General features: G+C 40.8%; 3 protein-coding genes across 12 annotated transcripts; 1 reads left to right on the top strand and 2 right to left on the bottom strand.

The window, feature by feature from the left end:
- Positions 1–11,859: 11,859 nt before the first annotated feature.
- LOC147823045 (uncharacterized) lies at positions 11,860–26,349 on the bottom strand. Of its 10 annotated transcripts, none has more exons than XM_087195024.1 (13): positions 25,049–26,349; positions 23,720–24,384; positions 23,101–23,176; positions 22,002–22,748; positions 21,508–21,570; positions 18,694–18,853; positions 18,352–18,411; positions 17,861–17,914; positions 17,286–17,306; positions 16,949–17,059; positions 16,229–16,293; positions 12,223–12,401; positions 11,860–12,085 (listed from the first exon to the last, which is right to left on the bottom strand). In XM_087195024.1, exons 9-13 carry the CDS (start codon positions 17,286–17,288, stop codon positions 11,922–11,924), a joined length of 522 nt encoding a protein of 173 aa, XP_087051150.1. In that variant the 5' UTR covers positions 17,289–17,306; positions 17,861–17,914; positions 18,352–18,411; positions 18,694–18,853; positions 21,508–21,570; positions 22,002–22,748; positions 23,101–23,176; positions 23,720–24,384; positions 25,049–26,349; the 3' UTR covers positions 11,860–11,921. The 10 variants fall into 10 exon arrangements, 8 of the variants coding, with proteins under 8 accessions (XP_087051150.1, XP_087051153.1, XP_087051152.1 ...); XM_087195027.1 differs by having other exon boundaries at positions 24,288–24,384; positions 25,049–26,305; XM_087195026.1 differs by having other exon boundaries at positions 24,284–24,384; positions 25,049–26,303.
- A 10,305-nt stretch (positions 26,350–36,654) lies between these two features.
- LOC110345394 (uncharacterized) lies at positions 36,655–65,340 on the bottom strand. Its single transcript, XM_087195020.1, is given in 5 exon segments — positions 36,655–39,775; positions 39,777–41,244; positions 41,736–41,796; positions 41,990–42,116; positions 65,184–65,340. Coding segments are annotated over 5 exon segments (2,250 nt in total). The 5' UTR covers positions 65,187–65,340; the 3' UTR covers positions 36,655–39,184.
- Positions 65,341–68,560: 3,220 nt separating this feature from the next.
- Positions 68,561–71,859, top strand: LOC101714672 (olfactory receptor 2Y1B-like). Its single transcript, XM_021238056.2, has 2 exons — positions 68,561–69,483; positions 71,237–71,859. The coding sequence occupies exons 1-2, from the start codon at positions 68,585–68,587 to the stop codon at positions 71,529–71,531; spliced, it is 1,194 nt and encodes a 397-aa protein (XP_021093715.2). The 5' UTR covers positions 68,561–68,584; the 3' UTR covers positions 71,532–71,859.
- The last annotated feature ends 230 nt before the right edge of the window (positions 71,860–72,089 follow it).

The following is a 72,089-nucleotide window of genomic DNA, read 5'->3' as shown; positions in this document are numbered from 1 at the left end:
AAATTGTGAACACAAAATGAGAAGACAGTTGTAAGAGTACTGAGAAAAGATAAAGCACTCCACACATATAAGGTGAGAACATTTATATTATGGTTGTCATTAGAGTCTGAACCAGAAAATTGCTGTATAAAACACTGCCAATTCAAAGCTACTCTTAATTAGGAAGGCAAGCCGTCATATGAACAATATAAAACAGATGATTGAAAAATAACAGCATCAAAGTACTATAGAAAATTTAAGCTGCATGTTTCATATCTTTTTATAGATTTTTCTGTCAAATAAAGTTTGTAGAATAACAATGTCTATATATAACTTGGCCGGATAAAAGAAGGTAACATTTGCAGTAGTGTTTTTGACCTATTTTGAAAGTGAGAAAACCATTATAGAAAGAGTTGACTCTTCATTTCAACATAACCTATCCTAATTTCCTTCCTGTTTTCCCAAGCACAGTGAAATTCATTAAATTGGTGGCTATTCAAGTTCATAGTTTTATGATTTTCAACCCACATCCATGGCCCTATAAGCAATATATACTGTAAGTTTTGTGATTTTAAAATTTACATCAATATGGTCATGGTGTTCAAATCATTCCGTATCTTGCTGTGATCACACAACATTACCACTGAGACCCATCCATGCTGATATATGTTAATTGAGTATACACATGTCTTTGGAGAGATCCTTCCTCTTCTATAGGATAAGTTACTTTGTGTGTCCTTTCATAAAATACATCAGGGATTCTCAAGTGGAGCCATTTTGACCAGGGCAGTGTCTGGAGCCATTTGGGGGATGTGACACTGCCATCTAATGGGTAGAGGCCAGCGAAGCTGCTAAGCTTCCCACAGTGCACAGGACTGCTCCCACATCGAAGAAACGTCTGGTCCAAAATGTTAACAGTGCCGAGAAAAATCCGTGGTATAAATAGAAACCATCTATTCTACATTCCTGAAGAACTCCTGAAAATGGGGAAGTAACCCAAATAGACCATTCAAGCTGAGATAGTACACATTCTGCCTGATGGATCATCAGAACTGTGTCTTCCATGCACTAGAGAATGTTTGCTTCTTACACATGGATTTTCAACTGTTTTATGGATAACCATTATTGCTTATATTGGGGGGTTGTGTTTATGGGCATGTGTACTGTGTGTGTGTGTATTATGCTAGGAGAGAATACCCACAAGTTGGATCCTTTGTTTTCTTCATATTGATAGGAAAATATAATGAGAATTAAACTAGATTTAAGGGAGCAAAAAGTAATCATATTTTAGGATCTCATACATGGTGTTAAAAGATAATTTTTAAATGATAAAATCATGATTCTCCTATACAAAAATAAACATTTGTTAAAGATTTTACTCTTCTCATGAATTTGAAAACTGTTAAGGCATTAACCAGTTTAAAAGAGAATCCAAAGAATAGACACAAGGGCCAGGGATTTAGCTCAGTGGTTTTGCTGCCTGCTGCGCAACACAAGGACTCAAGTTCGATCCCTGGTACCAAAAAAAAGAAAACAACAAAGAATAGACACAAATACACTGGACTCTTGACCTACAAACTCAATCGGTTTCCAAGGACTGGTTGTAACTCAAGTTGGTTGTAAGTCAATACAGCCGAGATCTGAATTTTTCCCTGGGTACACACTATAGATAACAAAAGGCAGACTTAGGTCCATTAACCTAATTAACCCAAGTTGTTCGTATGTCAGGCCAGTCGTATCTTGAGGGTCCAATGTATAGGGGAAGAACAGTGAAATGAATGTGCAAATTGAGACAAGATTGGCTTTTCCATCATAGGAGAGAGAGACTGAGCTTCTCTCCTCTGCCAGACAGGAAATAATTTGGTGTTTATAAACAACAAATGCTTTGCATTTCTATCTATTATCAATCATTTACAAAGTTGTAAAGCAGCTCCCAAAGAACAAGATAACCCAATGGGGAGTAGGACTTCTTTTCCTGTAAAGGCATAAATTTAAGAATGTATAGCCCAAACTTCAGAATATATACAACCTACTATTGTGATTATCTTGTGTAAGCTGTGAAGCAAATACAGGATTTCCACTGCCCCCAAGAGAATGGATGTTTCTTTTGTCAGTCATCATGGGAAGAACACATTCCAGGGCAGTAAAACAATGCCAGGCCCAGGTTGAGACAGTTTGGAGAACTTCCTTCTCTAAGGTGGGAAAAATTGGACCTCAGTCCCAAAGTAGGGAGGTACCCAGAGTCGCCTGTCTCTTGCCTCCCTGATCTGCCTCCCTACCATAGGATGGATGTGGGAATGAGGCAGGGTTTCATAGTTTCAGTTTGGATGTGTCAGTTCTAAACCTATCTAATTCTCCTGGCTGTTGTAAATTATTCTGTTTTAAGTTTCTTTTCCTTGATTTTCAAGATAAAGTGGATGATTTTAGCACATTTTAGATATGAGGAATTTGGAGAAGGAATGACCTTGCTTGGAGACCATAATAGGAGGATGACTCATCAGTGGTCATCAGGGGAAGACAGTGATATCCAGCAGCATTACTGTCCAGAAGAAAGACAAAAAGGCAGGGGTCAAAAGTGACTGGGCCTGACTATTCATTAGGCACTAACCTGGGGACATCAGAAACAGGGAAATAATTTGAGGAAGGACAGTTTTCTGCAGTTTTGCTGATTTGAGCTTACACCACGGAAGCTGGGCTCGAATCTGAAGTATGACTTTTGCTGTCAAAGATTATTAAAGTCTGAGACTCGTGTTACTGGTTGTGGGAACATTTTATAAACAAGAAAGATTGAAAATGCAATGATAAAGGTGATAGGATAAAAGTGTGCTTTTCTTCAGTTGTAAAATTCAGTTCCTCATTTGGTCTAGAAATGGTGAACAAACTCATATGTAATAGGTAAGAAGACAATCAACAGTAAGAAAAAAATCAAGATCATGATGATCCAGTCTTCCAGAGGATTTAATCACCTGCCATTGGAATTACTATGCTTAAGACACCTTCTGCAGAATTCTTTGCATAAGCCTATTAAAGACAGTTCATGAAATGTGCTTCTCATTTTGTGCAACCTATTCAGATATAGGTTTGGCTTTATACTCATAAGTCCAAGACCACAGAAGTTCACTCTCTTATTTTATTTAGTAAGAATTAGTATGCTAAGTCTAAATTTTACACTTCTCAGCCTAAATGTCAAGGACAACTGTGGGTACATGATTAGCCCCCAGATGGACTTTGCATCAGAAAGGCAGCATGTCTCATAGAAAGGTCTGGAACCTTGGTCTTAAATTGCACCCTGACACCTACTAATTGAAAAATCTTGAATAATTTGAATCTCAATGGGTTTTTATTTAATCTTATTAAAATGAATGGTTTAACCAGATGATTCTTTTTTTTTTTTTTTTTTTTTTTTTTTTGGTACTGGAGATCAAACTTGGGACCTTGTGTTTGCAAGGCAGGCAGTGGAACCACTGAGCTAAATCCCTGGTCCCTAACCAGATGATTCTTATTGGTTCACCTAGCTAAAGTTTCTTGGATTTTATAAAGCAGTTGTCCAGAATTCTTCCAGTTTTGCATGTGGCAGAGGAACAGATGTAACATATGGAAAGATAGCCAAGAACTCTGACTTTTTCTCCACAGAGTTACCGACTAAACATCAAAGTGTTTGTATCTGATTTTTTAAATGACTTCAAATTTTGTCTTTTGTTCTCTTTACATCCATAGCTTTTTCACATACAGAGTAAACTAGTTAAATTAAGTCAAATAATAATAAGGAAATAATTGACATCTATTAAAACTATTAAAAATCAGGAAAATACATACGCTGGAAAAGCTATAGAAAAACTGCAGCACACACACATGCTGATGTTACTGGCAAAACATTTTGAGGAGACATTTTGAATATACTTATCAAGTATCATAAACTTGTTTGACTTAGTAAACCCCCTATTCCAAATTTATATGTAGGATTGCTCTATTTCTCCAATTCTAAGTTTCAACTTTAAAATTTCATATCAATTCAATAATGTTTAAAAAGGAAAAACCAAATATACTAAAATATTACTTGATACACAATAAAAGAATATGTATAACTTGGAATAAAAGAAGTATGAAAATTTTAAAGGGGAAAAATCCATATACAAAAATATACTCAAAGCAGACTTAGCTTTTGTTTCTTTGCTTTTTTTTTTTTTTTGGTACCGGTGATCGAACTCGGGTCCTTGTGCTTGCGTAGCAGGTGGCAAAACCACTGAGCTAAATCCCTGGCCCTCTTTGCTTTGTTTTTTGAGATAGGATCTTGTGATGTAATCTAAAATGGCCTTATACGTACTATGTCGCTCAGACTGGCGCTGCACTCTCCAAAATCCTCCTGTCTCAGCCTCTTGATTCTAGGATTATAGGCACCCCTCTGTGTGGCATAAAGCAGAGTTATTTATACTTTTAAAAAATAGCACTGGCATCTAGTAATAAGAAAATGATTAAATAAAACATGTAATATACAAATACAGTGGATGTAGCACAGCTCTTAAAAATTCTACAAAAAAGTGAAAATGGAGGCATAGTTCCAAATTATTGTTACAAAATCTGTAAAATGTATAAGTGCATAAAATATAGTTTTATCAACTTAGCAATATGTTCATATGGATAAAAATATTAAAAGATTTCAAACAAATGAGAAATTATGTCACTGAGATCCTGGAATCGCATATACGTGTGTATTTTTAAATGTCTTTCATATAGTTAAAATGTTTCAATCACAAAAGTTCTTAGAAACACTCATGTTTGTATTATACATATTTAAAGTGTACAACATGATGTTTTCACCTATAGTCTACCAAAAAATATGTATACACCAGAAAAAGAACATATAAATATTTTAATACTCAATTTATTGAGACATCATGAGATTAATGTAAGTTACCTTTGGCCTCTACCATTATAAGAGGTGCTCAAAGTGGTGTCTGTGCACTTCCAGACATTTATCAGTATGGCAAACTGCTGGTTTTTATTGTTTGTAGTGCTTTTAAAACATTTAAAATAGTTGTTTTGGACTTACATACTAATTTAAATGTTATCCTCACCATCAGGACTTCTACCCTGCACTGCTACTTCAAAAATTTTTATTAATCTTTCAGATATTTGTAGTGCATCTATGAGTTAATTTTATCAGAGGGAGGGAGTTTCTTATCTCTTGTATCATTAATTGAGGCTTTCATACATGACTTGATAATTATTGGTTTCCCCTTAAAAATATTACACACTATTACACACACATGCACAGTGAGAGTCTTGTGAGTTCTCTACCCTGTGACACTCAACCAAAGCCTTATATAATTTTTCCTTTTGAATTTTTGTATTCTTTCCGAGAACCTTTGACATTTTTTACCATTGATTTTTTTTTTTTTTTTTTTTTTTTTTTTTTTTTTTTTGTACCAAGAATTGAACTCAGGACCTTGCGTTTTCCAGGCAGGTGCGGCACCATTGCGCTAACCCCTGGCCCCTACCTTCGAAATTTAAAACATTGGTTGCTTATACCCTGGTCCTGGATAGATTTGTCAGTTTTACTTTGGCTAGGGCTTTTTCAAACTGACCATTTAATGTTTTCCCTCAACTTTAAAAAAACTTCCATTTGTTCTGGAATCTTTTAAACATGCCAATAACCCATACACTGGATGTCTACTCTGTGGCTCTACCTGCTTTTTCTAAGCCTGCTAGGACATAGTCTTGGGGAAAACCTCCCCCGCTCTGAGTCGGAACCATCCCAGTACACAGCCAGTCCCTCATGTCTGCGGAAAGCTGCCCCACCTGGAGAGTGGTTTGCCATGGCAGCTGGCACTTCCCTCCCTTCCAACCTACAGCCAAACCAAACGAACGAACAGAAACGTGAGGAGGCAAAGCCCGCAAAGCTTGTTCAGTACAGAGGGGTCTGGAGGACTGGGCCTCAATCACATTTTTTACATACGTCAGTTTTAGAAACCTCTCACCAGACTGAGGTTCCACCGCCACAGTCAGGCACCGCAGCTGCACGGGAAGGTACTGCTAACAGTCGCCAAGTGCGCGCCAGTTGGGAAGTGCCCGGATGTTCTTACGACACCTGTGATGCCCGGATGTTCTTACCACGCACGCCCATCGTTGCGCAGGTACCAAAGAGTGCGCATGTGCAGGAAGTAGTACTGAAGGAGGCGCAAAAAAATGCCTTGACATCAACACGTAGAGTCCTACAAGTTCAACTAGGCTGTAAGAGAACTTCAATAGTGGGGATTTTTTATGGCAGTTTATCTGCCTGATCCAAGACCCTGCCCAGGACCACACACTGCAATTTGCTATGGTGTCATTTTTCATTTTTCTTTATTAAGTTTTATTAGTACATTATGGCAGTACATAATGATTGAATTCCTCTTGGGGAGTTGGTACATGTGCATAACACATCTTAATTCTTTTTCCATTCCTTTCCCTTCATCCTTTTTCTCCTCCATTCATCTCTTCGTCCCCTTCCCTTTTGCAAAAGATCTATCTCTCTGATTTTTATTTTATTTTTCTCTTTATTTATATTTTGGGTTTCTTATATAAGAGAAACCATGTCATATTTAAGCTTGTGTGTCTGATTTATTTCACTTAACATTATGGTCTCAAGGTGCATCTATTTTCCTACAAATTTCCTACCAAGTTTCCTTCAAGATAATCCTTCTATATGACATAGTAATAATACCCCACTTGTGTAAAGACCATATTTTCTATATCCATTCATGCCTTGATGGACATAAAGGCTGCTTAGGAGATTTTTGTCTTATGAGTTGTGCTGCCATAATCAGTTTTTCAGTTTGTCTTTAATGACATTCACATTTTGAGGTTGTTTTGTAGTATTTGGGATCCAACCCAGAGCTTCATCCATGCTAGGCCAGTGCTCTACCACTGAGCTAAATCTCCAGGTCTGGCATTGATATTTTTTAAGAAGACAGCATGGTTGTTTTGTATAATGTGTCCATCTATTCTGTGCTATCTCCTGATATCTCAAAATCAGGTTATGAATTGGTGGTAGAAGTTCATATGTGATAACGTTTGCATCCCTGTGGCTGTGTTGTCTCAGAAGTCATGTCATAGGACTTGGTGTTGACTAATCATTGGGTTGAGGTGGTGTCTTCCAGCTTTCTCCACTATAAAGATACCTTTTCCCCCATTGCAGTTAAGGGTCTTATTCTTTTGGTTCCTGTTCCCCATGGAATCTCCATAGGGTCTTTTATTAAACCATGTCAAATATCAATCTCTTTAACTTTACACCTGCCTTGGTCTTATTAAATTCCCTCTCCCAGTTGGCAGTCTTACTACCCACCCAGAACCTCCAGCTAGAAACCTCAGGGGTCTTTAATTACTTCTTGTCCATATGGAGCCAAGAGGTCCTAGAGATTCTCAGAAACATCTCCCAAATCAGACACCTCTTCTACTTTAATAATTTAACAGTATAAGGAACTGTATTGGGTGAGGATTTAGGCAACATATTTTCTAAGGAAGAGGATAGGATGTGTACATTTACGCCCAGGGACAGTTGGAACTCTGTAAAAGACACTTTTGTCATGCATAGTTGTAGGAACATCCCAGCTTCTTTTGGGAAAACACCTCCACCTTCAACCCAAGACCTCCACTGTGTACATTTGGGAGGGGATTTTGTTTGGATTAAACCCAATGAGGATAGTCATTTCCATGGTTATACAGGTTGGTTTTGAATAAATCCTTTACACAAACCCAATCAGAACAAACGTGAAGAATGTCATTTGAAATGATGGAAATGAGAGTCTTCTCATCTTGGGAAATCATCTGGGAGCTTCTACGGCCTGAGGGAAGCCTGGAATAGATAAGAGAAGGTATGCCTAAGAACCCAGAAGTGGAGCCAGGTCTGAGGAAGGAGAACAACACAGTGAATGCTGGAAGTTTTTTAATCCTTCCTGAAGTCAGATGTCAGAATTGAACAAACAAACCAGCTTTTTGTTGCTTAAGGCTTTCAAATTTATTTCTTACTTTTAGCCTGAAATATGGTTAAGTGATATGGGTCCCAAATTCGGCCATAAGAGAAGAATGAATTATGAGTGACACTATTAAAAAAATCACTTTAAAATTTATTCCAGTTGGAAAGGATGCATATGCTGCTGTTGGGATGGGAGAGCCCAATGCCTGTTGTGCCTATGAGGAAGAAAAGGAGCAAGATAAGTGGACTGACTAAGGCTGAAGAACCTCTGCTAGGACACTTGCTATAGCTGAAGAGAAAGGCTGAGGCAACGGATGGACACGGGTATGAATGGCCAAAGACTTTTGCCATGGAGACGACCAGGCCCTGAGCAGACAGCAAGCAATATTGTCAGTGTCTTGAGATCAGCAAAGCAGCAGAGGTCTTGGGGCAGAAGGACTGCAGATTGCAGACTAAGACAGACCTACACACAAGTGAGGTCACAATGGGCCACCCTTGCTAGCTGGGGAAGAAATCCCACGAGGACAGGACATGACTGGGCGCTGTGTGGTGGCTGAGCAGCAGGGGAATCAGGCCCTCCCAGAGACCGATCGAGCCTTTCTAGAGCTCATGGATCAGGACCCCACGGGTCTTGCCAGATCAGGAGCTCTAGTGTGGCTCAGGTGGGCCCACACCCTCAGGTTGAGGTGGGCACAGGTCCAGCCAGGAAGCTGTCGGGGCCTTGTTGAGAGCGTCGGACACAGGCAGAGCCACTCCTGCACCCATACACAATACTGTTTTTGACCACACACCGGGGGCAGGGGCCTAGACCCGTCCAGGACTCACTGGGGGCTGCCCCCCCCGCATCTCCAGAACCTCCCCAAGAGCCAAGGTTGGACCTGCCCCCGAGAGGTGTCACTCACGTGCCCTGCAGGTGTCAAGGGCAGGACCTCGAGGGGAGTGACTTGGTCACCGAGACACGCTACCGGACACACACAAGTTAACCGAGGAGAGGTTTATCTCGGCTCACACTTTGTAGAGGTTTCAGTCCCTAGTCAGCAGCTCGAAGGCAGCGCAGCATGGCAGAGGGGACTGGCAGACAGAAAGCAGAGTCCAGGGAGCGGAGGCAGTGAGAAGAAGGCTTCCAGGCCCTGAACCAGGGGATTTCTCTCAGCCCAGATCCCACCTCCTGACAACCCAGGTGTACCACGCCCATGAGGCAATCACGTCCGAGAGGCAGCTTGTGAGTGCGTGAGGCTCTGCGGACAGGTAGCTCTAAACTGTCCCCAAGGGAGAGGGATGGGAGGGCGACCTTGGGGGCAGGAGGAGGGGCGCGCATCCCTGCAGGTCAGCTTCCCAAGCTGGAGCTCTCTCCTCCTGGGACCAGAGCAGGCGGGGCGTGCAGTAACACAGAGCAGCCACTGGAGGGCAGCAGAGCCCTGCGCTGAGATCATGCGCTGAGATTGCCAGGGGCCCCAGCTCTGCCAGTATTGTATGAGGATGCGTAGCATAAAGAGAATATGTTCCTATATTCGTGTTTATTTCTACCACCTTATTCTGTCTTCCTCTCTGTCTTGCTTCCTCTAAGTAGGCTTGATGCTTTTCGTTCTTTCTTCAGAAGTAATTTACCTCACTGTTTCTTTTTCAGAGAGAGAGAGAGAAAGAGAGTGTGTAGGTCTTGCTCAGTGTCCGAGATCTGAGACTGCTGGGAAGCACCACCACACCTGACTTTTCCTTTTCTCTTGCAGTTAGGAGAGATGTATCTGGTTTCTGGTGTTTCCCTAGTGCCCTTAGATATCACACCCTGAACTTTTGCTTGTTAAATTTAGGTCTTTAAATTTCTTGATTAACTTTTGTTTGGAAGAGGTTTAGCTTCCAGGAAAACTGAGAGAATGGTGGCCTGGCGCAGCTCAGAGCGAGGGCGGGGACCTAGGCTCCCCAGAGGGCAGAGCATCTCCAACAAGCACTCCTTACTCCTCTGCATAGGAGGACCCTGCCCTTTCCCGGTTATCTGATGGTTTGTGCCTGGGGCCGCAGTGACGCCCCGCTGGCATCCTTGCCCTGAGGGCTCCGCTGGGTGCCTGAGCTGAGCTCCGCAGTGGCACAGGGGGGTCTCAAGTGAGCTGTTCGCCACCCTGGCGCTCTGCCTTCCTGTGGCCCGGGGCCTTCCGCGTCCTGCAACAGGCACTTCCTTCCTTGTCCCGAAGGCCTCTCAGGGACCTCGGTGGCTGCGCTGAGCTGACAGGGAGAGTGAATTCTGCGCTGCGCTGGTCCTGGCTTCCTCCCTTCCTGTTTGCCCATGCTCTGAGCCACTCACCTGGCTTCCACACGGTCCTCTGCGTGGCAGTGTCCCCGCTGTCCTGGTCCGGGAGGAGGCCTGCAGGGGGGCCGCCTCTGCTGGGCTTCTGCGCCCCGGAAGCTCCTCGCTCCCCTGGGTGCCGAAGGGGAGAGCACGCAGCAAGCCCGCGCGGCCAGCAGGGGGCGCCCGAGCCCGCGCGGTGACCATGGTCCCTGAGGTGCTGGGTCCGAGGCTGTGCGGGTGGTTCCAGCCCGGCCTGGCCGGGCCCCAGGAAGCACCGGGTCCCACCTGCGGGGGAGCCCCTTTCCGCCTCGTGGCCACGCGAGTGTGGACACCGGCGAGCCCGGAGCTGGGGCTAGTTTAGTGCATGGTGATAGGTATGGGTCTAGTTTGAATCTTTGGCAGGTTGAAATCCAGTTGTTCCAGCACCATTTATTAAATAGGCTATCTTTCAGGGAGGAGGATTTTAGTGAAACTCAAAGAAGCTTAGATCACATGACAGCACCCATCACACCACATGACCTATGAGTCGAGGTCAGGGTCCCCATGACAAGGAAGCACTAGGGATCATGGAACATCTTAGAAAAGAGCCTACGGTCCCAAGAGCTGATGGAGGAAAAGAGGCAGATTGTAGATGTCCAGAGGAAATTGCCAGCACCCTCTTACCACTTAGCTTGGCCACCCGGATCCAGTGCTCCAACACCCTGGCCCTGTCTCCAGCCCCCGTGCTGGGACCCTCAAAGCAGGAGGTGATCGTGCAGTTGGCCACGTGATGAAAATGTGTGATAGTGGCCCGAACGGTGGGCGCCAGAGGTTCTTTGCCCTTTTTGTTTCTCCGGGTCCAGATGGAGCCCAGGCAGTCCCAGGGCACCACATTCTTGAACAGCTCCTGTGGAGGAAAACAGCATCCCATGGGCAGAACCCACCCCAGATAGTCGATGGCTTCAGCCATCCACAGGCAGGTGGCCATGGCCTGAGCTGGACATCAGGAAGCTGCAGATATGGACAGAGACTTCTGCAAATAGCTGGTTTTTCTCCACTGCCCACTAGTGATGTCCAACTTATGACCTAGGACCTAGCACAGACGTGAAAATCAGTGGCATTTTCCCCGTGCCCATCCTCCCAAACCTCCAGCATGAGCAGGCATCTCAGTCCCGCTCATTCTGAGGTATTGTCTTCTTTCCAACCTCACCTGCCCTCTGCTCCTTTGCCCAGGTCAGTGGCACATTTGCTGGGACAGCTATGACTGGGGGCCCTGTGTGGGTGTGTGCTGTAGAACCCATGAATCTCAAATGCCTACAAAGTGATAAGGCTGGCCAGGTCTCCTGGAACGATGGCAAGGTGACCACATGGTCCTGCATGCACCTCAGTGCACACCCTCCTCTGCTAGTTGGTCTGAGTCCCTGCCCTTTTTCCCAATTGTCCAATCTCAGTTGACATCATAGTCACTGTGTGAAGTGGGCATGTGCGTGCCCTGTCGACCTCCACCCAAGGACAGCAGTGGCTTGGGGCTCAGAGACAAGTATAGGTGATGCAGTTGGTAGAAGAAGGAACTTTGTTCTGGTAAACTGGGAATGTCAGGCCTGAGGAGATCAGTGTGAGAAGGATGGCTGGCCCCCACCCCACCCCACCCCACCCCACCCCACAGAGCTCAGCTGCTCACCACATCCATCAAGGTCAGCTGCTCTGCCAGCAGCTTGGGAGAGAAGGCTAAGAGCACCTTCTGCAAGGACATGTCCTCGTCAGCGGCAGCAGAGAGGCAGGAGTGCTGTGGAGCTGGCTTCTGCTTCTCTCCTGTCTCCAGAGGAGGCTCTTTCTCTGGTGCTGGCTCTGGCTGCAGAGCAGGCCCATGGTGTTCTGGACATGGACCGGAGCTAGGAGGAGGAAAGCTCAGCAGTGTTAGTCACTTGCCAGTTCCCTGCGGAGCATAGAAAAGACATCCTGGCCATTTGGGGGATTCCAATGCCCAACCAAAAGCCATGAAAGCCTTCTGGACTGCTGTGGCCCTCACCATCTGTTTCAGCCTCGTGGGGCTCTAGACATTCCACCTGAGCAAGGGGAAGGCACAAGGGAGGCTCCATGTCTGCTCCAGGTGAGTTCACTTGCAAGCTGGCCCTTTTGATCTTGATTTGGGGAATGTCTGGTGGATGGTGCCATTCGGACCAGGTTTGCAAAATGGGAGAGGTGGCGCTGGGGAGAGACGAGTGAGCAGCAGAGTCAGAGGCCCGGGCTTTTCTTCCACCCTGCCTCTCTGAGACAGGGTCGTGTCTTCTGTGGTCCTCTGTGCCTCAGTGTAGAGGAAAGCTGAGCCCACCCCAAGCCCTCTGTGACGGTCCTAGCCTTGGCTGACTTTGTCCCACTAGGCTAATGCTAACATGGGTTTCCACTTCACACTGATGATCCGGAGACAGCTTCAGAATTGCACCCAGCTTTGATACAAAAGGATTTTATGTTTGTCTTGTCAGCAGGACAAGACCAAAAGGCCTAGGTACATAAGGAAGGTGTGTGGAAGTGATTTATAAAGGAAATATATATGTTTACTTGTTGGTTTCAAGGTTGTTATAAAAGGTTTACAGGAATAGAGGTTTCATTCCTTCTGATTTTAATTCTACAAGAGATCTCTGTTAATTGACTTACAAAAAGTTTTAAATAGTCTTATTTATAATTATACACCTAAAATTATAAAGAGATTATAATTCCTTTGGGCTAAATATATTTGAGTGCACCCTAGTTTTAGAAATTGTCTTATATCTTTGTTTTTTGTCCAATCCTACAGCTGTTTTGTTTATAGATAAAGGTTATTAAGTTCAAGGCATGCTCCCCTTGGTGAACAAAGGAGCAGCCGCATGGAAATATTTTCCAGTCTTTGTTCACTAGGGGGACCTCAACAGTTTTCATCTTACAACAGACTGACCCGATAGTTTTCATAGCCTTATAAAAGACTTACAGGAATAAATATCATTTAAATATATTATTATATTGTTTATATCAATTGTCATCAAAGGGATAAATTCTAAATATGTTATTATGGTGTGCTTACATGTCATTTTCAAAGGACTAAATATCCTGTAAAAAACAACAATAACAAGGTTTTATTTTTTCTAGTGTACTAAATGTATTTGTACTTTCTGACTGTACAGGTTTTCTAATATTTGGTTATGATAATCTCCTTTTGGTTCAGGTATTTGCCTTTTCATACACTCTAGCTATTTATGATAACAGATACCTATATGGGCTATTTTCTTTAGATGGTATCCTATCAAAAGATTATTTATTTATTTGTTTGTTTTTTAAAGATAATAATTTAGATAAAAACTTTTGGTGTTTTTAAAAAATGAGTACGTTTTACAATGGCTATTTTATACTAAGATGGACATTTAAATGTGTTACAAAGGTAAAGTCATCATAATTGTCATGTTAAAATATTATTTGTGGCTCTTTTTCTGTTAACATTCTACAGGAATTCAACTACTAAAAAACAACCATGACTGATAACAGTAACAGTTCTCTATATTTTAAATTCCAAAATGCTTGCTATTCCGGTAAAACTATAATAGTTAAGTTCATTATTCTTGTTACGATGCTAACGCTATTGACCTTCTCTTCTGGATGTTCAACAACTAAAGTTTGGAGACCAGAACTAAAAGGTAACTGGGCTATGAGGACAGCCAATATTTTGGCCCTGGCCCCTCAAGGTCAACAAAGTTCCAGAACATGAGGGAACCTTCTCTACAGGGTCCTACATCTTTGGTAAGTCACTCAACCTCCTAAACTGGGAGATTGCTGGACACCAGAGGACAATATACTGTGTGCCAAAGGAGGGTCACCAAGAAAAATATCTCCAATGCTTTCACTGAAAGCAACTTGGCCAAGCAAGGCCATGACCCATCCAGACGGCCGACACGGACAGAGGAGCAGAGAGGCACTATGAATGGTTCCAAAGTAATGGCCTGGGGAGACTTAACTGACCCTAAAAAAAAAAAAAAAGGATTATAAAGATTATATAAATTGTGTTTATCACTTTTCCATTCATTCTCTAAGAGCAAGGCCATGACACAGGGGCCCTTAGATCAGGAGCTATGATCTCTTCCATAACAGTCTCTTATTTCTATAACAAATGAGCCCCTAAACATCCAGCTGTCTCTGTAAAACCTATGTAAATAATAAAAAATTACATGTCAAAAGAAAAAAAATTAAAATTCAATGGGCCAGATAGATATGCCCCCCAAGCTACTAATCAATGGTGGGCTACATTTGGTTCCTGGAGCTCATGGCTCACCTGGCTATTACTACTCTTGGGACCCCTCAGTATTATCTGTTTAATTCTCTGTTTTGGACTGTGCCTGGTTCGCTGTTTTCAAAATTTCTTGCAGGAATGATTGAGGGCATTCACCAATCAGACAGTCAAGGAGTTCATCATGGCAGGGTACCAGCCAGTATGACAAAAGGAAGAGGTCCCCACTTGCCACAGGCTTCATCAGATCCAGGTCTAGCCCTGATCTTCACCCCTTGTCAGCAGGAAACAGCTCCAGAAGAAGAGACCTTCATCCAAATATCTATGGGGACCCTGACCTAGACTCATAGGTCATGCGGTGTGGTGGGTGCTGTCATCTGATCTAAGCTTCTTTGAGTTTCACTAAAACCCTCCTCCCTGAAATATAGCCTATTTAATAAATGGTGTTGGAAAAACTGGATTTCAACCTGCCAAAGATTGAAATTAGACCCACACCAATCACCATGCACTAAACTAAGATTGAAGTGGATTCAAGATATAAATATTAAGACAGAAACACTAAACTTGCTGGAAGATAAGTTATGTAGAACTCTTGAAGACATTGGCATAGGAAAAGACTTCATGAACAAAACCTCAGTAGAACAGGAACTAGCAGAAAGAATCAACAACTGGGATCTCATCTTATTAAAATGCTTCTGCACTGCAAAAGAAACCACCCAAAGAGATAACAGACAACCTACAATATGGAAAAAAAAAATTAGCAGCTGTACCTAAGACAAAGGACTACTATCTAGAATATATAAAGAATTGAAAAAATCAGACCCCCCAAATTCAAAGACCCAATTCAAAAATGGGCATCTGAAATGAACAGACATTTCTCACACAAGGAAGTAAAAGCAGCAAACAAATATATGAAAAAATGTTCAACATCACACATCATTCGAGAGGTGCAGATGAAAACAACACTGAGATGCCACCTCACACCACAAAGAATGGCTGCTATCAAGAAATCCTCCAGTCACAAACCCTGGCGGGGCTGTGGGGAGAAAGGAAGCCTTCTCCACTGCTGGTGGGAGTGTAGACTGGTGCGGCCACGGTGGAAATCAGTATGGAGATACCTCAAAGAACTAGGGCTAGAGGTCCCATTTGACCCAGCTATTCCCCTGCTGGGGATCTTCCCCAAAGCGTTAAAAGAATCATACCACAGTGATAGATGTGCACCCATGTTCATAGCAGCACAGTTTGTAATAGCTAAAGCTTGGAAGCAGCCCAAGTGCCCATTAACTGGAAACTGGATAAAGAAAATGCAGGGTTTTTTATAAAATGGAGTACTACTCAGCCATAAAGAATGAAAAACTAGAGTCATTGATAGCTAAATGGATGCATATCAAGGCCATACTCTTAAGTGAAATAAATAGGACACACATGTGTATATACCAAGTGGTTTCACCAGTGTGAGAAATTGATAGAGTAAACAAGGGTTAAAATGATTAAAATGAATAATTGATAATTTGAAATAAGAAAAAAGGTCCAAAGACGAAGGAGTGAAAGGAGGGGAAGGGGAACGGAAAAGAGGGAAAGGAAAAACTATGAGAAAAGAAAAAGAATGGAAATGAAACCTATGTAAATAGGGAAGGGTGGAGGGTGTGAAGGGCACACAGGGAATGGGAAATAAATAAGAACCAAGATACATCATGTACAGGTACAAACACCCAGTGATAAATGGAAATGAATGCATACCTAAAATGTACCAATAAAAGAACTTTAAAAAACAACTACTTACTCGCTTAAAGACATGGGTCTTTCCAGAACTCCAAGGATAAAGCCTGCTAAGAGAATTCTTTCTCCCTTAAATGAAAATATGAAGAAGTTCTGAGGGTCAATAACTATAGTGATGAATATTTGGATACTATCAATAATTTCTACCTTCCTCTCTCTGACTGTGAGCATGAAAAGCACATTTGGCCATGAAGAATGGTCCAGCCATTCTACATGACAATGGGATGCAGCCTCATAGCCATTGAGAAGTCTCTATTGTTTTACCTCCATTGACATACATGTCAAACAGCAGGGAAAAGAAAAGTCCCTTCTCCAAAGTTCATCAGAAAAAACTAAGATATTCCATGGCTGAACATCTCACAAGACCTGATCATGACTTTGGCCCTTAGCAGCATTCATGGTGAAAAAAATACCACATGGCCAGGTTACATAGAGGCTCATTTTTTACCTTTCTAAGGAATATCATGCCCTGAAGCCAGGCTACATGCACAGAAGGTCTCATCTATCATCAGCAATCTCACCACAACAAACACTTTTTCATCACTGCAGATATCTGAAAGGAAGGCAAACCACACCCTGCTAAAACCTTATCCTTTGCTCTGCAAGAACACTGCGCTGTGCTCTGGCATCACCACTGGCACAAAGGCTTTCTCTTCACTCTGACACCAGAAGCAATTCGAGTGCAAAACTCTCATCCTGAGACTCATTATCATCAACTACTGACCTCCAAAGAATTCCGTGCTTTCTCCTGGGCAGGGTGGTGCATCACAACACCACTGGACCAAAGAATAAGCACTCCAAGGATGTAGAGAAGATCAATATTCATTTTACTGCACTATACACGAAGGAAAAATTCAGGGTCAGTGGATTGGCTCGGTTCTTTCTCCATTGCTCTCCTGGGCTCCAGAACCTAAAGCAAAGTCACAACAACCCCACTACCCCACGGCTCCACATCAGGGACCCCAATATCACTCAGTGAAGGCCATGGATATTCCCTGCCTATGCTGCAGTGAAGGTCCATGGCTGTCCTTACACAGATCCTGGCGATGTTCAGGGCTCACCATGAGTTGTGGACTCCCTCACTGGAAAAGAAGCACAAGAGATTCTACCCTTTGTGGTCTCCTCCATGTCTATCTGTACAACTCCCATGTCATCCTACCATTCAGGTTCCATCACCACCACCACGCTCCTCCCTCCTTCTTGTCAACAAACTAGCCATGCAATGGTAATGGATGCCTTTGAGGAGATACCTCCCAATTCACTCCAATCCCCCTCTGTCACAGTGGCCTCATGCCCTGCTTACTCCCCTAGTGGGACAAGTATGAAATACATGTCATCTCTCCTGGAAGGGAACCAATAGCATCTGATGCTTCCTCGTGACTGCCAGAAGGCACAGAGCACCACACTTGTCGATGAAGAGGGCAGAATCAGAGGTTCACCATCAATAGCCAATCTGTCACAGAAAAACAGGCTACGATGCTGAGTGTGGCACAAACTCTGAACCACTCAGTAGTCAAGACCTTAGAGGGTGCATGTCTAGGAAACATGCGAATACCTCATGCACACCCTCTTCACATCCATCTGAATACAGACCATCACTTGGTGCCCCATGAGGTACCAGCACGCTGATTCTCACCTGACACCTGCATGCAGTTCCAGCCATAGTCTGCTCATCTTCCCTTGAAGGAACCTGCAGAAAACATGGAGAAGACAAAGTCAGTGTTGAGTCAATGAGCATTTCAATTCCCACAAAAACCACTGACTCACACTGGAAATGTACCTGGCTGCTGGGATAACTGCATGAAAACAATCCTGTCCCCACAGTCAAACCTCTCCTAAGTGGACCCCTGCAGACTCTCCTGTGCTACAGCTCCCCAGGCTGGGACACAGCAAGCACCCAAACCTAGACACCATGTCTTCTTCAGTGCTCACTCTTTTACCATCCATTTCACCTAAACTGTGCCGTGTCCCCTCCCAGAGAGTGGCATTGCTGTGGATTCCATCCTTCCTTACTTGAGCAACTTCAAATCAAGCAGTGGGCTACAAATGCCAAGCCACACCTTTGTCACTTACACATGTGGAAGTGGCAGGACCTCATTGGTGGCCTGGGCACAAGCCCACACTTACCTGGATGTCTGTATGCATCCACCTGATTATACTGTGCTGCTCACTGTGACATGACTGTCCCTGTGAAAATGACATCAGAGAATACTGATTTAGTCCATGTGAGTATTGTGGAGGTCACTGTGTTAGACTGTGGCCCCTTTGCTTTAACACCTCGGTCTCAGGGGTGTTTCCTAGAAAAAATATGGTAAGAGAATTCTTTCTCACTTGAAGGGAAACCTGCAGAAGTTCTAAGGCTCAATATTCATAGTGGATGTTAGCAAGAATCCCGGCCTCCCCATCCACCTAGCCAACATGAAAACTACATTACGGGTCAGTTCCCCTACGTGAAAATGGGACACTTACCAGCAGCCACTGGGAAGATTTCACCTTCACTGGCACACAGGTGAATCAGTGGGGAAAAGCAAAGTGTGCCCAAGTGCCCTCCCACAATGTACATCAGTAGAGAAGAAGGTGTTGCATGGCTGAGGGTAGCAGCATCTCCCAAGACCTTTTGGCAGGATACCTGGTGATGAAACATGTTAATACCAGGTTGGGCAGAGGCTTCTTCTGACCTGGATACAGACATCTGGCCTAGTGATCAGCTTGTACCCATGGTGGTATTTCCCTGGCCTTCCATAAGTGTACATCAGCCAACTTCTTGATCACTCTGTATCCATGAAGGGAAAAGGAACAAGACCATGCTAAAAGGATACAACATGTTCTGCAAGCATACAACATGCTCGATTCATTGACAACCACCACTGGTGTGGGAGGCTTCCACTCCACCGCATACCAGATTGAAACTGAGGGAAGACTATCATCCCAAGGCTCTGATCCTCATCAAGTGGGTGCCTGCAAGTTACCTGTGCTTCTTTCTCAGCAGTCTGGTACTCAAGCATGTCACTGCATACAGTGAGCAAGCAATCCCAGGACAAAGGGACCTTGAACAATACTTTCCCTACCCTATACAAAAAGAAAACCCACACACTAGATTTCTGATTTTTTAGTCTTTTTATACTTGAATTTATTCACACAAAATATGGTATCGGCTTACACTCAGGGCCCCAACATGCTCCACTGAAGCCTAGGAAGATCCATTTCCTGTGCTGTGATGGAGGCCATACTTGCTGCTATCTGGATCCTGGTGAGGTTCCAGGGTCTGGCCTTTCCTGGCTCACTGTGAGCTCTGGACCCATCACTAGAAAACACACCCGAAAGAACCCATCCTGTACTTTATCCTATGCCCTTCTTTTTCTCCATCTGCACAATCTGCACATCATGGGATTACTCAGGGGTCCATCACCACTACAAGGACCCTCATTTATGCACACTGAAAGCCAGGGAAGAGAAAATGGACACTCCTGAGTAGACACCAGACAAACTGTTACAATCTGTATCTCAGAGAACTACTCTAGGATAATTATCTGAATCCTTGCTTTTCCTCCACAATGCCTAGTTTGTTGTTGTTGTTGTTGTTGTTCTTTTTTTTTGAAGCAAAAACTTTATTAGTACATTTCAGGTAAACATAACGATAGCATTCATCACAAGGAATTTGTACCTGTTCATGATGTATCTTTCTTCTTCTTTTTTTCCCATTCTCCTCCCCTCCCTCTACCTCTCTCCTTCTCCTTTATTTACAAAAGTTTTGTTTCCATTTTTTCTTCTATTTTCTTTTCTTTCTTTCTTCTTTCCTCTCCCCCTCCCCTCCCTCTTTTGTTCCCCTTTACAATGGCCAGTTTAAAGGCACACTTTCGGCCTGGATTCAGTAGCACCTGATTCTACACCCTGATAGGAATGAGTCCCTTAACCTCACACTTGCCAAATAAAGGAGACTACCTCAGAGTTTCACTATCAACAATGAAAATCACATCTGAAAATAAGGTCTCTGATGTGTGAATGTGGGGTCAGCTCAGAACTCGACAGTCACAGTGACCTTCCCGGCATAAGAATCCAGTACATGACAACATCTCATTGGGCTATTACCCTTATGCTAGCCACCTGGATATTGAAGATTGGATGGGTGCCAATGGGCTGTAATTTATACTTTTGTTTTTCCTTGGTTTGTTCAAGGTTTTTTCAACACACTCATTCAAGTGATCACTTCCGTTAACTTGAAAGCACCAACAGAAAACTGTCATTTAGCTCTCATCTTGCTCTTCCACGTCACTGACTCTTTCTGCCCCTCACCCAGAAACAGAAAGGCATCCTTCAGCTATGTGTTAATAGAGTCATTAATTCTATGCAAATTGTATTCTCTGGCATGTCCAAATGTGTAATAGAGCCATCTGTAAATTTTTCAATGTTTACTGTTGTGTTGTAACACCACCATGTCTACATCCAACCGTGATGCGATGGATCCCTGAAATTGTACAGGTTCAATATTCATTTCTGTCTCATACAAAATGCAGTATTGCATTCACTAGATATTTTGATCATGTCTCTCATTTTCATCCATCAGTACTTGTAACAAAACCTCAGTAACAAGTGTCAAGGACATCCTCATCACTCATCCTTGTATATGAAGATCTGATTTCCTGTGATGTGGTGAATGCCCACATTAGCACTTATAGAGGGATCAGTCGTGTTCTACTTTACAAACTTATTTTGCTTGCTGTGATGTATTCACCTATCTATGGACTCTTGTCATAGACTTCTGATTTGGTATATGTCTCATTTGCACTTATACAACTCCAAATCCCCTATGTCACTTCATTGTTTCAGCATCCACTTATGTTATCTAGATACTTGGAGGCTTCCATGGATAAAGCCTTGTAAGAGAGTGTTGTCTGTCTTCAGTGATACATGCAAACCTTCCAAGGACAATATTTCAGAGATGGACTCAGTGAAAATTACATGAATCTCTTCTCCACCAGTAGCAATACAAGCATATTACATCTATTACAGTCCAGAAAAGATGCAATGACATTTGATGTATCCTTGTAATATTAAGGTGATAATATGTTTTGAAAACATGTATCACCAGAAGTGGGGTAATATAATAAAACCTAACACAGTCATAAAATGAATTGCTGAAAATGAGATGTCACTAGTGAGTGACTATCATCCCAGACCAATACACTAGCCAAGACCTTAACATCTGAGCACCTAGTTAGGAACTTGCCAGGATTATAGAAGATCAAACAGCCTTCACTGGACTATGACCATTTTATCATTTACCTTGTTACCAGGGTGACTGCAACAACCATCTTTTCTGGATCACTGTGTTCTCTTGAAGGGCATCTGAAAAACATACAAAGCCAGTTTGGCATAGAAGGTGCTGTGTCAGAACATGAGCCCACTCCCTTTTTAATGCCCATTGCTAAAGGACGGCCGAACTCCTCAGGATACTTGGATTCGCCAAACAAAAACAGTATTGTCAGAGAGCCCATATTTTGTCATCTCCACACCCTGGAAATTAACCTATGCTTACCGCAGTCATAGAGTTCCACAATGATTTCAATTAACCAGTTCATAATCACTCCCTCAGCAGTCCTTGCTAAAACACCAATTTTCCCTATGGCATATAAAGGATAAACTCATATTTACTAGAACTGTGAAGGACAAAATGATTTCTTATAGGAGCAGTGACCACTAAATCTAGTAATAGTCAGGACACCCTCATCCCTTTCCTCTCTAGACGAAGACCTGGTTTAGGGTACCTCAGCACTTACCTCATAACCCTCTATGGACTTGACTCACTCCCATGGGTAGGATAACCACAGTGTCTTCAGAGGAACTTGAAAATCAAATCATGAAAAATGATTTTGGAACCTATGTCATTCAAGGAAGACATTGACACATTCCCTTGGTCATGGCTTTCAACATGACAAATCATATTCTTATCACAATTACATGGCTAAAGCTGAACACTAAGGTAAAAGCCTACTAAGAAATACCGTCTTGTTTGGAAGAAACACTAGCAAAATTCCCATGGTCAATACTAGGGGATAGGAAATATGGTCAGTGACCTGCATCCCTATACAATAACCTATCACAATCTCTAAATAAGTCCATAGAACAATCTCATATTTACAAAAAGCATTACTGACAAATCATATTTTGAACGGTGTTCTAAGCAGAGGTTACCACAGGAGTTCAAAAGCATCATTCATGATATAAATACCAAAAAATAAGAAATGCCTCTAATGATTTAAAGTCAACAAACCTGTACACTAGGATAAAACTTAATGGAATACCCACCAAAAAGCCAGGGTAACATTGTGTTAGATATCCCATCCACTTTACCAAGAAATCTGAAGGTTATTTGTTGGCATCTTGGTAGGGACAATTTCTTACTTACCAGGTTAGTCATAACATTTCATAAATTACCATTCTTAAGTTCAATCGCTATAATTTAATAACTGTTGGAATCTTAGACAACACTTTGAGATGTGTGTTTAGGACGCATCATCTTTCACCTGAGGGGAGAAAAACAGGACAACTTTAAAATTTTGGTCACCCCCATCATCAGGGAAACCAACTGAAGTACTTAGATCTTTAGAACTTCAAGGTCAGAGATGTTGTTCTTCACACCATTTTCTCTTGGCTGGCTACCTGTAGAAAAAATTGTGGTCAATACTGTGATGTGGATCAGTTGAATAACTTACACGGATCCCTGCATATGCCTCCACACCTCCTAGGATTAAATTCAGAGTTTATCAAAACTTTATATAATAAGCTACTTGTTACTAGCAGTGGTAAACAGAATCATTCCTTTACTAAATATGTACAGGAAACATGCTAAAATAAATGGAAGAACCCCACACTTACAGTATCCCTCTTGATCATCATGGCCATGGATACAACAAACTGCCACTGTTGGTCATCATGAGACTTACCACCGTATCTGCATGGAAATGTAAAAACATGGGTGACAAGTATATGTGTGGTAAGACTTTTCTACTGGGACCCTTCAAATAACTTTCTTTATTGTCACTATTGCAAGATTTCATTTCTACCTGGACTCATCAACTCTACTTGTATTCTTGATTATTTTATGATGAACATCATTGTTCCAAACCTCATTATCTCATGACTGCTAATATTTAACTTGTTAACTACCATGATGCATAAATGCATAATAATAACCTGAGTACATGAAAGTCATTTGAAATTCCCAGGGTAAATTCTCTCTAAATGTAAGATAATGCAATAATATGGTTTCTAGAATATGAAATACTGCATTCCTTTTCTACATACTTACATTTTTTTAATCATATGATAAAAATTGTAGGGAAACAAACATCACTGACCCAGGTATTTGATGATCTAATGGTCGGTCTGGCACGTGCTGTACATGAAAATATTTACTCTAATACAGAAATATCTCCTGATAATGAACTTTTTAAGTTCACTGTTAACCCTTGACAGGAATCAAGACACAACCTACCAGGAACTGTTGAATCGCTTCTATTACATCCATGATCACAGGACTCTACCTGGATTCTTGTGGTTCTCCAAGGTCAAGGATAATGTCAGATAAGACAACATGTCTTCATGGAATATCTGCCTAGTTCCTATGATTACTATAGTTGGGACTATGTGATAAATACTTGGATATGTGCAACCTCCTTACAGGGTTATACATTCTCTCTGAAATACAGAAAAGAAACTGCATGGTTTCAAGTGTTCCTAAGGATGTTATTATTCCTCACCGGAATACTGGCAAAGAAATCATGATGGCAAGTGGTAAAGAAACCATAACCACTTGCCTCATGTGATCTGAAGATCAGGTGGTCTGTGCTTTAGTTTTGGTCTACATCAAGCACTTGTTTGCATAACAGCAATGTCTGCCATTAAAGGCTGATGTTAGATTAACTGTGATCTCATGATAGAAATCTGCAAAGGCTTTAGAAAATACATCTTTAAGAATACTCGAGAAGGTAAAACCAGTAAGATTGCCAAGCTGTGCTGTGGTTTGGGCCTACATCAGAACCTACATGAAACCACCTACCTACATGGTGTGCTGACCAACAGTTGAAAGGGTTACTATAAGGTCTTGACAGAAATCTAAAAATCCCAGTGTTTGGTGCACATCTTACTGCATGTCTATTCCTGCAAATAAAGAAAAATCCAAGTTTACTGTTACAAATTTATTTTTTACCTATAAACATACTGTTCTAGTCGGTGTTTCCAAGGAAACAGATTTACCACAGGATATACAAATTTATAGGACTGTCTTACAATATTCTCCCAAAAAGTCAAACCCAGAAAAGTGCAATAGATCTTTCCACATAATATTCCACATGAGTCCAGCCAGAGGCCTACAGCCCTCAGCAATGTCTCATGCAAGTTCATATCAAGAATCTGCACCAAAAGGCCCAAGAGCAAGTGGTAGAAGCTTAAAAGTCTATGCCGCCGGCAGGGTGAACAATCTGTGCCAGAACACTGAGGGATCTGCACTGGAACCAGGGAGTGATGCTCAAGACAAAGGCAAAGACCAGCACCACCCCACCCACCCACCCACTGAGGGAGCAATGGCAAGAAAAGCCACTGAGTTCCAGTTCCAACAAAGCTTCTCCTGGGAAATCAGCAGCCAGCATTCCTCCCCTCCTATCCTCCTTTTATGCAGTTCTGGCAACAATCCTTAGGTGGGTCACCCACATGCAGAATCACCCTCAGTTAAGCTGAGCATTCCCACTTAAGCTGGCCATTATTTCATCCGCACACATACCAAAAACAATTTCAGTAGAAGAATTTCAACAGTATCGTTAATTACCTTGATGTCTGGAAACAACATCTTTAATGAGAAATGTAACAGCAGCTCATCTCTGTGCACTTGGAAAGAGCTTGATGGGAGAGCAAAAGACTTGAGAACACAAGTTCCAGTGTCACAGTTCTAATTTCATGGTTTCTCAGTGTCAGTCAAGGGTGTTATCTATCCTTCCTTATCACTTGCCTGGATACCTGGAAAGCTCCGTTAATAAACATGTATGTACACAGAGATGTCTTGACCGGAACCTAAGTAGATCCATGTGATAAATACATTTAAGGACACAGTCTGTTCTATCAAGATACCAACAAATAACCTTGGTCCACTTTCATCATTAGGGAACCGTTAACACTCTTTGGATCCCATCAAAACTTCAGTACCAGCAACATTCTCAGAGTCATCATATTCTCTTCACATAACACCTTCAATGATTAAATGGCCAATACCGTGGAAAAAATAGTATATCTTACCAAGACACATATAGTTATTAGTAGGAGTATTACTAAAGTCATTATATTTAAAGTCTAAATGCTAAGGAATAAAAAAACAGCATTATTTCCCAACTGACAATTTTTTTCCTACCTGACACACAAAAAGCATGATAACACAAATATCACCTTGATTGCCTAGGTATCTGAAAATCAAATGGTCCATATATTTTTAAAGCCCACATCATCACTTAGAAACCAGCAAAATCTCCATGAAAAATCACTGAGAAGCCTCACCAGCCCCAACCTCTGACTTTCTCCCCTCATCTTTGTAAAATATGAACACTCTCAGACAGTGATGATGCCCCTAACAATCCTTTGTCTCCTGTTTACAGGCAGCAAATGCTCCAGTCAGTCCTTAGGCCCTAATGAGATCTGATTAGTGCATGCCTCTGCTACTCAGTGTTACGCGGCCCTGGAATTGACCATTATGGGGGTATTTGCACTAAAGAAGTTAATAGATTCCACACTTGGGGCATTTCTTTTGGGAGAGCCAGTTATTAAGCATTTACCAGAATATGCTGGTGCACAAAGTAATAAATGAACAGGGAGAAGCACTATGAATACTGACAACTCAATCTTTTTGTTTCTCATGAACTTCTTGCAACTTTTGTAGATGAAAGATTATGTCAGTTTGGTCCACATGTGCCTTAAAATACACTATTTTTCTAAACTCATATATTTTATGAAAAGAAATGTTAGACACTTTTATTACAAATTTCTTAATATAATATTAATGCTGGTTAGGAACTTACAAATCTCATGTCAAAAGTTTATAAATGTGCTTACAAAGATAGGTATTAAATAATTCTTATTACATAATTGTTCAAAAAGATTTAGATAAGTGTATATATATATGTATATATATATTACTAGACCTAGCATAGAAATCAGATACATAAATTTATAACATAGGTATAAATTTATAAAATCACTGATACAGGTTTGAACACACACACACACACACACACACACACACACACACACACACACCCCTTCATCCATTCATGCTAGTGATAGTCTTATTAGTAGTGGGTCTCTAGGGCTCAGACTTACTAAAATGTTTCTGATTTAAATCCAAAGAGCTGAAAACTCATAAGTTGGGTTGGAGATGCTTACAAGCCAGAAAACTCATGTTCTAGAATACATTAAGAGTAATAGCGATGCTCAGAACGTATGAGAACCCCATTCATCAGCTGAGAAGGCCTCTGGGATTGGACAGAGTGGAAACAAAAAGGCCAGTTCAAATCACAAAGCCAAATCTCACTAAAAGGTCTTTCTTTTGAAGACCGCATTTAATTGGCCAGTAACCTAGCAAGTAGTACATTTGTAGAATGCAGTTTAGCTGAAAAGCTGGTTTTATGAAGGAGTCAGTGACCACTGGAAGTAATCAATACGCCTGTCCCCATGGGCCATGGCCTAAGTACATATGGATTTCAGACCCCTGCTTCTAGTTGCATACTGGTCATGCCTCCTGATTAGCTCTGACACACAAAGAGCTCTGAAATTATCTTTCCTGTTCTGACTATAGGAAAACAGCTGAACAAACTAAAAATCAGCAACTTTAATTAGATCTGCAAGAGCACTGAGGTCACATCACAAACTGCCACAGCAAAAACCAGACAGACATGCAAATATAGAGAATCACAGTTTACCGGGACCAGAGACATATGGAGATAGAAACTGGTAGGAACAAATAAACAGCAACTGATGAACTGCTGAAAGCTGACTGCAGACTAACTCCAGAGTTAAAATCCACGGTACCCAGTTTTAGGGGGCCTCCTATACAGGTGTGGGTTTGGCCTTCAGAAGACCCACCAGGGATGAGTAAAATATGAGAGACAATCTTCTCTTCTGTGAGCAGTGAAGAACAGAAGTAACCACTTTGAAATAAGCCCAGACAGTTCTACTTTCTCTAATGAGATTGTGCTCAAGGGAAGCTACTTTGCTACAGCCTTATCTGATGACGAGGAAGAGTAACTAGACATTGTTAGTCATTCTAGATTTTCTGTCTTGCATAATAGGAAAAAAAAGTTGAGAAAAGTTACTGATGGCTACAACTCGGGAACTCAAGTCCATTAAAAAACTGATATATAATTTTAAGGTGGAATGCTTCCCTTCCTCAAAATCTTATCCCTACACTGACAGAGCTCCTATATAAAAACAGTGGGTTACAAATGAGACACCTAAGAGAGACATTCTATTTAAGAAGAGGTTCTTAGGAGACTTGGAGACAGCATGGAAGTGGCAAACAATGGGAAATTAGAGAAAAATGGAATCTTTGGTGCACAGTTATAATAAACCTTAAACAGGAAACACCCAGGTCCTGGCCAGACTAATATCATCTTTATACTGATAGCCTGACTGCCTCAGTGCCCAACAACAGAATTTTGGGTATACTAAAGGCAAGAAGAAAATGCGATCTGAAGAAACAGAATGAGCATCAGTACTGGATTCAGATATAACACAGATTTTGAAATTGTCAGATAAGAAGCTTACAACAACTGTGATTGATATATTAAAGGTTTTATGGTATGCTAAAAAATTTATTTGGTCTTTGATCCCATTCCGGGCAAAGAATTTCAAAATCCCTTGGAACTTCCTCAGTTATGGGCATGCTTGTGTTAATGTTGATCTTAATGAAATGCCTCATGGTAGATGCCTAATTAGCTTCAGGATCAGGGCTGGTCACTAGAGAAACCAAACTCATGATTAGAAGGCTGGAATCCTGGGCCAGTCTGACCTCCATGAAGGAGAAAGCACTGAAGATTGAACTCAGTCACATGCCCAGTGGTTTACACAGTCATGCCTGTGTGATGACAGCCCATACAAAAACTCTGGACACCAAGTGGAGGATCCCAAATCATGAACACACTGCGGTGCACAGACAATGCTACATCCAGATTCCATAGAAAGGATACAAGAGCACTGAATCCCGGCCCTTCCAGAACTTTTCTGTGTTTCCTTCATAATAAAACTGTACCTGTAAGAGAGGGAGGAAAAAAGATGGGGAGAGGAGGAGAGTAACAAGGGAAGGAAGAAAGAAAGGGCATTGGAGAGGAATAAAGAAAGGTAAAATAGAACATTTTATTCTTAATTAGACAACTGCTCAAAGTAATAGTAGCTGGGAGACCAAAGCGACTCCATTTTGCTAAAAGCCACTATTCCCCTAGCCTCTATTATTAATGGTTGAAATGTGCTTGCTCTGGGACAAAAGACACACTCTGTAACAAAGCAAAGTTCTTAAGTTAATTGCTCGACCATCTGTTTGCCCAGGAAATAAACGTTCTGGGCCCCCTATTTGTAAAACAATCTGTCAATGTGCCGACCATCAGTACATAATGGTCGTGGCCATTAGCCATTGTGTCTACTGACTGCCAGTACTTGACAGTCAGCCACTAACCTTTGTCCCTCTTTTCCCTCCTAAAACCTACACATAATCACCCCTCAACACCCAATGGGCCTAGCCAATCAGAAGTATACACTTCATACTTGCTAAATGCTAACCAATCATGTGATTGCTAAATGGAAAATCCCCAAACCTTGCTGTAACTTTAGTAAAAACCCCGCTAATTTGAAATGCGGGGCTCTCAATCTTGACCCACTGCTTCGGTGACAGTTGAGAGTCCCTGCTCAAGCTTGAAGAAACGACCCTCCTGTGCTTGCATCGGAAAAGGCTTCTTGGTGGTCTTTGGGACTTCGCGATCTGGGCACAACAGTAGCAACAATATATTGGGTGCATATAATTTCTGAATGAGTGGAATCAGTGACAGCAACAGTGGCAGGGATGGTAAAAGTTTTAGAGCTTTCAATGATGCAAACAGCCTGCTGCAGCACAAGTGCCACAGGATTGCCACCACTGGCATAGGGACTAGTAGCATGGGGGAATTGAGAATACTCTGCTATAAGGTACCTATGTTAGCAGAGAAGCAGTATACTGTTATTTGAAACGAACAAGTGAGACTTGGTGGTCTTAGATAAGCTGTAAATATATATTGCAAACTCTATGCCAAGCACTAACAGTTATTTTAAATTTTTATTTATTTAATTTTCCTTTTCGGTATTGGGGATTGAGCTCTGGTCCTTGCATTTGTGCAACAGGCGGCAAAACCACTGAGCTAAATCCTTGGCCCACACAAACATTTTTAAAAGGTATAATTGCTATGCTAAGTGAAGAGAGAAAATGTATTCATTAAAGAAACAAGGCAAGAAAAATGACAGAAGGACTACTCTCTAGAATATATAAAGAACTGAAAAAACTCTGACCCCCCAGATTCAAAGACCCAATTCAAACACGGGCACCTGAAGGGAACAGACATTTCTCAAAGAAGTAAAAGCAGCAAACAAATATATGAAAAAATGTTCAACATCACTCATCATTCAAGAGATGCAGATGAAAACAACACTGAGATGCCACCTCACACCACAAAGAATGGCTGCTATCAAGAAATCCTCCAGTCACAAACCCTGGCAGGGTTGTGGGGAGAAAGGAAGCCTTCTCCACTGCTGGTGGGAGTGTAGACTGGTGCAGCCACGGTGGAAATCAGTATGGAGATACCTCAAAGAACTAGGGCTAGAGGTCCCATTTGACCCAGCTATTCCCCTGCTGGGGATCTTCCCCAAAGAATTAAAAGACTCATACCACAGTGATAGATGTGACCCCATGTTCATAGCGGCACAGTTTGTAATAGCTAAAGCTTGGAGGCAGCCTAAGTGCCCATCAACTGGAACCTGGATAAAGAAAATGTGCGGGTTTTTAATAAAAGCCATAAAGAATGAAAAAGAATGAAAAACTAGAGTCATTGATAGCTAAATGGATGTATATCAAGGCCATGCTCTTCAGGGAAACAAATAGGACACACATGTGTAAATACCAAATACTTTGGCTAGTGTGAGAAACTGATAGTGTAAGCAAGGGTTAAAGTGATTAAAATGGATAATGGATCATTTGAAATAGGAAAAAAGGTCCAAAGACGAAGGGGTGAAGGGAGGGGAACGGGAAAGATAAAGAGGGAAAGGAAAAACTACGAGAAAAGAAAACATAAATGGAAATGATGTCTATGGAAATAGGGAAGGGTGGAGGGGGTGCAGGGCACACAGGTAATGGGGGAAAAAAATAAGAACCAAGATACATCATGTACAGGTACAAACACCCAATGATAAATGGAAATGAATCGTATACCCGAAATGTACCAATAAAAGAACTTAAAATTGAAACATTAACAAAGAAACAAAAGAAAAACGAGGGAAGATTTTTGAAGAAACGTAAAACTGTCATGACTAGAAAACACAAGCACGGTAGAGATTAACTGAACTATATCAATGATCATCGTTAATCTGAATTACCTAAATATACCAATTTAAACGTAAAGACTGTCAGAGTGTACTTTTGAAAACAATTCAAGTATAGCTTTTCTAGTCTACGTAATTCCATTTGACATAAGTGAAAGTGGAAGGATAGAGAAGGATGCTATACCATGGCAACACAACCCAATGAGATCTGAACAAGCAATATCAATTTCAGACAAAGCAGACTTCAAGAAAGAATCAGGGATAAAGAATTGTACTAGATAAGGATAAATGGAGTCAGCTCTCCAAGAAAGCATAGTAAATCTTAACATACATGCACCTGAACAACTGATTCTCAAAATATGGGGGGGGGGGGGAGACCATTAGAGCTACCAGAAGAAATAGACACATACCTTATTATCGTTGGAAACTTCAACACTCTTCAATCAGTAATTGATAGATGCAGCTGAAAGAAGAAATGCAAGTGCACAGTTGAATGAAAGGCCACCATCAATTCATCGGATGTAACTGACATTTCCTAAATACTTCATCCAACAAAGCAGAACACATTCTCTTGAAGCTCACGGGGAACATTTACTAAGACAGACCCCATTCTAGGCCACAGGACGGATGTTAACAAATCGTAGTTTGTTCTTGGACTACAGTGAAATTAAGCTCGATATCAATAATAGAGACATAGCTAGAAAATCCCCAAAATATTTAGACTGGAACACACTTCCAAATAACATTTATCAGGAGCGTCTCGAGAAACTTTAAAATATTTTAAAGTAAATGATGAGAACACAAAGTATCAAAATATGTTGAAGGCAGCAAAACCAGCGCATAGAGGAAAGTTGATAACATTGAAAGCATAGTGTTAGAAAAAAATGAAACAGTAATCTAAGCTTCCACTTTAGGAAGCTACACAAATGCGAGCAATATAAAATGAATGCAAGGGCCGGGGATCGAGCTCAGTGGTTCCGCCACCTGCCTCACAAGTGCAAGGTCCCAAGGTTCGATCCCCGGTACCCAAATAAAGAAATAAATAAAACGAGTGCAAACAAAAGAAGAAAAAAAACAATGAAAATTAGTGCATAAATCAATACAACGGAAAAATAAAAAAAATTTTAAATATTGCTAAAAGCAGAATATGGTTCTTTGAAGATCAATGAAATCGATAAATCCTAACCAGGCTCATCAAGACAAAGAGAGAAAGAGGTCAATTACTGATATCACAAACAAGAGAGGACATCAATACTGAGCTCGTTGAAATGAAGAAGATAATTAACAGTATCCTGAACAACTCTATGCTGTCAGAGACCAGAGAAGTGAGGCCTAACTGGCCTCTCTGAGCACAAAGGAGAAAGGCTACACTCAGGGTGACTCCATATTGTGGGTTCCAGGGAAAAGCCAGAACACCTAAGATTGAAGTGTTTACCAGAGTATGTACTAGTGGATATTGGAAAGCAGATGAACCTTGTGCTACTTTGATTGCGTGTACCGGTGTTTAGGTGAATAAATGCAAGATGAGCCAGATGCTGGGGCTCCTAAGAGGCAAGAGCCCCCTGGCTGCCCAAAGTTAAACCGAGTCACGTCTCTTTGTCATTCGTCCTTGCTTGCCCCCAGGTCAAAAAGAACAAAGTACCAGGTCTAGGTCCCAGTAGAAGGCTTGACTTGGCCAGTGGGGTGGGTCGGCTACACTATGTCACAAATTTGATCCTTTAAATGAAATGGACCAATTCCCCGCAAGATACAATCTGCAACACATATAGGAGAAATAAAACGCCAGAAACTAGAAACAACCAAATGATATCAATAAGTGAGAGGATGAACAAACATTAGTACATTCATACAATGGAACATCATGAAGCAAGGAAAAAAGCAATAACAGTGCTCAGCCATCCAGGCACATGGAAGCTGGGACCAGCATGGCCCGGAATTCACTGTCCCTGTCAGCACAGCCGGGGTCCCAGAGAGGCCTTCGGGACAAGGAAGGAAGAGCCTGTCGCAGGACGCCGAAGGCCCCGGGCCACAGGAAGGCAGAGCGCCAGGGCAGCGAACAGCTCACTTGAGACCCGCCTGTGCCACTGGGGAGCTGAGCTCAGGCGCCTAGCAGAGCCCTCAGGGCAAGGATCCCAGTGGGGCGTCACTGTGGCCCCAGGAACAAACCATCAGATAACCGGGAAAGGGCAGGGTCCTCCTATGCAGAGGAGTCTGGATTGCTTGTTGGAGATGCTCTGCCCTCTGGGGAGCCTAGGTCCCCACCCTTGCTCTGAGCTGTGCCAGGCCAGCATTCTCTCAGTTTTCCTGGAAGCTAAACCTCTTCCAAACAAAAGTTAATCAAGAAATGTAAAGATCTGAATTGAACAAGCAAAAGTTCAGTGTGTGATTTCTAGGGTCACTAGGGAAAAACCAGAAACCAGATACATCACTCCTAACTGCAAGAGAAAAGGAAAAGTCAGGCGTGGTGGTGCTTCCCAGCAATCTCAGATCTCGGAAACTGAGGCAGGAGGACCTCTGTGAGCTCAAGACCAATCTGGGCTACTGAGCAAGACCTACACACTCTCTTTCTCTCTCTCTCTTTCTCTCTCTCTCCTTCTCTCTCAGAAAAAGGAACAGTGAGGTGAATTACTTCTGAAGAAATAACGAAAAGCTTCAAGCCTACTTAGAGAAAGCAAGAGAGAGAGGCAGACAGAATAAGGTGGTAGAAATGAGCACGAATATACGAACATATTCTCTTTAGGCTACCCATCCTCATACAATCCTGGCAGAGCTGGGGCCCCTGGCAACCTCAGCGCATGATCTCAGCTCAGGGCTCTGCTGCCCTCCGGTGGCCCCTCGCTGTCACTGCATGCCCTGCCTGCTCCAGTCCCAGGAGGAGAGAGCTCCAGCTTGGGAAGCTGACCTGCAGGGATGCGCGCCCTCCTCCTGCCCCCAGGTCACCCTCGCGTCCCTCTCCCTTGGGGACACTTTAGAGCTACCTGTCCGCAGAGCCTCACGCACTCACAAGCTGCCTCTCGGACGTGATTGCCTCATGGGCGTGGTACACCTGGGTTGTCAGGAGGTGGGATCTGGGCTGAGAGAAATCGCCTGGTTCAGGGCCTGGAAGCCTTCATCTCACTGCCTCCGCTCCCTGGACTCTGCTTTCTGTCTGCCAGTCCCCTCTGCCATGCTGCGCTGCCTTCGAGCTGCTGACTAGGGACTGAAACCTCTACAAAGTGCGAGCCGAGATAAACCTCTCCTCGCTTAACTTGTGTGTGTCTGGTATCGTGTGTCGGTGACCAAGTCACTCCCCTCGAGGTCCTGCCCTTGACACCTGCAGGGCACGTGAGTGACACCTCTCGGGGGCAGGTCCAACCTTGGCTCTTGGCGAGGTTCTGCAGATGTGGTGGGTCAGCCCCTGGTGAGTCCTGGATGGGTCTAGGCCCCTGCCCCAGGTGTGTGGTCAAAAACAGTAGGGTGTGCGGGTGCAGGAGTGGGGCTGCCTGTGTCCGACGCTCTCAACAAGGCCCTGGCAGCTTCCCAGCCGGACCTGTGTCCGCCTCAGCCTGAGAGTGTGGGCCCACCTGAGCCACACTAGAGCTCCTGATCTGGCGAGACCCGTGGGGTCCTGATCCTTCCACGAGCTCTAGAAAGGCTCGATCGGTCTCTGGGAGGGCCTGATTCCCCTGCTGCTCAGCCACCACACAGCGCCCAGTCATGTCCTGTCCTCGTGGGATTTCTTCCCCAGCTAGCAAGGGCGGCCCATTGTGACCTCACTGGTGTGTAGGTCTGTCTTAGTCTTCAAGCTGCAGTCCTTCTGCCCCAAGACCTCTGCTGCTTTGCTGATCTCAAGACACTGACAATATTGCTTGCTGTCTGCTCAGGGCCTGGTCGTCTCCATGGCAAAAGTCTTTGGCCATTCATACCCGTGTCCATCCGTTGCCTCGGCCTTTCTCTTCAGCCATAGAAAGTGTCCTAGCAGAGGTTCTTCAGCCTTAGTCAGCCCACTTTAGCTTGCTCCTTTTCTTCCTCGTAGGCACAACAGGCATTGGGCTCTCCCATCCCAACAGCAGCATATGCATCCTTTTCAACTGGAATACATTTTAAAGTGATTTTTTTAATAATGTCACCCATAATTCATTCTTCTGTTACGGCTGAATTTGGGACCCATATCATTTATCAAGATTTCAGGGTAAAAGTAATCAATACATTTGAAAGCCTTAAGTAATGAAAAGTTGGTTTGTTTCTTCATTTCTGACATCTGACTTCAGGAAGGTTTAAAAAACTTCCAGCATTCACTGTGTTATTCTCCTTCCTCAGACCTGGCTCCACTTCTGGGTTCTTCGGCATACCTTCTCTTATCTATTCCAGGCTTCCCTCGGGCTGTAGCAGCTCTCAGATGATTTCCCAAGATGAGAAGACTCTCATTTCCATCATTTCAAATAACATTCTTCACGTTTGTTCTGATTGGGTTTGTGTAAAGGATTTATTCATACCCGACCTGTATAACCATGGAAATGATTATCCTTATTGGGTTTAATCCAAACAAAATCCACTCCCAAAAGTACACATTGGAGGTCTTGGGTTGAAGGTGGAGGTGTTCTCCCAAAATAAGCTGTGATGTTCCTACAACTATGCATGACAAAAAGTGTCTGTTACAGGCTTCCAACTGTCCCTGGGCATAAATGTACACATCCCATCCTCTTCCTAAGACACTATGTTGCCTAAATCCTCACTCAATACAGTCCCAGCTTCCATTCTTTGTTGCATTTCTAATTCAAACATTTAGGTGTGAAACACATATCACGTACACACATCCTTGACATCCACACCTGATTCAGTCTGAGATCACCTCAGCTGAAATAGCCCTGATAGCCACACTATTCTTGATTATCACTATTCAACGCTTCTGTGAAATTCATATCTACTGTTGATGCAGGTACAAGTGAGCAAAAGAGAAATGAGGAAAGAAACACAGTTCAGAAACCCATCTGTGCACTCATTCCACAGTTATAAATACTTCAAGGACCAAACTACTACTGCAAACAAAACAGGGCGTTGGAGCAAAACATGAAAATAAAGACTCATCATCAGTCCTAAACTCCCATTCTGTGCATCATGATGTGCATTACTGAAAAGAAAATTGTCTTCAATAAATTGTAAGGTTGTATGCTCTAAATATTTCATAGATTTCTTATAACAATTCTAGATCACTTATCAGAAATTGCATCCTTTTATGGAAATGACAGGTTATGGATTCTATCTGGATGTCCCCCTCAAGCCCCTTGCACCCAGAGGTGAGGGCTTCCAGAGGGTGACTGGGTGATGGGGGTGCTATGCCAGGCTGGGTGTCAGGATGTGGGCCTGGTTGGAAGAGGTGGGTCGGTGCAGGTGTGACCTGGGAGGGTATATCTTCCTCCCTGGCCCACACTTTACTGTGTGCCTCCTGGCCACCACCAGGCAAGCAGTATTTCTATCAGTGTGCACCTCTGACATGCCATCCTGCCATCCTGGAACTTGCTAACTATGAACTGAAATGTGAGCTAACCAAACCAGCACTCCAAAAAATCTTAAACAATATCCTAGAAAAAAATGATGATCACAACCCCAGGAAGCTCACCAGAATGAATCAATCAGGCACAACAAGAAATTAAATGCAAAGTGGGAGAATCTAACAAAAAGAAAAAGTCATGACAAGGATAAGTCAATACTTCTCAGTTATAACCATCAATGTTAATAGTCTCACTTCACCAATTAAAAGAAACAAGACTGGTAGAATGGGTCAAGAACCAAGATCCACCAATATGCTGCATACCAGAAGCACACTTAATTCAAAAAGAAACTCATAGACTGTTTAAAAAAGATGTGATTTTTTAAATATAAAATGGAGTATTACTCAGCCATACAGAATGATAAACTAGAGATATTTATAGCTAAATGGATGCACATTGAGGCCATACTCTTAAGTGAAATAATTAGAACACACATGTGTAAATACACAATAGTTTTTCTGGTATGAGAAACTGAAAGTGTAAATAAGGATCAAAATAGATAATGTGAAGTAGGGAGAAAAGGTGCAAAGGGCAAGGGGAAGGGGGAGGGGGAGGAAAAGGAAAGAAGGGAAAGAAATATGAGATAAGGAACAAAAGGAAACAAAGTCTTGGTAAATGAGGGGTGGAGGGGTTGAAAGGAGGACAGGGGACTGGGGAAAAAATAAGAACCAAGATATATCATTTTAAGATACAAATTCCTAATGACGAATGTCCTCGTATTGTATACCTAAAATGTTCCAATAAACTTAATGAACAAAAAAAATTCTCGGCACCAGTAAGTCTCTAGGTGTCAAACAATTTCTAGCTATAGTCTCAGAGAAGTGGCAATCAGTACCTCAGAGGCAATAATTTATAATCTCTAACTATGCTTTGGAAATTATCCTTTCACACCAAGCCAAATTAAGTCTCTTGTGAACATCGGGGGTGTGTGCATTTATTTTGATCCTTGGAATCACAAGCAAAATTGAACTGCATCTTGTATATTATATAGTAGCAATTCAAATACCTAAATATTTTTTAAAAAGTCAACCTCTTTGCAGTGTAATTTATGTACGAATATCACAGACATTTTTAGTCTATGGTTCTATGGGTATTTAAAAGAAAAAACTTTCGCAGAGTGGGAAATTAAACTTACTGCCATCCTTACCCCTTATTGGAGATGTTTTGAGATAGATGTTTATTTTGAGAGCTTGCGAAGTTGCCCAGGCTGGGCTCAAACTTATGATCCTTCTACTTCAGCCTCCTAGAGTACTGGGTTTACAGACATGCACCAGTATTTTTAATTTTGGTTCAAAAACCTGAAATTTTACTATCTTAATCATTTTTTGAAAAGATACCATATATATATAAATACATATATGTATATATATACATTTTTTTAAAAATAGGATCCATTATCATTACTTTAAGAGTTGCATAGCTACTGACTTTGAAAGGCTAGTCATCCATCAAGCGCTTCAGCACCAAAAATTACCCTATCTAAACTTACACAAATGTTTTATCTACCAAAGCCTGCCACAACCAAGAATGCACAAATATTGACCAACTAATTTTTCTTAGTCCATATAGCTTTTTAATCCATTAAAGTGACTAAGAGAATCAATATTATGGAGCTTAACTTTCCTCAGGTATTTGACATGGAGAAATTAGCAATTATTCTCCCAAAAAGAACTCCACTGCTGACAAAAATTACTTCAAAAATGTTGTCACTGCCGGGGATTTAGCTCAGTGGTTTTGCTGCCTGCCTCACAAGCACAAGGTCCCAAGTTCAATCCCTGGTACCAAACAAACAAAAATGTTGTCACTGAAAAATCAAACCATCATTTATAATTTTGGAGCAATTATTTAATGATATTCTTTTGGAGACAAGTTATGGTCCTGCTGATAAACGTGGCAATCAGAAACTCGCAGCTATTTGAGTTATTTTTGGTATATATAGCAGAAAAATTACCAGCAAATTAAAAGTCATTGCAATAAAAATAAGAAAAGCACAATTTTGATGGCAAAAGAAAATTTTATGCAAATTATATTGACTCTAATATGAAAGAAAAATAGGCAAAATTGTATACATGGTATAATATAAAATGTTGGGCTATAAGCAGGTATCTTTTTTAGTATATGTGCTGCCAAAGTGAGCACTATAAGCAGCTATCTTGTCTGGATATGAGAAACATAACATGCTAATCTACAAGTTGTGTGCAAACAAATCATATGGTCATATGTCTTTGAAAATATGTATCATAATATAAAATATGGCATCAAATTAAAAAATACCTTTTGTTACACAGAATACAGAGCACATACCAAAATTTTAAAACAAAGGTAGTGGCATAATCCTAACAATTAACAAAAAGCAATAAACAATTAAGTTTTTTAGTGACCTATTACTCCCAATTGTAAAGACTAAACACAAACTACATAAATACTAACTCTACTTGAAAGTAAAAAATACATTTCAATTCACCATGCTTAATTAAAAGACACTATGTATTAAACTCAGACACACACAAAAATACCTAATTATGTCATCTCAATATTTTTATATTAGGGCTGGAGTTTTAGCTCAGGGGGACCAAGCCTGCCTTGCATGTGTAAGGTCCTGAGTTTGATTCCTGTTACAAAAAAATTTTTTAATATTAAACAATGATACATAATCCAGATATATAAGTGATTTACTGGAAAACACATAATGTATGTACTTTAGGCTGCCTCTATCTAGGATTGTACTTCCTGGAAATTTTATGGAGAAATACTGACATCCAGTTTTTGTACTAATTATTCCTATAGGTGTTCATTACATGACAAATTTTTACAGGATTTTCAAAATAGGCTTACATATAGTTTCTCCCAGTAAGACTTCTTTCATGTATTTGACAATATGTGTATGCTAAAAGCATTCCCACACTGCTCACATACACAGAATTAATGCTGACTGTGAGTTCTTTCGTGTATTCTACAATAACTTTGTGTACTAAAAGCTTTTCCACACTGCTTACATACATAGGGTTTCTCCCCAGTGTGAATTCTTTCATGTATTTTACAATAATGTTGTGTGCTAAAAGCTTTCCCGCATTGCTTACACACATAGGGTTTCTCCCCAGTGTGATTTCTTTCATGTATTTTACAATAACTTTGTGTACTAAAAGCTTTCCCACATTGCTTACACACATAGGGTTTCTCCCCGGTGTGAGTTCTTTCATGTATTTGACAATAACTGTGTGTGCTGAAAGCCTTCCCACACTGATTACACACATAAGGCTTTTCCCCAGTGTGGTATCTTTCATGTTGTTTACAATGTTCATGCTGACTGAAAGCTTTTCCACATTGCTTACATACGTAAGGTTTCTCAGTGTGATGTCTTTCATGTATTTTACAATAATCTTGTTTACTAAAAGCTTTCCCACATTGCTTACATATATAGGATTTTACCCCAGTGTGAGTTCTTTCGTGTATTTTACAACAACGTTGTGTAATAAAAGCTTTCCCACACTGCTTACACACATAGGGTTTCTCCCCAGTGTGAATTCTTTCATGTATTTTACAACAACTTTGTGTAATAAAAGCTTTTCCACATTGCTTACATACATAGGGTTTTTCCCCGGTATGGGTTCTCTCATGTTTTTGACGATCACTATGTGTACTAAAAGCTTTCCCACACTGCTTACATATATAGGGTTTCTCCCCTGTGTGATTTCTTTCATGTATTTTACAATAATCTTGTGTACTAAAAGCTTTCCCACACTGCTTACATACATAGGGTTTCTCCCCAGTGTGAATTCTTTCATGTATTTTACAACAACGTTGTGTAATAAAAGCTTTCCCACATTGCTTACACACATAGGGTTTCTCACCAGTGTGAATTCTTTCATGTATTTTACAACAACCCTGTGTAATAAAAGCTTTCCCACATTGCTTACACACATAGGGTTTCTCTCCTGTGTGAATTTTCTCATGTTTTTTACAGTAACGTTGTGTACTAAAAGCTTTCCCACATTGCTTACATACATAGGGTTTCTCCCCAGTGTGAATTCTTTCATGTATTTTACAATAATCTTGTGTACTAAAAGCTTTCCCACATTGCTTACACACATAGGGTTTCTCCCCAGTGTGAGTTCTTTCATGTTTTTGAAGATCACGATGTGTACTAAAAGCTTTCCCACACTGCTTACATACATAGGGTTTCTCCCCTGTGTGAATTCTTTCATGTATTTTACAATAATCTTGCGTACTAAAAGCTTTCCCACATTGTTTACATACATAGGGCTTTTCTCCTGTGTGATTTCTTTCATGTATTTTACAATAACCTTGCGTACTAAAAGCTTTCCCACACTGCTTACATACATAGGGTTTCTCCCCTGTGTGAATTTTTTCATGTTTTTTACAATAACGTTGTGTACTAAAAGCTTTCCCACATTGTTTACATACATAGGGTTTCCCCAGATTTTGATTTCTTTCATGGATCTGAACACCACTAGGTGTGCTGGAGGATTTCAGATTTTTCTTATATATAAAAGTCTTCTCTCTAAGGTGAGTTCTTTCACAAAGATCAGAGTAGGATTTCCCACACTGATCATATTCATAGGGTATCTCTCCAGTCTTTGTCCTTGAATCCTTTTGAAAGGACTGCAATCCACCGCAGGTTCTTCCACGCACATTCCATTTATACAGCTTCCCTTCTGATCCCAAGTACCCAGAGGTCTTCAGTGCAGCGTGAGCTATGATGGGCTCATTTAGGGACAAATGCTCACTCAGGGGCTTCCTGCAGGCAAGGCTTTCAGCTGGTTTTAAAGCAGCTTGTTTCATGTCCACATTAGCAACTGGAGTCCAAAGGAACATTTCTTCACATTGATTCCAACCTTTATTTTGATAGCATTTCTCTACCTCTTCATTTCTGTAAAGAAAACAAAAAAAAGACAGCTGCGATAAAATGGGTCTCCATATTAATGATTTACCGCAAGTTCTGCTTCAATGCCTCCTGAGAAATTCTGACCATGAATGTCCCGGAGGACACCTTCAAAACAGCCATTCCCAAGAGTAGCTTTCATTTGGCAATTTTAAATTGGCATATTTCACAAGGCAGAAATCTTAGTTTCATTTTGGGCAATGGGTACACATGTGTATCACATACTGATCATTTTGATATTATTTCCCTCAGCACTCTTCCCCTTCTCTCCATACTCCGTCTGTCTTCCTCATCTCCAAAAAAAGTCAGGCTTTCCTTTTTTAATTGCCTCTCCCTTATTTTAGTTCCTAATTCATATTTTTGGTTTCCCATACAGGATAAAGCAGGTGACATTTGACATTTTGTTTCCCCGCTTGTGATACTTCTGTTCACACACTGACTCTCAAGGAACATTCCTTTCCCTTTTGAGTGCAAATTACCTTAGATTTCTCCAGTAATTTTTGTACTCTTCTTCAACTTCCTGGTTATCCCAGGCTCTTCCTGAATTGTAGACATAGAAATATAAGGAGACACCATATTATTACATAAAAATGAACTGATCCCAGTCAAGATTCATGGTATAATGTAACCAGGCCTGAAATATTAAAAAAAGTTTTCATGTTCTGTTTAATGAAACTGCACTGATGAACAATGTTGTCTGACTGTATAAATGAGAAAGTGGTGTCATCCTTACCTACAGCAGCCATGTTCCTAAAAGTCTCCCTCATCACATCTCTGTAGAGCTTCTTCTGGGATGGATTCAGCAAAGTCCACTCCTCCATGGTGAAATTCACAGCCACATCTTCAAAGGTCACTGCTTCCTAAATGATCACACATATGTTTCTTGAAGGAAGGTTAAGACTCACAGCCTGGGATATATCAATCCCTCTCATAAAAAAGTTGAATTGAGAGCCAGGTGTGGTAGTGCTCTGATGGAGACCCACCCTGAGCAAGCTATAAATTCATAAATTGGCTTTCATATTAAAAGTCTGAGTGTACCTATTAGCCCACAATGGTTGCCTGAAGAGCCACCAGTTCATGTGTGGGAAATGAACAGCTCCCCACGCCACTGGCTACAGCGGAGGTCTCAATGATCCGTGACACTCTGATGTCTTGGATGGCAAGACAATACTGAAGCTAAGGGCAGCGTGACTCATACAGAAAACTCTTACAGAGACAAAATTAACCCACGGGAAGAAACAAATTCCCCATTTATCTATGAGCTGTTCTTGGTAGAATGTTTCATTCTCTTGTTGCTAGGACCCTGCTCCCATCAGTGCTCTCTACCTCACTGTTCCCTGCACTGCCCCTTCCCCCTTCTGGAATCTGCATGTTCAGTAGTGGCAAGCTCCAGGAGACAGTGGCTTAGCCTGATGAGAGCTTTGACCACCCTGGGCCCCCTAAGAATTTGTCTTTTTTTAATCCTGCTGCTGAACCCTTGGTCAGGTGATTGGGAGTTTGCTCAGCTTCCAGTAGTGCATATCTGTAATCCCAGCATCGAGGAGTCTGAGGCAGGAGGATTACCATGAGTTTGAGACTAGTGTGGGCTACACAGTGAGTTCAAGGCCAGCCTGAACTGCATGGTGAGTGCAGTTCTTTTTTCTCAAAAAAAGAAGATGAAATAAAAAAGCTGAGTGGCTGGGGGGGAGCTGAATCCTTCAAATATTAACTCCGTGCCTTGGTCATCAAATCCATGTGTATGCACATTTTTTCAGACAGCAATTCTGGTGCTAGATTGCCACTTAGTGCTAAAGTAACAGCAGAAGAGGAGCACTGGTTGTTTTGCTGGGTCACTTCAAGGGAACCTGTGCACTCTCTAAAGCCGAACTCATAGCGGTAGCCTACAAGATCACCATCCACAAAACACTGGGGCCGATGAATATCTAATGAGTGGTTTTGATAGACCACAGGTAATAACTCTTTTCAAATCTTATTATTTATGGCACTGAATTCTTCTGATTATACTTAGCATTTTGAACTTGAATTTGGTTTCATAAAAAAACAATTGAACATCAAGTAAGGTATATGAATAATACAATGTTAATGGGAAAAGTTTTATTGGAACAAGTCTATGAACACTGAAAATAGGGAAATAGCTCAGTGTCACCAAATGGTCACTTTGTACTAAGATATAAAAAATTCTAGGCGGATATGGAAGAGTAATGAGGGGAAAAAGATGAGTAAAATGTATTATATGCATTGAAAACCAATATATCACAAAATAATTAAGCACCAAATGAAAACTTTAGCCAGGTGTGGCGGTGCATGAGTGTAATCCCAGTACTCTGGAGGGAAATGCAGGAGGATGGCCATGGATTTCAAGGCTCACCTTAGGTACACGTAAATTCAAGGTCAGTCTGAAATACAAAGTGAGACGCTGCTCAAACTTCCCCTTCAAAAAGGATAACTTCAAGGCCGGGGATTTAGCTCAGTGGTTCCTCTGCCTGCCTTGCAAGCGCAAAGTCCCAAGTTTTATCCCTGATACCAAAAAAAAAACAAAAAAACAAAAAGCTTCTTTGGGCCCGGGATTTGGCTCAGTGGTTTCACCACCTGCTGCAAAAGCACAAGGACCCGAGTTCGATCCCTGGTACCCAAAAAAAAAAAAAAGGATAACTTCAAAAAAATTATCACAAAGGACACCTGTGTTAGTTACTTTTCTCTCGTTGCTGAGACAAAATACCTGACACTCAAAGTGAAAGGGGGAAAGGTTTATTTGGTTTACAGTCACAGAGGTTTCACCTAGCTCCAAGGCAGGGTGGCAGAGGGGCAACAGTTCATGTCACGGAAGACAGCAAAAGCAACAAAAGACCTTAACAGTATCTTTCTGCCCCTTTTATCCCATCCAGACTGCCGGGATTAGGGCGGTGCCAAACCAATCACTCACATGTAGTGGTTTAGTAGTTACACGCCCTTAACCCCAGCATCACACACTCTAGATTCAGCCACCTCTGAAAAAAGACTGCATAAGGCTTTGGAGGAAGATCTACATAAAAACCACAACAACACATTTGATTTGTTAAAAGTTTATAGCTGTACACTATAATAAAAATCTAACAACATTCAATACCTTTTAAGCAAGAAGGTTATATAATATACATGAAAGACATTCAAATTCCACCTTTCATGAGACTGTACTATTAGTAGAGAGGATCACAAATGGACCTCAGGAAAGAAAGACAGTCTTCAATAGATCCACATATATAGTGAATACCGATTTATGATAGAGCTGATGCTATGTATCTCTGGAGGAAATCACAATCTGTTTCATTTATGTGCAAGAAGAAACAGGTATGTACTTGCAGACCTGGACTGTACACCCTTCTATGTACAATAATTAAGATTCATACTGAAATGGGAAAGATAAATTTGAATGCCTTGAGAATTTATAGTGAAATAACTTTTAGATGTGAAAAAAGTGTTTCCTCAGAAGAAAACCAACTAACCATCAGAATTAGAAGGATAAATTTAAATATACAAAGATCATGGGAAATAAACAAGACAAGAAGAAAATTTTATATTGGGAGTACAACATCAATGCACACAACAAATCTCCAAAAATGACTGCAACATATCTAACTCAAGAGAAAAAACTAAATAGCAAACAAGAACCCAGGCCAGGGATTTGGCTCAGTGGTGCCACTGCCTGCCACCACACAGGCGCAAGGTCCCAAGTACCAAAAAACAAAAAAAGAAAGGAAAGAAAACAAGAACTAAATCTTTTTTGACAAAATCATTAAAGAAAAATGAAAGTATGGAATAACACAATAAGGGGGGGAGATTTATACAAAATGGAGAATAAATTAATACACTCTACATTCATTTCCTTTACTTTGGAGTTTACCAAAATCTGCAGACCACTGACTTCTTTCCACTGTCTAGAGAAAACACTGTGCTGTTATTTCTGGAGATGGATGTGATTCTTTTCAAGTAAACTTGAAAAATCCTGAACCACATGACCAATGGAATGGATGAGAAAGCACTTTGCCCCTGATTGACATATCAGTACTAATGATAATGAGATGGAAAAACAACAACAAACAAACAAAATGAAAATATTTCTCTTGGAAATTTCTAGAATAATCACTAATTGAAAATTCCAAGGGAGGAAATTAAACACTATTCATAGAAAATGACATGTGGTAAACTTTGGAAGAGTCACCACAGTGGGAGAGTGGTCGTCTATGGGGCAAGAGAGGTTTGAGTCAGGTAGGGTTTCAATCACCTAGATACTCTCATCCATTGCCCAAGGCCCAGTGATGAAACTTTCTGAATATTCCCAGGATAGTGTATAATCTGCAAAGTTGCAGATTGGTCTGCAATTTTTTTTTTGAGGGGGGAGGAGGTTTGCAAGTAGCCAATCAGTTTTCCTTGTTGCTGACAGGCTGCTCCCCTCTAACCCATCTCTGGCAGATGTACCAGCATTCCCACATCATAAGAGGCTGTTGTATTCCACGTTACTGACTCCAGTGCTCTCAGTGTTTTTGTTCTTAAACCCCTAATATCCCTAACATGCACCTTCTAAGGCTTTATTAATGCAGTATTTTAGTAAATTAAATTACATAACGGCAGGAGACATTGCATATTTAGGGCTTAGACTAAAAATAGGCATTTATAGGCATTTTTCTGACCACATCTGAAATTCATGGTTTTTCATAATGAGTGGGTGCTCTAGAAACATAACCCTCATGAACTTGCAGAGTCCACAGTACTTACATTGTTGTTGTTAAATCTCATCAACAATTTTGAAAATAAAATGTATTGCAAAATATTTAACCACTAAATTGCCATTAAGAAAGTACACATTAATTTATATCTGTCTGCATGCATATATGAAAAGATGAAACAGCATTCACACATTGGGCACCAATAAGCAAAGAAGCATAGTTGCAAACAGGAGACACACAGACCTCCAGCAAGCAGTGATCAAACTCTAGACTGCCCATCAGAAGGACATGGTAGACTGTTAGAGAAAGAGAAAACAAATAGAGCTGATCAGTGTGTAGATATCACTGGGTTATGGTGCCAATGCTAGGACCACCTCAACATGAGCAGTTGTTATGTTGACATTGATGAGGACAGATTACAATAGAAAGGTATGCAAAAAGACACACTAGGCACTGCGAGCAGCAGTGTGGACCCAAGCTGCATGGCTACAGGCAGATCCAGGCAGGGCCCCACCCCGACCATAGCAGCTGGGGCAAACAGGCCCAAGCCAAACGCCCGCCTGGAAAGAGCCGCATAGGTGCATAAACATCAGCCAGAGGCCTACCCCATACCATTGGTAAGTGGACGGAGACCCTAGCCAGAAGGCTGCTCAGATACCAGGGACTGCGGTACGCAGCCTCCAGCCAAAGGCCCTCCCAAAGAGCAGCTACATAGGGGGCAGGCCCTAGCCAGTGGCATGCCTAGATACCATCCTAAGTGTGCACAGGCCCCAGCCAGAAGCCCACCCAGACAACAGGTCACCTTAGGGATCCACAAGGCAACCATTCTGAACCCAGGAATTGGTGCAGTGGTGAGCAGAAGAGAAAAGCTGCTCACTGGGTTGCTGAGAATTAAAGACCACTAGGTGAGCAAAAAGTTGCCTCAACAAAGGCACAGAAGGATGCATCTGTTGAAATGAGTAGACACATAAACAAGTCTCAAAACCAGACTTCCAGATCACCTAAGGCAACCCAAAGGACAACGAGACAGAACAATCTGATACTCAACCACCTGGACTCCCTGAACTGGCAACAAAAGAGGATCTGGAAAAAATGAAATCAGAAATAATTTCTCAGATAACAACAGAAATTGTGCCCATTAGGGCAAGACATGATTAATAAATCTAGAACAGACACAGATTTAAAAAAATAGAGGAGCTGAGGAACATGATGGAATCCCAACATAGGAAACAAAAGGAATCCATAAAATAGATACAAACAGATTTCCAGGAGATTAAAAAATCCTTTGAAAGTTTATACAGCAGGAAACATGCAAACAGATATCTAGGAGATTAAAAACTTGGGCCAGGGATTTAGCTCAGTGGTTCTGGCGCCTGCCTCACAAGTGCAAGGTCCCAAGTTCAATCTCCGGCACCAGAAAACAAAACAAGACTCTACTGAAAGTATTCGCAGCAGAATGATCCAATGTGAAGACAGAATATCAGATACAGAAGACAAGATTGTGCTTAGTGACCATGAAAAGATAGAACTCTTAAAAATAGTAAGGGACTGTGAAAAATCAATCCAGCAGCTCCTAGATGACACAAAGAAGAATAACATAAGACTGATAGGACTCCATGAAAAAGCAGGAGAAAGTACATATGACATAAAAATACTGCTCACAAAATTAATGACAGAAAATTTCCCAAACAAACAAAAGAATCTGACATACAGATAAGTGAGGCATATAGGACTCCAGGTAGCTATGATTAAAAAAAAAAATTTACAATTAGATATATAATAGCCAAGCTCCTGGAAACTCAACAGAAGAAAAAAGTACTACAAGCAGTTAGAGAAAAGAAACAAATCACATACAAAGGCAAGCCCATCAGAATCACAGCAGACTTCTCTACACAAACCCTCAACTGAAGGAGAGCCTGGAGTGAGGTAACTGAAGCCCTAAAAGAAAACAACCTCCAACCTAGATTGATGTATCCTGCAAAACTATCTTTCAAAATTCATAAGGAAATAAGATAGTTCCACGACAAAGAACACCTGAGAAACTTCACGAAAACCAACACTCCAAGCAATTCTCAACAACATCCCAGAAAAAGATAATGAAGGTCACAACTCCATAGGTTCAACAGGGCAAAGCCACAAGGCAAGGCAAGAAATTAAAGGGAGAGGGGGAAAAATAAAAAATAAAAGAGCCAACAACAGGAAAATAACATGACAAGAATAAATCAATACATATCAGTTATAAACATCAATGGCAATGGCCTCAATTCACCAATCAAAGGAAATCGACTGCCAGAATGGATTAAGAAGCAAAATCCAACAATATGCTGTACACAAGAAACACACCTAATTGAAAAAGAAATTCATAAAATGAAAGTAAAAGGATGGAAAACAGTTTTTCATGTGACAGGAACCCGGAAAAAAGCAGGGGTAGCTATCTTATTTGGAGACAAAGTAGATTTCAAACCAAAACTAATTAAGAGAGACAAACAAGGTCACTACATCCTTGTAAAGGGAACAATCCAAGAGGAAGACATGACAATCATAAATATATATGCACCAAATGCTAATGCCCCAACTATACAAAACAAATATTAATGGACATGTAAAACCAGATAAGCACTAATACAATTGTAGTGGGGGACCTCAATACCCCACTGTCACAAATAGACAGATCATCTAGACAAAAGATCAATAACGACATACTAGAACTGAACCAAGCCTTTGAACAAATGGACTTAATAGATGTCTACAGAGTGTTCCACCTCACAAAATCAGGATATACATTCTTTTCAGCTGCACATGGGTCATTCTCCAAAATAGACCACATGCTAGCTGATAGAACATGTCTAAGTAAATGCAAAGGAATTAAAGTTATCCTGAGTATACTATCAGACCACAGTGCAACTAAATTGGAGATTAATAGCATAAGAAACTTCAAGAACTCCACCAACACATGGAAATTGAATAACACTCTCCTGAACAACCAATGGTCACAGAGGAAATCAAAGAACAAATCAGATAGTATCTACAATTAAATGAGAATGTCAATACAACATATCAGAAATTATGGGACACAATGAAAGCAGTCTTACAAGGGAAATTCACAGCAGTGAATACTCATATGAGGAAAACAGAGAGAGCCCAATTACACTACCTGATGCTGAAACTCAACCTTCTAGAAAAAGAGCAGGACAACCCCAGAGCTCATACAAGGGAGGAAATTATAAAGATCAGAGGAGAAATCAATGCAATGGAGACTAAGAGAATGATACAAAAAAAGTGAAGCAGAGAGTTGGTTCTTTCAAAGAGAAAACAAAAATTAACAAGTGCTTTGCCAACCTTATCAAAAAAAGGAAGGAAAAGGCCCAAATCCATGCAATTAGGAATGAAAAGGATGAAATTACAACGGACCCAGCAGAAATCCAGAGAATCATCAATACCCACTTCCAGAACCTATATGCCAATAAGATGGAAAACACAGAAGAAATGGACAGATTCCTAGATACATATGAATTACCAAAGTTGAACAAAGAAGACCTAAAAATTCTAAACAACCCAAAATCAATCAATGAATTTGAAAACGTAATTAAAACCTTACCAACTAAGAAAAGCCTGGGTCCTGATGGCTTCACCACTGAATTCTACAAGACATTTAGAGAGGAACTACTGCCACTACGGTTTAAACTCTTCAATGAAATTGAATGGGAAGCAACACTGCCAAATTCATTCCTGGAAGCAAGCATCACCTTGATCCCCAAAGCAGAGAAAGACCCTACTGAAAAAGAGAACTACAGGTCAATCTCACTAATGAACATAGATGCAAAGTCCTTGATAAGATACTGGCAAAAAGAATGCAGAAGATCATCAAGAAGATCATGCACCCTGACCAAGTGGGATTCATCCCAGGGATGCAGGAATGGTTCAATATGTGCAGATCAAGAAATGTAATATACTATACTAACAGAGCCAAGGACAAAAACCGGATGATCATCTCAATAGATGCAGAAAGAGCATCTGACAAAATCCAACACACATTCATGATAAAGACCCTACAAAAACTGGAATAGATGGTCTCTATCTCAACCTAATAAAAGCCATCTATGAAAAACCAATAGCCAATATACTAAATGGTCAAAAACTGAAATCCTTCACACTAAACTCAGGAACAAGACAAGGATGTCCACTCTCACCACTCCTGTTCAATACAGTTTTGGAAACATTAGCCATGGCAATTAGACAAGAGCGAGAAATAAAAGGAATAAAGATAGGAAATGAAGAAGTCAAATTGTCTGCATTTGCAGATGACATGATACTCTATATAGCAGACCCCAAGAACTCCACCAAAAGTCTTCTAGACTTAATAACCAAATTCAGTAGAGTAGCTGGATACAAGGTCAACACACAATCAAGAGCTTTCCTGTACACGAACAACAGGCTCACTGAGAGAGGAACTGGAGAAACAACTCCCTTCACAACAGCATCCAAAAACTGAAATCCTTAAGAATCAATCTAATGAAAGAAATCAAAGACCTCTACTCTGAAAACTATAGCACCCTGAAAAAAGAGATCGAAGATGATATCAGAAAATGGAAAGACCTCCCTTGCTCCTGGGTAGGAAGAACCAATATAGTGGAAATGGCTCTATTTCCAAAACTGCTATAAAGATTCAATGCAATCCCAATGGAAATTCCAACAGCATACTTCATAGACCTTAAGAAAACAATCCAAAAATTCAAGTGGAACAAGAAGAGACCTAGAATAGCAAAAGCAATTCTAGGCAACAAAGACAAGGTAAGGGGTATCACCATCCCCAACTTGAAACTATACTACAAAGCTACTGTGATAAAAACAGCATAGTACTGGCAAAGAAACAGACCTGAGGACCAGTGCAACAGATTAGAAGATGCAGAAACAACTCCAGACACACTCAGCCACCACATCTTTGACAAAGGAGCCAAACACCCTCACTGGAGGAAAGATAGCCTCTTTAATAAATGGTGCTGGCAGCTGGGGATTTAGCTCAGTGGTTCCGACACCTGCCTCCAAAGCACAAGGACCTGAGTTTGATCCCTGGTACCAAAAAAAAAAAAAAAAAAAAAAAAATGGTGCTGGAAAAATTGGGTTTCAACCTGCCAAAGATTAAAACTAGGCCCGGGCCAGGGATTTAGCTCAGTGGTTTTGCCTCCTGCTGTGCAAGCGCAAGGACCCGAGTTTGATCCCCGGTACCAAAAACAACAAAACAAAACAAACAAACAAACAAAAAACAAACTACACCTATGTCTCTCACCATGTACTAAACTAAAATTGAAACACATTAAAGATCTAAATATTAAAACAGAAACACTAAGGCAGCTGGAAGAGAGGTTAGGTAGAACTCTTGAAGACATTGGTGTAAGAAAAGATTTTATGAACAAAACCTCAGTTGCACGTGAACAAGCACAATCAACAAGTGGGATCTCTTCTTATTAAAAAACTTCTGCACAGCAAGAGAAACCACCAACAGAGTGAAGAGACAACCCACAATGTGGGGAAAAATTTCCACCTTTTGTTCCTCAGACAAAGGTCTACTATCTCGAATCTATAAAGAACTTTAAAAAAAAAATCAGACCTCCCAAATTTAAAGACCCAATCCAAAAATGGGCATCTTAAAGGAACAGACATTTCTCAGACAAAGTAGAAATAGCAAATAAACATATGAAAAAATGTTCAACATCACTGGTCATTTGAGAGATGCAAATGAAAACAACGATGAGATTCCACCTCACCCCAGAAAGAATAGCTCCTATCATGAAATTAACCAATAACAAATGCTGGTGGGGCTGTGGGGAAAGAGGAACCCTGCTCCACTGCTGGTGGGAGTGTAGACTGGTACGACCACTGTGGAAATCAGTATGGAGATACCTCAAACAACTAGGACTGGAAGTCCCATTTGATCCAGTTATTCCCCTGCTGGGGGTCTTCCCCAAAGAATTAAAAGAATCATACCACAATGACACATGTGCACCCATGTTCATAACAGCACAGTTTGTAGTAACTAAAACTTGGAAGCAGCCCAAATGCCCATCAACTGGAGAGTGGATCAAGAAAATGTGTTTTTTAAATAAAATGGAGTACTACTCATCCATCAAAAATGAGAAATTAGAGACATTTATTGCTAAATGGATGCACATTGAGGCTATATTCCTAAATGAAATAAATAGGACACACACGTGTAAATACAGAATAGTTCGAACTTGGGTCTTTGCACTTGCGGGGGCAGGTGGCAGAACCACTGAGCTAAATCCCTGGCCCTAATAAGGTGAAATAGGAAGAAAAGAGCAAAAGGGAAAGGGGAAGTGGGAGAGGTAGGGAAATGGAAAGAAGGGAATGGAATTAATGTCATAAAATGAAAAACTGGAAACAAAGTCTTGGTAAATAGGGAGGTGTGGAGGGGTTGAAGGGGGGGCAGGGTGATGGGGGAAAAAATAAGAACCAAGATAGATTATGTAAATAATGATGAGCATCATTATGTTGTATACCTAAAATGTACCAATAAAATTAATTTTTTAAAAAGATATACTAGGCTGCCATTGATTCAACTAAATCTGTAAGTTGTATTAATTTTACACTACTTAATTTGTACCTCAAAGTAATTAATGATTAATGACCAGGTAATGATATAAAAAGCAGTTCTCTAAAAAGAATAGTCCTTGATACATATTCTACTAAACAGAGCATTAAATTATATGAGACAAAACAAGAATGTGAAGAGAAAAATCTGATTCACGAGTATGTTTGAAGATTTCAAAACAACTCCATTAGTAATTGATAGCTGAAAAAGAAAGAATAATCTATAATGGAACAGTTAAAATTAACAACATCATGTCCACAGGGATTTGTTGGATGCTGCATAACACTTTTATCAAATAACTACATAATACACAGTCTTCGCAAAATCACAAGAAATATCCACACAAATAGAACATGTTCAGAGCAACAATAAAGAATTTAATTTCTAGGAGGAAAAATTGAAATGTGTTATGGATATGTACCAACTCACTACAATGAATGCAATCATTATGTACTGTAAACATGTACGAATAAAAGTCAAAAAAAGAGAAACAGAGAAAAACTTCCTATGTTTGAAGTAATGTAAATCATGCAAAGGAGGCTCTCACATCTCTTGAAGTGAAATTCAAGACAAACAGCAGAAAGATGTTTAAAATATTCCTAAGAATTTTTAAGACACATGCTTCAAGTAAATAGCTTGATTAAATATTAAGGATTTAATAATGTGTGAAAAGGAATATACCGTACCACATTACACTGTATATTGTATTTCAGAGACCCACAAATAGATACTTCAAAAGAATTTAAAACAATACACATTTAAAAAAATAAAAAATCACAGTATCAGAAAATTATAAAAACGGTGATATAAAAATAAAACTCACTCCCCAGATAATAGTTTTCATTGCTCATTATTCATGTAGATTATAGACAATAGAGAAGAAATTATTAAAAGTATTAAAGGAATTATTAAGTAATTAACGTACCTTATTACAATAAAACCTACAGAACAAAAATTATAAAATACATCAATGGATACAGACAAAACACAAGAAAGAACACATATCCCTAGCTTAATATATAAGAATATGCCATGTAATTATGTATCAGGTACAAATAAGAGGTTTGGAAATTATAACAAAATGAAGGCTTCACAGTGACACTTCAAGGAGATGCAAAATCTGTGTTTAACAGTCATCCCTCTCTGGAAGTTGTTCTTTATAGCATTATTTTAATCTTTCCTTGTCTACACTGATAACTTCCTGTCCATTTCTTGGCATTTTAAACCACAAGAAACTTTGGCATTGCTCTGGATATAACACAGTAGTTGAAGTAGGATTGGCCAGGTCCCTAACACTGAGCCTCATCACAGGCAATATTAAACATTTCTTCCAATTCTTATGCCATTTGTGAAAACCCTATAATAACTATGGAATTGTGGAGAAGTGTTTGGAAATTTTGGAGTTTACGGTCATCACAATCAAATCCAGACTGGAGGATACAACTTGACTGTTTGAGACCTTGTAACTAAACTTTTAACAAATTTAGCATAATTAGAGGGCTCAGCCACTTTCCTGTTACTAAGATAAAATACCAAACACCCTCAACTTAGAGAAGAAGTTTACATTGGCTCAATTTCAGTTCATGGTCTGCTGGATCCAAGGTAGAAACATGATGGCAAGGTGGCACAGCGAAGGAAAAGGTACTCAAGCCATGCAGCCTGGAAGGAGGGAAGGATGGGAGGAGCTGCCAACAAGAACACACTTTCCCAGGCCTGGCCTCTAGTGACCCATCTCCAACCAGTCCTTGCACCCAAACAGCACCTCCAGGTACTGAACTCACCAATGAATGAATTCACTGATGAGGACAGGGCCCACAAAAACCAATCAACTTTCAAACTCATGAGACACATAGGAGACTTTTTAGATTTAAAGCATAATATCTGGTCTGCTGCTGGGAGAAAAAACAGGGCTCCCAACAATGCAGTTTCACCTACACAGAAACCTCACACTTGCAACATGAATCTCCCCCTCAACCCTCCTGCTCACTGAACAGCACAGTGAGAAGTGGGGCTGCAGGTACCGAGCTGGCAAAGGCAGGGCTCTGGCCATGGTAAAGTCACCTCATGGGGACAGGACAGGATGCTTAGGGCCTGGCAGATGTCTCAGCCCCATCCAGAGGGTTAGAATGGACCAAAAATGTGTACCAGTGACAGCTGACATATAGGAGCAATGATTAATCACCTTATCCAGGAGGCCCAGATCCTGCCAAAGCTCATTCTGTCCACTTCCAACCAGAAGTTGGGCATCCACCACAAGCCCCACTCCTGTGTTGGGCCATCTGGCCTTGCTTAATCACCATTTTGATGATTGAGGGTCTCCCCATGCAGCCACAGTCAGTAGAATTCACAAAGCAAGTCAGGCTAAGCCAGGAAGGGAGTCTCTCAGGAACAAATGGGAGGTTCTGACTGGAGTGCTTGACAGAGGATTTTATTCTCTGGAGAGTGTGCCTGATTGGACAGTTCATACAACAAAAATGCTTCTTTGTGATACAAGGCTGCTCCATTTTCTGCCCAATGAGCCAAGAGGGAGAAGAAAAAAGTATAAAATCTGAGGAGAGCCCAAATGATAAGACTCTATACAAAACCCTTCTCATCCCAGGCTTCCTCCCAGGACAGTGATTTGACCTAGCCTGTTGGATCACTGCATTGAAGCAGACTTACTCCTAGCTTTGCAGAGTTGCCTGTGTCTCCTTATTGTACTTATGGACTCTTTCTTTTTTGTTGTCTCTTAATATAGGGTCACAACTGTGCCACTGAACTTCCAGAGTCAATGCCACATGGAGAAAACCATTAAACCTAAAGAAGAATCTGGGTCTAAGCAAGTGAAGAGGACAATGAAATAGAAGGAAAAGCCTAAGGCTGTCAGGGGGCAGAAAATGAAACGAGCCACTTTGCTTCATGGCACTGACTTTCTTGAACCTTATCTACAAATTTTCAGTAAAGAAAATGAAACCATGCCAAAAAGGGAATATAACTATTTAATAAATGAAGAAGCTGGTATAATGTGATGACAGTATTATGTAAAGGAATCAAGATGAAAGAAAACATTTCAAACGCCTCAGACAGGAAACTTATCTATTCCAAGGTCACAAAAAAATCCAGAATTCTGCAGACTAATCTTAGAAGAAGGGCCAGAACGACAGTTTCAATGTGGCCCCACCCTCAGTCACTTCTCTGCGATGAGGCCGGAACAGCTAAGAGCTTAACACAGTAAATTCTTCACAATGTGCCACTTCCCCTCACAGACGAAAACTTCTTCTCCTTGTCCACAAATTAATTTCCCCACAGTAGAGTGCTCACCTGGAGTCATGTGATGGATACACGTACTGTCAAGTGTACTGCCTTGAGAGATGCCTCAGATATTAGGAAAGCACATGTCTGGGGGGGCTGAGGAAGGCAAGGGGGTCTGACCTCAGTAACTGCCTTTGATCCTGGACCCCTTCATCTCAGGCTCTCCCCCTACTCAAGAATTTCCACTGGATGGTTGAAGAGTTGGCACTGGAAACCTTTGGAGACCAACACCCAAAGCAATGGCAGACACCGAGCTCCTCCACAGGAAAAAGGAGACTGCCTTTCTTCCCTTTTTATTCACTCTCAGGTACAAGCTTATTGGTGGGTGCCAACCCCATGTAGGGTGGATTTTCCCTGCTGAGCTTGTGTCCTACAAGACAGTCATTCATGGACAAAAGCTTTACTAGCTTGCTGGTGTATCTTACTCATCAAGGGAACATTTCACAATTAATGATCACAAAAACCTAAATGAGTCTTTCTCTAAGCATTCCCTTCACAAGTATTTTTCATATGTAAAAATTTTAGTTTGAAGCCAGTGAACGTTTGCAAGTAAAAGAGCAAGGATTTTCCAGTAAAAGCCCTATGGGAATCAGAGTAATTTCCACAAAAAGAGCAAGCCTTAAACCATCTGTACATGAACGTGGATTTAAAGCATGAGAATAATTTTGCCTTACGAAAAAACAAAGACACCAAAAGTTATCTTTAAATGGCAAGATTTATAGAAAAATACGAACCAAATGTGAACTGTCCATTTTCTTCCTGAGCATTGGTAATGTCCTCATCGCTCCAGCTGAATACAGTCCCAACCTGCTCTGTGCCTAATGACTGACATGTGGTTCATTGTTAAAGCTATTTCTTTAACCTCACACCTCAATTGACCCATGTAGTCATTTCTATAATAAATCCTAAGCATATTAGAAGTTCCTCTCCCTTTCAAAAAGTATAACTGCATTAAGTTTGAATCTTGAATACATTACTCAATTTAAAGTATTCATTTGAAGCAGTGTTAAAGGACATGTGATGTGACATTTTCAGTGTATATTAGGGACATATTTTTTGTGGCTATTATCAATGGCCTGTCACAGCACAGGAATAATGAGAACATACATTGAATGCTACATTGGACCATATTCTATGGATTATGACCCAAGAGCTTCTAAAACTCTAAAGAAGAAACCAAAGAATAGAGGAAGGTGGGAAATGTGAGAAGGAGAAAAGACAGATGGATGGAAAAGGATGAAGAAATATGGAGGCCATAATACTGCTGTTAAGCACACCTCTAGCCAAAAATACTTTTTTTTGAGGTAAGAGTTTTATGGCTAAGACCTTTTTCATGTGGTTCTGATCCTTGTTCCTGAGGCTGAATATGAAGGTGTTGACTATAGCATGCAGGACTTTTCAAGGAGTCTCTGCCATTTCCAAAATTGGTATAGAAGTAAATGACAAAGGAAGAACCAGAGTGCTTTTACAGTCACAGTAAAGTAAACTGCACATGAGAAGGTATCTGCTGTCCCTCAGAGTGGATTCATAAGATGGTAGTCATACTAGAAACAGAAGAACACAGTGACGGCTAAATAGCCAATAAGATCTGACACACGTTGAGTAAAATTTCTTCTCACTACAATTTTCCTTTGCAAAATGAGCCAGACACAACTTTGAGTTACATTTAGACTCACACAATATAAGATACAAAACTACTATTGTCATTAAAATATTATACTTGGTCTTAGCCAAAAGGCCGAGATGCAGTGTCACTAAAACATTATAACTGAACAAATCTGTCTGAGTTACTTTCATGCCACTGAGACATAATACCCAAAACCCACAATTTCAAGTCGAAAAGGTCTGTTTTTATTCAGTTTGTAGAGGTTTCACCCCATAGTTTGCTGGCTCCAAGGGAGGCTGGCTTGGCGGAGGGGCCTGACACGTAGGAAGGTTGTCCATGGCAGGGCACTGGGAAGCAGTAGAGCCATCAAGGGAGGAGAAGGGAACTATGTAGACCATTCTAGGCCACGCCACAGTGATCTACCTCTTCCTGCCTAGCTTTACCTCCCAACATCACACCTTGCTATAAACCTATCAGTGGACTAATCTGTACCACATCTGCGACTCAGTCACCTTCCAAAAGCCCCACCTATGAGCGTATGATGCTTTGGAAGAACACCTAGATTTAAACCATAACCTCCAATTAAGTGCAAAGAAAAGAAAGTGGGGAGGGGGCTATATTACAGAAAACAGTATATAAAATACATACTCACCCCTGCATATGCACATATATATGCATATATTCATATGTACTTCATTATTCTCTCACCATGTTTATGCAGTAAAATGTACATATATCCCTTTACTAATTGCTAGCTCAGCCTTGTATATAAGGCTTAACTATAAATTTCAGAGATAATACCTTGACAGAACAAAGAAGGCTAGAAGGAGCTTGCCCAAGAATTTGCATGTAGGCAATAGAGAGGGTTAGTGGCCAAATCAGGGGTCTCAGAGCCCAAAAGAGTCAATCAAGTTACAACGAGTCTCAAGGGACAGAGTCCCTTCCTGTTATATAATAAAAGGGTTCAAAAGGAAGAACAAATGCCAGCTCCAGGCTCTATACCTTACTCCAACAAGGTAGCTATCTATCTCCTCATACTTCTCTCCTTCTAATACAGTGATTTTCCACCTGCCTCACAAGTGTAAGGTCCCAAGTTAGATCCCCGGTACCAAAAAAAAAAAAAAAAGTTAATACAGTGATTTTATTTCTCCTTCTTAACTTACAACCTTAATTCTTTTTTTTATATACGTTTATGCAACAATAAGACAGGAAGCACTTGTGAATATGCTATGGTACAAGACTAACTGAAACAACAGGAAATTTCAAAGTGGGTTTAGATTAGTTGTAAACAGATATGGTTAACATTAGAAAATTAGAAAATACTGGGATACACACCTATGGAATTTCTTAAGCAATGACAAAAAATAGAAACATATAAAATGCCCAATTGAAACAAAGAGGAAAAAACAGATGATACAGTATTAGAAACAGAACAAATAAAGCAACAGAAAAAAGCTTTCTTGTACAATATTAGAATAAAATAGAAGACAAGAAAAAGCTCTACAAAAGTTCTAATATACTTACAAATATTATAGCATTGTGAACCTGCTCAGCTTCACCATCTAAAATGTATAAATGTCTAAAAGCATCGGGCTTTAAATTATAAATGTATTAAATTTCCATTTGAAAATGAAAACATGAAATATTTTTAAAATGCAACATTTTTAACATGCAATCTGTACATTCAGCATTCAATCCATTCTCATTGAATGAAAAATGAAGGGAAACAGGAACGATACACTTGCAAACTCAGCTTCTTGGAAGACTAAAGCAAGGGCACCATAATTTAAAGGTCAGAATGGGCCATTTAGCAGAAGATTGTACTGGTATAAAACTAGCATAGAATTGCAAGTATCTTGTAAAATTTTTCTGAAATTCAGGTAGTAAACAGCACATCTTCATTCAGATATAGACCTATCTCAATATACATATGTAGATGATTCTGGTGGCAAACTTACTATCTATCTAACATTTTTGGGAAGAAACTACATTGTCTAAAATACATTTAAGGAGACTACTGAACTTGTTTAAAATATTTCCAAATACTTCTGAAATCTGCCTTGAAAGAAATCAACTAGATGTCCCTATCTGCTTCCTCACTCAGTCTCTCTCTGTCAAACAGTCTCTCTGTTTTGTTCATGAAAACGCCTCCTCACTTATCACTGTAAAGCAAGGGCATTACTGACACCTAGAAATGACCTCACACTCCACCAAGTTTAAAAATTATTTAAAAATTATTGTATACTGTCTCAACAAATTCCTTAAGTCTACATCTCCAAAGAGAAAAATTATTCATACAAATAAAATTGGAGAAGATGATCTCAGTGTCAGGAGAATATCGTACAGACTCAGATCTGAGGGTCATCACTAAGGTGATGGTGCAATACGCTAGGAATTCTTTACGTTATATATTCAATTCAACTATATTTATAATACCAATAAAACAACTCTAATTTTGAAAAACACTAGAATACTTTATGAAAAACAAAGGACAGTGTTAATTTGTCAAATCTCCAATAAAAAAGTAAAGGGGAGAGAGAGAGAGATGATATACTTTCCCACTATGTGCCTCACAACCACAAGGTCCCAAGTTCAATCCCCGGTATCCCCCCCCAAAAATACAGAATATACTTTCCCACTATTTGGAACATGCTGTACAATTACAGTCACTTAAACCTGAAACTCAGCCAACCTACAGGCATACTAAATTTATAAATTTATACCAAGAAATACATTTGTTTTAAACTGAGATTTCATAAGGCTGACAGTACAAATCAAGTGTAAAATGTGATTCATCACTCCCTTATGGTGCTAAATTGCTCATTTTATAAGCAAAATAAATTTTATTTTTTCATCACTAACATTCAAATGTACATTCTAGGTAGATTCAAAAAATATATAAAATATGAAAGTAAAATATGGAAAAAAGCACTGTATAAGAAAATCTATGCCAGGTGTGGTGGTACACACCTATAATCCCAACACTGAAGAAGTTGAGGCAGAAGGATTGCCACGAATGTGAGGCCAGACTGAACTACATAGTGAGATCCTGTCTCAAAAAGAAAAGAAAAGAAAATCTAGGAGTGAGGAAATCTTCAGGAATAAAATTGTAAAGCCACAAATGTTAAAGTGACTTTGAAGATACAAAAAGTAACTCAGGATTCCTGTTTAGGAAAGAAAATACTTTATAAAATTAACATCCAGATGGAAAAATTATGAGAAGGCATGTTGATTCTCTACAAGTGACAAAGAAATGCCTAGATGAAAAGATTTTATCAAAAATGATTCCTCATTACAAATATGAGAATATAAGCAGATATTTTATACAAGGGCTTATATGGGAAATGAAAACAAGGAGGCATAAAATGGATGTATAAAAGAAAGAAAAGTGTGAGAAAACATAATTAAATTTCGCTATAAATCCTTAAAAGTCATCAAATTAGAAAAAGCCTAATGTTGGTTGGCTAAGGGAAATAGAAACTGTTGCCCCCTGGTGGTGACAGTGCAGATGGTAAACGTTAAGATTTAAATGTATACATACTCCGCACTGGAGCTAAAAGGCTCCTGGGCCCTGAGCATCTATGGCATTTTTTCAAATCTGCTTCTAGGGCAGCAAACGAATGTGCTTGTGGTATTTGCACCAGTGACAGAACTAGATAGGCCTGCTTTCCCAAACTGTGGAAAGCCAATTAAGATATTCTAGAGACAAACAATGGAGACCCTGTCAGGAGTTACATACACAGCTACGCAAATAAATCTGGAAAATGATAGTAAGTGAATCAAGTAAAATACAGGATGAACTCTCTAATATACTTGCATTTGGGCACGCTAAACATATACATACGTGAGAGTGATGTGCAGGTCAGTGATAGAACACATACACAGTACAAAAAACGTTGAGACCCATTCACATGTATTAAGACATGCACAATCACCAGTGCCTGAAGACCACCAACTTAGCAGGAGCAGCATGGACATAGAAGCACCCGAATGACAAGGTACCCAGAGTGGGCAAACCAGACCACAAGAGCTGCCAAAATTCTCCACACCCCAAACCCAAGCAGAATGAATGACACCACCCCAAGTACTCTGTCCTTGCCCACTCCTCTTGTCCCCACCACCCGCACTACTTTCCAGATGTCACTAGTGTGAAGAGACAGGACAGGCCCCGCTGCTTAATGATCTATGATGACACCCACTGGGAGACAGAAGGACAGACTAAGGGGTGCCTCGAACTGAAGCTCTGTGCTTTATCTCAACTGTGCCTTTCTCCATAAACCGTTTCCATGGTCTTCTCCAGGATGCCAACATGGAAGTCTTGTCCTCAGAGTTTGGGGAAGTCAGGAGACACTTGTGGGGATTTCACGGACTGCAGCCTGGTCACTTATGGAACATATAACAAAGGCTGATGGTCATCTCTCTCCCCAGAGAGATACAAATCACTACAAAGGGAAAGAGTCTTGGAAGCAACCGTGCTGGACATGCCTGCCTTCAGCCCACTAAGGTGATGGAAGAGGAAGAGGGACTGTAGGAGGTAACAACCCATATAGAAAGGCAGATGTTGACCCAAGGTTAAAGCAGGTAGAAGGGTTCCCAGAATCGAATGGAGTGTTTTCTTTCTAGCTCTGTGCATGCTTGATGTCCTGTTCAATCTGCTCAGCCCTGTGTCTTCACTGAAAAATCCTATCCTACCCCTTTGTTACAGTAATGTAAGCTAGAGTACAGTCAGAGCGGGGACCTCTTTATAATGCCAAAAGAAACAAACAAACAAACCAACACACAAACAATAAAAACCACCCCAGAGTCATCTTCCCTTTTTAAAACAGTACTCATACTGTCTCCTGGTTGGGCTGCTCTGGAGAAGCTGATTAATACAGCATTCAAAACAGGAAACAATCTGGTCAATGTCATGTTCTACAAAGGACTGAAGGAATGAGTCTACAGATACTACTTGAGTTTGAAAGGGAAAATATGATCAACCCAAAGGAAGCTGAAAGTGAAAATGTGTTGAAAATGTAGAGAACATACCTGATCAATCAAACATCACTGTCAAGCCTTGGATCTTTTAAACCTGCTCAAAACACTTGCCTTGATCTGTGTTTGGAGAAATATATGTAACAGAATACAAAATTCATAATAAAATACTAAATATCTCATGAGCTTTAAAAAGTACAGTACACTGTAAGTCATTAACTATTCATCCTTGGTGTCCAGTTGCTGACAAGGAAGTGATTACCACTGTCCACCATCGTGAGAAATACTGTACCATATAACACTAGTAAGAAAAATAAATTACAAAACTGAAAGATTTCCACTAAATAATTTTTCTTTTTTGCTTCAGTACTAAAGATTTAACCCAGGGCCTCATGCATGTGAGATGGGTTAGATTGGAAGTACATCCCCAAAATACTTATTTCATATTGAAACAGGATCTTGTTCAATTGTCCAGGCTGGGCTAGATGTGGCAATACTCCTGTCTCAAGTCTCCCAAGTGGCTGGGATTAAAGGTGTGCACCACCATGCCTCACTGATGATTACTTTACCTAATCACTGAGATCTTGGTAAGTCACAGAGAACCCCAATCTTGAACTGGCAAAATGTCTCATACCTGTCATCTCAACAGTCAAGGAGGTGGAAACAGTACCCAAACTTCTTTCCAGCCTGAGTAGCTTAGTAAGATCAGGTCTTTAAAATTTTTTATTGAAATGGGCAAGGAGGAGGGCAGGACAATGTAGCTTGAAGAAAAATTCCCGACTTCAGTCCTTGTACAATAAAAAACATCAAACACACCTTGAAATCTTCTGTATCCAGAGAGAACCCTTTCCATTTACTTCAGTGAAGATGCCACCTTAATTTTAAATTGCCAAGACCAGTTTCCTAATTTCCAATTTTGCCTCACAAACAATTAGATGAACTGATCAATAGTAACAAAAGACATATTTGTAGTATATGTTACTATATGTTACTAAGTTCCCCTTCTTTCTTTATGCCTGTGGCCTCTGACCCACTCTCAGGCCAAGCCAGCACACTATCCTTCAATAACTGTCATACTAAGAACAATCTACCTCAGGGGAAGGAGTTCACAGTTGTGGTTGCTGATTTCACCTCCCTCCAACAAGCCCTGCTCTCCCATTTCCCTTTTATTCCCTTTTGCTCCTTTTATTCAAAAAACACCCTTTATTCCTATTCCTTCATGTGCCTGTAGATTTTAACTGTGGGGATTTACCTCTAGTTCAGTGCTGTCTTTATACAACGTCCGTTTCAATCAACATTTCAAATTTAAAGCAATGTATAGAAACAGTCCAAGAATTGCAGCAATTATTTCAGAGATGGAAGCCCCCTTTTCTTTTGCACTACTACCAATATCACATGTCCCTGTCCATGTAGATACCCTAACGCAACGTGTTTCTCAATTTGGGTTATACAGGCAGCCCTTTCAATAAGTTGTCCTTAGCCCTTCCCTCTCCCTTGGTAATACATGAACATCCCCTCCATTTTTCTCAGCATTCTAAACTCTCTGGAAGGCCTCATTTAAATAGTCTAATTGTAAAGAATATTTAAATTAGTTACCTTATGATTAAGGCACCTAGCTAGGGAAAACAGACTGAGATAGAGCTGGAAAATAAGCCATATTGATATGAATTAAAATAAGAATAGTGAATTACAGACAGTGGGCCAAGAATCAACTTCCTTAAGCAACACAGAATGCAGCTGCTCCCTAAGTTCCTGAGTTTCCAGGAACTTAAAGTGCAAAATAACCAGTTTTTCTCTAAAATCCAATTTCTATAAAACTTACACGATAAAAAAAAAAGTTTAAGAGCCTGAGTTCCAGGTGTCATTTTAAATACACAGAGTCATCTGTGATAAGTGGCCATTAAACAACTGAGCAATTACTGTGCTCTGATCAGCAGCCACATGGCCACTTAATCATGCTTCCAAGGAATCAGGGAGCTATTCTTATTTCCAATGATAATTCTCCTAATACCTTCTTTTTGCTTCATGACCTCATTCCACAATGCTGTGAGACCACAAGCTCTGTTCTCTACATTTGTGCCTCGAGATCTGACATAAATAATTAAGGTGATAATTTTGAGAGTTGTTGAGCATGGAACGCAGGATTGCATTGGATGCTTGGGAAGCACTCCACCCCTGAGTCACATCACCTGTAATGTTAAACCTTTCTTTGGATTCTCATAGCACTTAGCAACACCTATTAGGACTTTGGCAATATGGGGAAATATTGGAAATTTAGAAATTCACTGTGAATATAAAAAGGCAAAGGTCTGAGGAGATGAGTTCTGGGTATGAGACCCTGCTTTGCGGACATTTGTAAGTGTCAGGTCCTCAGGATCTGCTACTAAAAGGAATGAGACCAGGGACCTAGCACATCACAGCTGCACCCGGCTGCAACCCATACCTGAATCAGGGTCTCCCCAACACCCGCTCTGGCTCTTCCCAGACTGGTGTAGATGAGCCTGTGCCTGGTCCCACCCAAAACGCCAAGGTGGGCTGGGACTGTCAGCGGAGACAGGATGCAAGGAATCCGGAACTAACTCTGACCCAGCACAGGGAAAAAGGGACAAAAGCCCCAAAGATCAGGAGAACCTCAGGGTCTGGAACTAAGCGGGGAGGCTGTAGTTCCCCGTAGCTGGTTCTGCCCACGTCCTTCAGACCTCGTCCCGATTCCCTCTCATCCCCCGCTTCGGCCCCACATCACCATTGCGTGGCCTCAGGGTCTCCCGGAGTTCTTCCCATGCAGCGTGCAGCCAGTAGAAGCCACAGAGGTGGCCCAGCAAACTGAGGAGCTCTCAGCAACGTGTGCAGGACACAGACTTTAGCGCCATGACACCGGAAGAACACCCCTACATTGGCTCCCCTGATTGGACACTTCGTACAGCCCGCCTCTTTATCGCTGATTGGCTCCTGCCCCGTGGACCTCTCTCTAAACCAAGAGAGGAGAGAAATGAACTTCTGCATGCGTGTTACGGAGTTGAAATGATACATTGTAGCGCAGGAACTTCTGGATCAGGCTCTTTCCCACGATGTCAACCTCACCTTGCCTAACAGTCATTGTATTTAAGCAGTTTACTCCTGGCTTTCCAGAGCTGCCCCTGTTTTTTCAATGGACTTAGTGTGCTCTTATGGGGTCACTTGTGTGCCCAGAAGGTTCCATGGTCAGTGTCCTATGGAAGAAGCAATCTCCTGATGTAAGAAAACAGCACGAGTGCAGTTCACGATAGGAAAAAGGGAATGGTTGGCTGTTAGGTCAATATTTGGGAATGAGTCAGCTGGTTTCATAGTCAAGATGTTGACACTATCTCCCTCAATCTATTCAGTTTGAGCCAAGAAAATGAATATATGCCTCCCAAGAGGAACACAATTATTGTGTAAATGAGGAAATTAGGGTTAAATGATAGTAATATTCTGCAAAAGAGTAAAGATGAAAGAAAAGCAAACATTCCAACTCCCTTAGACAAGCTTCATACTTCACCAAGAGTTCACCTTTAATTTTGAGATCCTGCAAAGCAAGTATAAAAGTTAAAGTACACCAGAAAAGGTCTTTTCCATGCTCATAAAATGATTTTTATCTTTATCACTCCCCCCCGCTTTTTTTTTTGAGGAGCCACAGTCCCAGAACCATAGACAAAAATTGCATACAGGAGAGAATAAGAGTATTTAAGAGACAGTTCAAGAGATCATTAAAGGAAATGCATAGAATCTGCACAGTGTGATGGCAAGTCTCAACCTCAGATTCAGCCCAGTGCAATATACTTTCAAATGCAATTCCATTCTTCCTATTTCTTTTCCAAAAGTGGACATGGATTTCAACATGGCCATGGGTTCTCACTTACCTCTTATTCCTGACTGCTTGTAAACCCAATCCATTAAGGAGTTTTACATTCTCCAAATAATACAGCTTGACTTTCTCATTTTTTACCCTTATCCAACACTTCACTCTTTAGTATATAGTAGTGTGCTCATTGATCTCCTCCTCTGTCAAAGTCAACAAAACCCGTGAGATGTAATGGGACATTTTTCACTTCTGTGGTCCTTTGCATGTTTATGGCTTGGTTTTAAATATGGGTGCCGAATATCAGAATTATTTCTCAAACCACAAAATCCAATTTTCAAGCCTCCAACCAATGTCCTGTAATCACACACAGAAACTGAGTGCTTCCAACATGCCTGTAAATTAGATTCCTGAATCAGCATAAGGACCTTTTGAGGTGCATTCTGATTGCCCTTGGTTTTCCTGATGGATCAGCTGAAGATGGAGACATTGAATAATTTCCCAAGTCCTCATAGCTAGTTGTAGATTGAAATGTATGTTTATCTCCAAATAGGGTATTGTCTTTGCAGTGGGCTGTCTACTCCACATGTAGATTTAATTTTTAATATATTATTCCTCTCTAAATAATTTCTGTGCACTCAACTTCAACCTGCTATCATGTTCCCACTCTCAAGATGTTTGCTTTCCTAGACATCTTGAATGGGAACAATTGCTTTCTTATTCAGCTCAAGAATATGAGTTCTCTAGTCTATTATCCATTCCTATGTCAGAATGTCACACATAGAAAAATTAATAAAACAAAATAAAATACAAGCTGTTGATTCAGAATCTGATGATTAGGAAACATGATGTGGCCCACACTTTGAGAGCCCAGTGAGAGCCCAATCAAGGAAGTGGAGTATGAACTCCAGACCTGTTTGTTTGCATATGAAATATGTGTGACCTGGGAAGTCTTCACTGTTTCTTGGGATTGTTGTCCCTGGCAGGGGCAGTTCCATTATCACCCAGGTTTCCAAATGTCAAAGTATCAGAAATACATACGGTAAAAAGGTATAATTTAGTACAGATAGGTTATAGAAGTCTGAAGTTCAAAAGAGTAATTATGGGTGTATAAATACATTTATGTGCAGCAACCACGATTCCAGGTACAGAATACATTCATTAATAAATTCAACATTGTTTCATATACAATATTGATCACTGAGATTGGGAAGAGGGAGAAGGAGGGAAGATATAGGGAGTCTCAATTTGAGTACTACAATCTGTATAAATGTGTTGAAATACATTCAACCTCATTAATGGGTAGAATTTATACACTTGAAAAAAATGGTTTAAAAATAAAACATTTAAAAGTGTATACAGTATATTCATTTTAGCTTAGATAATATATTATATAATTTAATCTCATTCAAAATTCTGTGAAACAAATTATCTTCTTTGTTTCACATGTAATTAACCGAGGCCAACAGAGGTAAATTTTTCAGTACAGGTGGAACACATGGTTAGTAGTAGAGTTGAGCCGTAAGGGCTTAATACAGACCTTAATCTGTTCCCCTCTATACTTGTGGCCATCCAAAAATAGCTGTGATGTAATGGTTAATGTGGACTAATGCAGTCTTCTACAATTAACATTTACTCCATCTTTTTTCACATGAGGGTCAAGAATGGCATCTAAATGGCTTCCTGGAATAACTGATTCAGCATTGGTCCATGAATGATAATCTTCTAGTTCAGCAGACTTAAGGGAAATAAGTTGTCATCTGGTAATTAGTTGCATTCCAGGACTAATGTAATGACCATATTCACTGAGCACAAGGAAACAAAAGAACATCCAAAGGTCAAATTTGTGATCCCAGCCTGGTTGGTTAGTCCTGAGTCTTAATCTGAAACACTCTAGCTAATAGATGAAAGAAAAGACCAAAGGGAAAAGCAAAGGAAAATAGTGGTACATTTTACAGTTTAGATTTTTTAAATCAGTTGTCACGTTACTTAGGTTGGTCAGAATCTCAGAGCTATGAGAGAAGCCTACCTATTTGGTCCACCCTCAGAAAAAGAAGCATAAAACCACGGGATGGAGTACCTTGGGTAAAGGTCTGGAAATGATAGAAGGTTAGGGTACAAAAAAAAGATGACATCACTTCTAAGCCAGTGATTTCCAGTCTGAAAAGTATGAGTAGAAGACTGGACAGAACTGAACTGAGTAACACAACAGAAAGTAAAAAGCATGATTTTGGAATATGTAGGAAATACTACCCAATAATGTTTTACTCCATTTTCTTCATCAGAGGCATTGAAACGTTGTCTATTATTCATGCAGGTGAAAGGCTATGGGAAGTTTCAACACCAGTTTTGCAGGTGGCTTCATTTTGGTGGGCTTCTCGGATTGGCCTCAACTGGAACTCTTCCTTTTTGTGTTCATTTCGATTTTCTACTCCCTAACTCTCTTGGGCAACACTGTCATCATCATTCTCTCCCGACTGGACCCTCGACTGCACACGCCCATGTACTTCTTCCTCTCCCACCTCTCCTTCCTGGACCTCTGTTTTACCACCAGCACTGTGCCCCAGCTCCTGATCAACCTGCGGGGACGTGACCGCACCATCAGCTACGGAGGGTGCGAGGCCCAGCTTTACATCTTCCTTGCCCTGGTCTCCACTGAGTGTGTGCTCTTGGGAGTGATGGCCTTTGACCGCTATGCTGCTGTGTGTCGTCCACTACACTACACAACCATCGTGCACCCCCAACTCTGCCATGCTCTGGCTATCTCCTCCTGGGTGGGAGGCTTCATTAACTCCCTGATCCAGACAGGCCTCATGATGGCCATGCCTCTCTGCGGCCACCTCCTGAACCACTTCTTCTGTGAGATGCCTGCATTCCTTAAGCTGGCTTGTGAGGACACAGGAGCGACAGAGGCCAAGATGTTTGTGGCTCGAGCCATAATCTTGGTCTTTCCTGCAGCACTAATTCTAGGCTCCTATGCACGCATTGCTCAGGCTGTGCTGAAGGTCAAGTCAATGGCCGGGCGCAGAAAGGCTTTTGGAACGTGTGGGTCCCACCTCGTGGTGGTTTCTCTTTTTTATGGGTCAGGTATTTACACATACCTGCAACCCACGAGCAGTTACTCTGACAGTGGAGGAAAATTTGTTGCCCTGTTTTATACTATACTCAGCCCTACACTAAATCCTCTCATTTACTCCCTGAGGAACAAGGATGTGAAGAGAGCTCTGTGGAAGGTTCTAGCGAGAAGCAAATTCAGAGTAGAAGCGGGCAATAACAAACTTATCTATAGTAGCACTCAATTTATTGAACACATTCAGTTCTTGCAAGGCAGTTGATTAGTAGAAAAATCACACTTGGAAGGATTCAATATTTTAATTCCTTCTTTGTTTGAAAGTTGTTACTGAGAATCTCTTGATTCAGGAGTAAGGCTGATTTGTACCATAACACATGGCCAGTGGATGTATTGTGTCCCCTTGTGGAAACTGTTCTAGGCAACTCAGAGAGCCATAGAAGAATTACTTCAGAATCAATTCTTTTCAGATTATCAGCATGATGTTGTGCAGATGGTACTGTGACCTAAGGCAAAGGACTTATGTGGACACCTACACTTCCAATTAACCTCACATCTCTGGTGCTGCTCTGGAGGTCATGTACAGTGTTTGCCTATGTGAATAAAGGATTAATGATCAGAGGTACTTCCTGGAGCATGTAGAGTTTCACACCGAATGCCATTAGCCTACTTGATAAAGAAGGCAAACTTGTTAGGGACGTATTCAGTAGAGAGGACATCAGTATCTCATCAGCTGTCCTCAATGCCCTCAGTTATGCTGCTTTGATCATGGAGAAGGTATGTTCCATGAAAGAGAAAGCAGAGAAGAAATGGGCATAGAGTAATGAGCCAAGAGCAAGTGACTTAGGAAAGACTAAAGAAAAAATCAAGTGACAAAAGGAAGACAGGCAGGTGGGGAAGGGAGAGATTGCTGTGGAGGTGTTTGGGAAATTTCAAGAGTCCTTAGAAGGTATGAAGAGAATTTTTTCTTGAAATTCCACCATGATCTGTTCGTGCATAACCTTAAATGAGGGTTTCATGTCCCAAAACTGCAGTTATCTTTGGTTTTTTGTGTGTTTTTTGTACCGTGGATCGAACTCGGGTCCTTGCACTTGGGAGGCAGGTGGCGGAATCACTGAGCTAAATAATCCCTGGTGCAGTTATCTTTGTTAACAACCTTTTAGGCCTTTTAAGCATTGAATGAATAATCTTTTATTTCAATTACAATCACAATATTTACTATAAAAATTTGTTTTCAAAAAATGTCACTTTCCTTATAACAACATTATGGGAGTCAGTTTTACAATATTCCTAGCTTAGTCATGATGAAAATTAATTTCAGATGGTTTAAGTAGCTTATCCAGGTTCACATTGCAAAATGTGAGTGAGCCTGAGACCCAGGATTCTATAATCCTAAGTGCAACCTTTACTATACCATGCTACAAGTTCTCTTTTGAGAGAAAAGTGACTGAAAAAGAAATTATATGTGAACTTAATGTACCTCACAGTTTGAATTTGGTGGATTCTGGCCAGGGTTCTAGACTCTTCTGAGTTGTTTATGGTTTGAGTAGAGGCCATATTTCTTCCTTTGAGAAAGCTAATATAACCTGTAACAATAGTTTACATTTCTTTCTTATTTTAATTCACATTTCTTGAACCCTCTTTATAGTTCAAATACTATGCTTTATAATATGGCACCTCGTTTCATTTAATTCTTACAGCACTAAAATACAAGTATGGTGGATTGACTAAAGGTCAACTTGCAATGCCCAGCTGAACTGAATCAGCATGGTCTGGGTGTGAAAGATCCACCTGAAGATTGTTACCAACTGGAGGGGAAGATCTTGGCCTGTTGATTTGTTAAGAGAAGCATGCTGCAGATGGTTTTCCTGATGCAAACTGGGCTGTTCTCATCAGAGGAGGAGCTCAGGGCCACGCTGTTACTGGGAACGGCAGCTGTTCTCCTCAGGGGAGCTCTGATCTTCACCGTGAGCATCACTTCCTGGCTCCAACGTGGATCACTCAGTTTGGTGGCAGAAATCCTTCATCTCACCAGTGTAGATTTTCTGGCTTCCACCACTGGCCTTTGGGCTTTCCAGGTGCAGATCCTCAATATGGACAAGCATCAAACTGTGGGCTATGGGCCACTGGATGGACTCGAGGAAGACACTGCCTTGGACTCTAGCATTTCAGCTGGCCTTGTGTGTGAAACTGCTGGGACCTAGGCCCTCAGTTGAATCCTTTGGACTTCTAGTGTGCGGTTAATTTCTTGCACTCCTTTGCATTTGACTCTGGGTAATTATCATGAAATAATCTTGTAAGTTATGTGTCCTGTATTTAATGTATTCCCTTGCCAGATCCTTCTGACTACAACAACAAGTATATCCCTTCTGCCATTGTTTTTCCTTGTCTGGAAACTGAAAGGTTGGTGATTATTTTCTGTAAGTTTTTCAAGTTATCTTGACAGTAAATAGAGGATCAGGATTTGAATCTAGCCTGCCTCATTCCAAACCATATCCACCTGGTGACTACACGAGAACATATATTTTCAATAATTACTAGCCCAAGGCATTAACCAATAATGCTCATAAAGTAAATATATTTTTTCTCAGTATCCTTGAATATCAAGGTTTAAATAATTCAAACATATGCATAACCTAATAGAGAAAAAGCTTTATTTGCACAAACAAAAAAATTTAATAAAACGGCTGTGTGATTCATGTGTTGTTATTGTATTTTTGCTTCTAGAAAATAAAGCTACTGTTTTACTAATGGAGGCATAT

This window comes from Heterocephalus glaber, unplaced genomic scaffold (assembly GCF_053883595.1).
Source record: "Heterocephalus glaber isolate CG9 unplaced genomic scaffold, H.glaber_assembly_v1.0 deba00001606, whole genome shotgun sequence".
In the NCBI taxonomy this organism is placed as follows: domain Eukaryota; kingdom Metazoa; phylum Chordata; class Mammalia; order Rodentia; family Bathyergidae; genus Heterocephalus; species Heterocephalus glaber.
The sequence above is the reverse complement of the archived record's forward strand: the minus strand, read 5'-3'. Positions and strand labels throughout refer to the sequence as shown.

What these genes read in the sequence shown, in the direction of transcription:
- LOC147823045 (XM_087195024.1), bottom strand. An exon ending in AAGCACGGAATTCTTTGGAG is followed by an intron (nt 16,294 to 16,948) that starts GTCAGTAGTTGA and finishes TTTTCATTTAAG; the next exon opens with GGAGAAAGAATTCTCTTAGC. An exon ending in AGACCCATGTCTTTAAGCGA is followed by an intron (nt 12,402 to 16,228) that starts GTAAGTAGTTGT and finishes GTCTCTCCCCAG; the next exon opens with CGCCACCTCTCCCATTTTGC.
- LOC101714672 (XM_021238056.2), top strand. Translation starts at nt 68,585, where the DNA reads ATGGGAAGTTTCAACACCAGTTTTGCAGGTGGCTTCATTTTGGTGGGC. An exon ending in AAGGATGTGAAGAGAGCTCT is followed by an intron (nt 69,484 to 71,236) that starts GTGGAAGGTTCT and finishes GGAGGAGCTCAG; the next exon opens with GGCCACGCTGTTACTGGGAA.